Source organism: Micropterus salmoides, unplaced genomic scaffold (genome assembly GCF_014851395.1).
Source record: "Micropterus salmoides isolate LMB-PRFRI ecotype aquatic unplaced genomic scaffold, ASM1485139v1 Ms_hic_scaffold_4, whole genome shotgun sequence".
Classification (NCBI taxonomy): domain Eukaryota; kingdom Metazoa; phylum Chordata; class Actinopteri; order Centrarchiformes; family Centrarchidae; genus Micropterus; species Micropterus salmoides.
The window spans coordinates 40,341,668-40,411,007 of record NW_024043372.1 but is presented as its reverse complement, the minus strand read 5'-3'; the positions used below and the strand labels follow the sequence as shown (position 1 = coordinate 40,411,007).

Sequence of the window (69,340 nt, the reverse complement as noted above, 5' to 3'; positions counted from 1 at the left end):
GCAGAGTAGGAGCTCTCCTGTCTGACTGGTCCACCAATAGCAGAGAAGATGACCCCTTGAGACACAGCCCCTCCTCATTTGCATAATGAGGCAGAAATGCATACAAAATTTAAAAACAGGCAGAAATAATACCATGGGTGAAATAAAGGTAATAAATACAAAGGAAGAATAAAACAAAAATTTAAAACACACACATAAAAAATACATTAAAAAATTAGTTAATAAATAAAGTTGAATAAACAAATGGTAATTATAACAAGGTGAATAAGTAAGGCACTAATTAAAATATTACATTTATGTCTCCTTTGTATAATTTATTACTACCTACATTTATTTATTACTTAATTTTGTTTGTGTATTTAATTGGATGCTTATTTATTTATGAGCATTTATTTATTCTGTATTTATTTCTGACTGTGTCAGGATCGGTCCTCCATAACGGGGTGGGAGAGTTATCAGCACGTAAGTTTGGTTCAGATGTGAGCATGTACACTGAAGTTACAACAACTTCCTGTGTCATGGCGAAGACTGATCTCTGACGCCACGCCACGACACCCCTTGACGAAAACTCGCAAATAGCACAACTTTTCATCTCAATGCCTTTAGAAGGCACAGCACAAATTTGAAGTCGGTCGGACTAATCCTAGGGGAGTTCGTTAAAGTACGAAGTGGTAAATCATCCAAAATTTGACGTAAAATTCAAAATGGCCGACTTCCTGTTGATTTAGGGCATCGCTCCAAGAGGCTTTTTTGTGCGTCTGGACAGATACACGTACCACAGAAAATTCGTGCACGTAGGTGAAACGTGCGGCGGGGCTGCTTCGTTAAAAGTCACTTCCTGTTGCCAGCAGGTGGCGCTATGACTGTCTGTGAATGTCAGCATGTACATGTGTTCAGGGCGGGACTCTCATCCTACATGTACAGTTTGGTCCAGATGTGAGCATGTACACTGAAGTTACGACAACTCCGTGTCATGGCGAAGAGTTGATCTTGACGCCACGCCACGGACACGCCCATTGACGAAAACTTGCAAATAGCACAACTTTTCATCTTCAATGCCTTTAGAAGGCACAGCACAAATTTGAGGTCGGTCGGACTAAATCCCTAGGAGGAGTTCGTTAAAGTACGAAGTGTGTAAATCATCCAAATTTGACGTAAAATTCAAAATGGCCGACTTCCTGTTGGGTTTTAGGGCATGCTCCAAGAGACTTTTTTTGTGCGTCTGGACAGAGATACACGTACCACAGAAAATTCGTGCACGTAGGTAAACGTGCGGCGGGGCTGCTTCGTTAAAGTCACTTCCTGTTGCCAGCAGGTGGCGCTATGACTGTCTGAATGTCAGCATGTACATGTGTTCAGGGCGGGACCTCATCCTACATGTACATTTGGTCATGTTGAGCATGTACCTGAAGTTACGACAACTTCCGTGTCATGGCGAAGAGTTGATCTTTGACGCCACGCCACGGACACGCCCATTGACGAAAACTGCAAATAGCACAACTTTTCATCTTCAATGCCTTTAGAAGGCACAGCACAAATTTGAAGTCGGTCGGACTAAATCCCTAGGAGGAGTTCGTTAAAGTACGAAGTGTGTAAATCATCCAAAATTTGACGTAAAATTCAAAATGGCCGACTTCCTGTTGGGTTTAGGCTATGCTCCAAGAGACTTTTTTGCGTCTGGACAAGATACACGTACCACAGAAAATTCGTGCACGTAGGTAAAACGTGCGGCGGGGGCTGCTTCGTTAAAAGTCACTTCCTGTTGCCAGCAGGTGGCGCTATGACTGTGGTGAATGTCAGCATGTACATGTGTTCAGGGCGGGACTCTCATCCTACATGTACAGTTTGGTGCAGATGTGAGCATGTACACTGAAGTTACGACAACTTCCGTGTCATGGCGAAGAGTGATCTTTGACGCCACGCCACGGACACGCCCATTGACGAAAACTTGCAAATAGCACAACTTTTCATCTTCAATGCCTTTAGAAGGCACAGCACAAATTTGAGGTCGGTCGGACTAATCCCTAGGAGGAGTTCGTTAAAGTACGAAGTGTGTAAATCATCCAAATTTGACGTAAAATTCAAAATGGCCGACTTCCTGTTGATTTAGGGCATCGCTCCAAGAGGCTTTTTTGTGCGTCTGGACAAGATACACGTACCACAGAAAATTCGTGCACGTAGGTAAACGTGCGGCGGGGGCTGCTTCGTTAAAAGTCACTTCCTGTTGCCAGCAGGTGGCGCTATGACTGTCTGTGAATGTCAGCATGTACATGTGTTCAGGGCGGGACTCTCATCCTACATGTACAGTTTGGTCCAGATGTGAGCATGTACACTGAAGTTACGACAACTTCCGTGTCATGGCGAAGAGCTGATCTTTGACGCCACGCCACGGACACGCCCATTGACGAAAACTTGCAAATAGCACAACTTTTCATCTTCAATGCCTTTAGAAGGCACAGCACAAATTTGAGGTCGGTCGGACTAAATCCCTAGGAGGAGTTCGTTAAAGTACGAAGTGTGTAAATCATCCAAAATTTGACGTAAAATTCAAAATGGCCGACTTCCTGTTGGGTTTAGGCTATGGCTCCAAGAGGCTTTTTTGTGCGTCTGGACAAGATACACGTACCACAGAAAATTCGTGCACGTAGGTGAAACGTGCGGCGGGGGCTGCTTCGTTAAAGGTCACTTTCTGTTGCCAGCAGGTGGCGCTATGACTGTGGGTGAATGTCGGCATGTACATGTGTTCAGGGCGGGACTCTCATCCTACATGTACAGTTTGGTCCAGATGTGAGCATGTACACTGAAGTTACAACAACTTCCTGTTTCATGCGAATCATCGACGCCACGGACACGCCCATTGACGAAAACGCGCAAATAGCACAACTTTTCATCGTCAATGCCTTTAGAAGGCACAGCAGAAATTTGACGTCGATCCGACTAAATCCCTAGGAGGAGTTCGTTAAAGTACGAAGTGTGTAAATCATCCAAAAATGGCCATAAAATTCAAAATGGCCGACTTCCTGTTGACTTTAGGCTATGGGTTCTTGAGGCTTTTTTGTGCGTCTTGATACGATACATGTCCCCAGAAAATTTCGTACATGTAGGTTGAACGTGAACGAGGGGCTAATCATTTCCAATTTTCTAGGTGGCGCTAGCGAGTCATTTTGCCACGCCCATGTGCGAAACTTGTAGAATACGAAATTTTTCACCGGTTCTGACATGTTTGCAAATTTTGGTGAGTTTTCGAGTATGTTTAGGCCATGTCATTTGGGCCTACTTTGCAGAAAAAAAAAAAAAAAAAAAAAAATTAAAGCTGCAAGCAGCGTTGGGCGGGCCCTCGCACTTGTAGCGCGTCCGCGCGTGACCGGCCGAGTTGCATATTCTGGAGCTCTGCCGGTGCGGCTGTGAATTTCCTACGCGTTCCGACGCCGCATGAAGGTGCTATATGTCACTTCCTGTGTCCCCTATGTGGAGCTACATAGCACTTGCCGCTATGAATATAAATCGGTATTGACGTGTAGATGTCTGCGGGTGGGAGAGTTATCAAGCACGTAAAGTTTGTTTCAGATGTGAGCATGTACACTGAACAATAATGTACCCAAACAATAAATAAATTCCTTTTATATTTCCCTGCCTTGTTGTTTATGTGTACATACAGAGGAAGAATGTGAGAACAGCACGTTACTGTGTGTTAGAGCATGGGAGAACAGTGGATACTTTTAATACAGCCCACACCCCTAATACTGTGTAACTATAACAAGTAGAGAACAGAAGAAAAAGATGTTCTTTCTTTACAACTGTCTGCATAGCTTATTCATATTGTGTAATGAATGAAAATAAATAGGCCTACTAGGCTCCTCTCTACTTTGACATTTAAGATTAGCTTGTTTGATCCACCTTCATACACATGTGACATTACTGTACAACTTGAGAAAGGTGAGTTGTTTTCTGCTCCAGCCTGCCTAAAAGAAAAGCGTTTTGGGATTAAATGGACTTTATTAGCTGCTGCAGTGCAGGATGAACTCAGAATAGACCCATTTCTCACCTTATTATTCTAAATCATGCAACGAAGAAGAAGAAATGCATAATAAATCCTGGGACAAAATCTGTCCACAAATACTGTACAGCATGTAGTCTGATGAACAAGACTTGTGTTATAGCTGACTTGGGCAGTGAAATGTTTTTTTAATTCATGTGGTCATAGTTGTCCACAACTCAAATCAGAATATAAGAAGAAATGTTTTATACCACCTCAAGAAGGCTTCCTATCAGAAAGGTAGGAAGGTATTTCAAATGTACAACTGCAGTACTTAAATCTAAGTAAAGTAATTTCCCTGACATTTGTGTTTTACGCATGTAACAGGTTTTATACTTCCTGTGAGTATAATCCAATCAATCTTATTTTCATACTGTATATCCGTTGTGTAATTTGATAAATTGTGTTGTATGTGGTGCTCGCATCTCTAGAGAAGACTCTGACTGCAACATGCGTCTTTGTAAAGAGAGAAACGGACAGAAAAAGTCTCTAACTCTGCCTGTCAGCTCGCTCTGCTCCGTTAAAACTGAATTTACCATACAGAATTGAATACGAGTGCACTCCAGATTTAGCTGCAGCCAGCTGACCGTGTGCTTCTCCCTATACCGCAGTTCTGTGTCCATGCATGCAGCAAACTGAAAGCACTGTCTGTCGGAGCGTCTACGTGAAAAGAGAAGGAAGACATTGCTGGTAGTATTGTCTTCAGAGTTGTTAAACACCTCAGCGCACTGAAGGAAGCCATCTGACTGTGTGAGGGGCAAGATCGTTGATGTCTGCAGGCAGAGTAGGAGCTCTCCTGTCTGACTGGTCCACCAATAGCAGAGAAGATGACCCCTTGAGACACAGCCCCTCCTCATTTGCATAATGAGGCAGAAATGCATACAAAAATTTAAAAAACAGGCAGAAATAAATACGGTAAATAAATACAAAGGAAGAATAAAACAGACAAAAATATTAAAACACACACATAAATAAATACATTAAAAAAATTAGTAATAAATAAAGTTGAATAAACAAATAAGGTAATTATAACAAAGGTGAATAAGTAAAGGCACTAATTAAAATATAACATTTATGTCTCCTTGTATAATTTAATTACTACCTACATTTATTTATTTACTTTATTTTTTTGTGTATTTAATTGGATGCTTATTTATTTATTGAGCATTTATTTATTTCTGTATTTATTTCTGACTGTGTCAGGATCGGTCCTCCATAACGGGGTGGGAGAGTTATCAAGCACGTAAAGTTTGGTTCAGATGTGAGCATGTACACTGAAGTTACAACAACTTCCTGTGTCATGGCGAAGACTTGATCTCTGACGCCACGCCACGGACACACCCATTGACGAAAACTCGCAAATAGCACAACTTTTCATCTTCAATGCCTTTAGAAGGCACAGCACAAATTTGAAGTCGGTCGGACTAAATCCCTAGGAGGAGTTCGTTAAAGTACGAAGTGTGTAAATCATCCAAAATTTGACGTAAAATTCAAAATGGCCGACTTCCTGTTGATTTTAGGGCATCGCTCCAAGAGGCTTTTTTGTGCGTCTGGACAAGATACACGTACCACAGAAAATTCGTGCACGTAGGTAAAACGTGCGGCGGGGGCTGCTTCGTTAAAAGTCACTTCCTGTTGCCAGCAGGTGGCGCTATGACTGTCTGTGAATGTCAGCATGTACATGTGTTCAGGGCGGGACTCTCATCCTACATGTACAGTTTGGTCCAGATGTGAGCATGTACACTGAAGTTACGACAACTTCCGTGTCATGGCGAAGAGTTGATCTTTGACGCCACGCCACGGACACGCCCATTGACGAAAACTTGCAAATAGCACAACTTTTCATCTTCAATGCCTTTAGAAGGCACAGCACAAATTTGAGGTCGGTCGGACTAAATCCCTAGGAGGAGTTCGTTAAAGTACGAAGTGTGTAAATCATCCAAAATTTGACGTAAAATTCAAAATGGCCGACTTCCTGTTGATTTTAGGGCATCGCTCCAAGAGGCTTTTTTGTGCGTCTGGACAAGATACACGTACCACAGAAAATTCGTGCACGTAGGTAAACGTGCGGCGGGGGCTGCTTCGTTAAAAGTCACTTCCTGTTGCCAGCAGGTGGCGCTATGACTGTGGGTGAATGTCAGCATGTACATGTGTTCAGGGCGGGACTCTCATCCTACATGTACAGTTTGGTCCAGATGTGAGCATGTACACTGAAGTTACGACAACTTCCGTGTCATGGCGAAGAGTGATCTTTGACGCCACGCCACGGACACGCCCATTGACGAAAACTTGCAAATAGCACAACTTTTCATCTTCAATGCCTTTAGAAGGCACAGCACAAATTTGAGGTCGGTCGGACTAAATCCCTAGGAGGAGTTCGTTAAAGTACGAAGTGTGTAAATCATCCAAAATTTGACGTAAAATTCAAAATGGCCGACTTCCTGTTGGGTTTAGGCTATGGCTCCAAGAGACTTTTTTGTGCGTCTGGACAAGATACACGTACCACAGAAAATTCGTGCACGTAGGTGAAACGTGCGGCGGGGGCTGCTTCGTTAAAGGTCACTTTCTGTTGCCAGCAGGTGGCGCTATGACTGTGGGTGAATGTCGGCATGTACATGTGTTCAGGGCGGGACTCTCATCCTACATGTACAGTTTGGTCCAGATGTGAGCATGTACACTGAAGTTACAACAACTTCCTGTTTCATTGCGAATCATCGACGCCACGGACACGCCCATTGACGAAAACTCGCAAATAGCACAACTTTTCATCGTCAATGCCTTTAGAAGGCACAGCAGAAATTTGACGTCGATCCGACTAAATCCCTAGGAGGAGTTCGTTAAAGTACGAAGTGTGTAAATCATCCAAAAATGGCCATAAAATTCAAAATGGCCGACTTCCTGTTGACTTTAGGCTATGGGTTCTTGAGGCTTTTTTGTGCGTCTTGACATGATACATGTCCCCAGAAAATTTCGTACATGTAGGTTGAACGTGAACGAGGGGCTAATTTTTCCAATTTTCTAGGTGGCGCTAGCGAGTCATTTTGCAACGCCCATGTGCGAAACTTGTAGAATACGAAATTTTTCACCGGTTCTGACATGTTTGCAAATTTTGGTGAGTTTTCGAGTATGTTTAGGCCATGTCATTTGGGCCTACTTTGCAGAAAAAAAAAAAAAAAAAAAAAAAAAAAAATCCGAGCAAATTCAATAGGGACCTCGCACGGTCGTGCTCGGGCCCTAAAATATATATATATCCGAGCAAATTCAATAGGGACCTCACACGGTCGTGCTCGGGCCCTAAAAATAAAAAAATTAAAGCTGCAAGCAGCGTTGGGCGGGCCCTCGCACTTGTAAGCGCGTCCGCGTGTGAGCCGGCCGAGTTGCACATTCTGGAGCTCTGCCGGTGCGGGTGTGAATTTGCTACGCGGTTGACGCCGCATGAAGGTGTTATATGTCACTTCCTGTGTCCCCTATGTGGAGCTACATAGCACTTGCCGCTATGAATATAAATCGGTATTGACGTGTAGATGTCTGCGGGGTGGGAGAGTTATCAAGCACGTAAAGTTTGTTTCAGATGTGAGCATGTACACTGAACAATAATGTACCCAAACAATAAAATAAATTCCTTTTATATTTCCCTGCCTTGTTGTTTATGTGTACATACAGAGGAAGAATGTGAGAACAGCACACATTTCATCGTTACTGTGTGTTAGAGCATGGGAGAACAGTGGATACTTTTAATACAGCCCACACCCCTAATACTGTGTAACTATAACAAGTAGAGAACAGAAGAAAAAGATGTTCTTTCTTTACAACTGTCTGCATAGCTCATTCATATTGTGTAATGAATGAAAATAAATAGGCCTACTAGGCTCCTCTCTACTTTGACATTTAAGATTAGCTTGTTTGATCCACCTTCATACACATGTGACATTACTGTACAACTTGAGAAAGGTTAGTTGTTTTCTGCTCCAGCCTGCCTAAAAGAAAAGCGTTTTTGGGATTAAATGGACTTTATTAGCTGCTGCAGTGCAGGATGAACTCAGAACAGACCCATTTCTCACCTTATTATTCTAAATCATGCAACGAAGAAGAAGAAATGCATAATAAATCCTGGGACAAAATCTGTCCACAAATACTGTACAGCATGTAGTCTGATGAACAAGACTTGTGTTATAGCTGACTTGGGCAGTGAAATGTTTAATTTTTTTAATTCATGTGGTCATAGTTGTCCACAACTCAAATCAGAATATAAGAAGAAATGTTTTATACCACCTCAAGAAGGCTTCCTATCAGAAAGGTAGGAAGGTATTTCAAATGTACAACTGCAGTACTTAAATCTAAGTAAAGTAATTTCCCTGACATTTTTGTGTTACTTTACTTTTAATAGACGCATGTAACAGGTTTTATACTTCCTGTGAGTATAATCCAATCAATCTTATTTTCATACTGTATATCCGTTGTGTAATTTGATAAATTGTGTTGTATGTCGTGCTCGCATCTCAGAGAAGACTCTGACTGCAACATGCGTCTTTGTAAAGAGAGAAACAGACAGAAAAAGTCTCTAACTCTGCCTGTCAGCTCGCTCTGCTCCGTTAAAACTGAATTTACCATACAGAATTGAATACGAGTGCACTCCAGATTTAGCTGCAGCCAGCTGATCGTGTGCTTCTCCCTATACCGCAGTTCTGTGTCCACGCATGCAGCAAACTGAAAGCACTGTCTGTCGGAGCGTCTACGTGAAAAGAGAAGGAAGACATTGCTGGTAGTATTGTCTTCAGAGTTGTTAAACACCTCAGCGCACTGAAGGAAGCCATCTGACTGTATGAGTGGCAAGATCGTTGATGTCTGCAGGCAGAGTAGGCCTAGAGCTCTCCTGTCTGACTGGTCCACCAATAGCAGAGAAGATGACCCCTTGAGACACAGCCCCTCCTCATTTGCATAATGAGGCAGAAATGCATACAAAAATTTAAACAGGCAGAAATAAATACCATGGGTGAAAATAAATAAGGTAAAAAAATACAAAGGAAGAATAAAACAGACAAAAAATATTAAAACACAATACATTTAAAAAATTAGTAATAAATAAAGTTGAAGATTATAACGGAGAATAAATAAATAAGGTAATTATAACAAAGGTGAATAAGTAAAGGCACTAATTAAAATATATACATTTATGTCTCCTTGTATAATTTAATTACTACCTACATTTATTTATTTACTTTATTTTTTTGTGTATTTAATTGGATGCTTATTTATTTGTTTGAATCATCGGGTTCAGGAAGCAGGGCGGGAATGGAATCTGATGGGGGTACTGGGAACAGAAGGAGAAGAAAAGGGTATAAGAATCACCAGGAAGGCATTATTTAAATTTCTTAAAGACACTGGGTTGGTGAACAGAATATGAGAGCACCTTATTGAGGTTGATAGCTGAGTGATATGATGTTACACACTCCAGTTCAGTAGGTGGCGGTATGCAGTTAAAAGTTGTTTGCAATCCGCCATTAAATAAGAAGAAGAAGAAGAAGAAGAAGTAGAAGAAGGCAATAAGATGGCAGTGATACGATCTTGGACTGTGGATGCGACGTTGCCAGCTGGCATGACGTCTGAAGAAGAAGAAGAAATCGTCATTTCCGGTGTTTCCCTGCCGGCGGGAAGCTGTTGTGTAGTGCAGTGTCCGTTTTACTGACAATGTCCCGCATTCTGAACGGTATCGTGGCGGTGTGTCCTGACCTGGGTATCGGTAAAAATGGAAATCTGCCCTGGCACCCTGTTAGACTCAAGTAAGTGACTTTGGTAGACGGTTTGGTGGACTCTAATCAACCCTTCAATTAACGCTTCAGTAACGTTACCATACACTCTGTAGTTGGGCTCCAGCTTTAACATTACACTGTTGATGCACGGAGCAACTTTTATAGCAGTGGTGCTGGGCAATGTTCCCGTCAATGGTAATGATTAAAGATTACTATACAGTAATCCCTTTCCCCCACCACTCCACCACTTTCACCGCCCAGTCGCTATCCGTTGAAAACCTAGTCGGACTTGCCACCAGCAAGATTGCCCAGCAACATTGCTCAAAACCTTGCCCTGTGTATCATAAGCTTTGGTAATGTTACACAACGGAAGAGCATGAGCCATTGAAGGTAGCGCGATAGCAGCAGCTGTGAATTATACCTGTATTAACTTTGTCAACTATTAAATATGTTCTTCATTTATAGTAACGAATTCAAGCACTTCCGAACGATGACAGCGACTCCATCAGTAGAAGGTAAATTAGTTAACCTTGTGTTTTTTAACCATGATTTACTATGCTGTTTGTTATATGCATGTATGCGCGTTTGTGGGTATGTTTTGTTGTGGCTAAGATTTGGAACTTGAGTCTGTAATAAGTTTTTAATTGAATATTAGTCGTGTGTGTGTGTGTGTGTGTACACACAGTGGGTACGGAAAAGTATTCAGACCCCTTTAAATTTTTCACTCTTTGTTTCATTGCAGCCATTTCCCCAAAAATCAAAAAAGTTCATTTTATTTCTCAGTAATGTACACTCAGCACCCCATCTTGACGGAAAAAAAACAGAAATGTAGAAATTTTTGCAAATTTATTAAAAAAGAAAAACTGAAATATCACATGGTCATAAGTATTCAGACCCTTTGCTCAGTATTTAGTAGAAGCACCCTTTTGATCTAATACAGCCATGAGTCGTTTTGGGAAAGATGCAACAAGTTTCTCTCATCTGGATTTGGGTATCCTCTGCCATTCCTCCTTGCAGATCCTCTCCAGTTCTGTCAGGTTGGATGGTAAACGTTGGTGGACAGCCATTTTCAGGTCTCTCCAGAGATGCTCAATTGGGTTTAAGTCAGGGCTCTGGCTGGGCCATTCAAGAACAGCCACGGAGTTGTTGTGAAGCCACTCCTTCGTTATTTTAGCGGTGTGCTTAGGGTCATTGTCTTGTTGGAAGGTAAACCTTCGGCCCAGTCTGAGGTCCAGAGCACTCTGGAAAAGGTTTTCGTCCAGGATATCCCTGTACTTGGCCACATTCATCTTTCCCTCGATTGCAACCAGTCGTCCTGTCCCTGCAGCTGAAAAACACCCCCACAGCATGATGCTGCCACCACCATGCTTCACTGTTGAGACTGTATTGGACAGGTGATGAGCAGTGCCTGGTTTTCTCCACACATACCGCTTAGAATTAAGGCCAAAAAGTTCTATCTTGGTCTCATCAGACCAGAGGATCTTATTTATCACCATCTTGGAGTCCTTCAGGTGTTTTTTAGCAAACTCCATGCAGGCTTTCATGTGTCTTGCACTGAGGAGAGGCTTCCGTCGGGCCACTCTGCCATAAAGCCCCGACTGGTGGATTGCTGCAGTGATGGTTGACTTACTACAACTTTCTCCCATCTCCCGACTGCATCTCTGGAGCTCAGCCACAGTGACCTTTGGGTTCTTCTTTACCTCTCTCACCAAGGCTCTTCTCTCCCGATAGCTCAGTTTGGCCGGACGGCCAGCTCTAGGAAGGGTTCTGGTCGTCCCAAACGTCTTCCATTTGAGGATTATGGAGGCCACTGTGCTCTTAGGAACCTTAAGTGCAGCAGAAATTTTTTTGTAACCTTGGCCAGATCTGTGCCTTGCCACAATTCTGTCTCTGAGCTCTTCAGGCAGTTCCTTTAACCTCATGATTCTCATTTGCTCTGACATGCACTGTGAGCTGTAAGGTCTTATACAGACAGGTTTGTGGCTTTCCTAATCAAGTCCAATCAGTATAATCAAACACAGCTGGTGTAGAACCATCTCAAGGATGATCAGAAGAAATAGACAGCACCTGAGTTAAATATGAGTGTCACGGCAAAGGGTCTATATATATATATATATATATATATATATATATATATATATATATATAATGTGTGTGTGTGTGTGCCACGTTAAGTTTACTTGTAATGAATTCAAACCTTTTTGTCCTGCAGGCAAGCAGAACGTGGTGATCATGGGCAGGAAGACATGGTTTTCCATCCCAGAGAAGAACAGACCTCTGAATAACAGGATCAACATCGTCCTCAGCAGGGAGCGCAAGTATGCATCACGTGCAGATAATGCTGCTACACACCAGTGTTCCAGTGGATTCTGGGGATCCATTTTCTAAGTTTTATCTGAATAGTTTTTTCTCCTGTGTTTCAGAACAAGTGGAAAAAAGGAATTTATAAAGATTCTTCTGACAAAACCTTTTACATTAGCCATTTACACCTATCCAACGAAGGTTAAAGTCAAGAGCAACTGGACTTGGTTCCTCATCCAAAGGACTTCTTCAGTTCTGTGTGTGTGTGTATATCGGATGAGGGACGAAACGTCTTCCAGTATCTTCAACCAAGTCCAGTTGCCCTTGACTTTAACCTTCGTTGGATAACTATGACCTGGATGACTGAGAATCTTCATAGACATTTTACACCTATCGTTAAAATGCATCCCTGATCCAGATCGTATCGGCATATGATTTTAACCTGATTACAATTATGTGTCTCCAGTGTCCAGACTGAGATCCAATTAAGATCTGATCACTCTGTCCAGCTCCAACAATCTAACCTCACATTGTCCTCTTATTTGCGTGGGTCCAAAAAATGCTCCATCACTATAGACTGTATATTTTATCAGGGATGTGATTTCTCTGGATTAATCCGGAATTCCAGATTTTCTGACCTGAAAATCGGACCCACGTGAATCATGCAGATCTGTAATTTAAAAAGGGGGGGCAGTAATACTGTTATATTACTTTTCCCAGTAAAGAATAGTATGACGGATTACTATTTCCAAAACAGTTATCTTATTACAGTTACTAATCATATTAAGGCTTTCCTACTGAACGCACCATCCCTGACGTGAATGCGCGACCGCGCTGCAGCTCAGCGGCACCGGACCTTATCAGCTATGACCCAAAAAGGAAGACAGGAGAACAGGGAGGAGAAAAAGCCTCAAGAACCCATACCCTAAAGTCAACAGGAAGTCGGCCATTTTGAATTTTATGGCCATTTTTGGATGATTTACACACTCCGTGCTTTAACAAACTCCTCCTAAGGATTTAGCCGGATCGACGTCAAATTTCTGCTGTGCCTTCTAAAGGCATTGACGATGAAAAGTTCTGCTATTTGCGAGTTTTCGTCAATGGGCCTGTGCAATGTCTGTGGCATCGATGATTCGCCATGACACAGGAAGTTGTTGTAACTTCAGTGTACATGCTCACATCTGCACCAAACTTTACGTGCTTGATAACTCTCCCACCCCGCGGACATCTACACGCCAATACCGATTTATATTCATAGCGGCAAGTGCTATGTAGCTCCACATAGGGGACACAGGAAGTGACATATAACACCTTCATGCGGCGTCGGAACCGCGTAGCAAATTCACAGCCGCACCGGCAGAGCGCCAGAATATGCAACGCGGCCGGCTCACACCCGGACGCGCTACAAGTGCGAGGGCCCACCCAACGCTGCTTGCAGCTTTAATGGTATTTATTTTTAAGAATACATTACCCTATTTAAAGTAGCCTATGTTATTTCTTATCTCACCAGTTTAATTAGGGCCCAAGCACGACCGTGTGAGGTCCCTATTGAATTTGCTAAGATTATTAGGGCCCGAGCACGACCGTGTGAGGTCCCTATTGAATTTATTTATTTATTTATTTTTTCTGCAAAGTAGGCTCCATTGACAGGGCCTAAACATACTCGAAAACTCACCAAACTTTGCACACATGTCAGAACTGGTGAAAAATTTCGTATTTTATGGGTTTCGCGCATGGGCGTGGCAAAATGACTCGCTAGCGCCACCTAGAAAATTGGAAAAAATTAGCCGCTCGTTCACGTTCAACCTACATGTACGAAATTTGCTGGGGACATGTATCATATCAAGACGCACAAAAAAGCCTCAAGAACCCATAGCCTAAAGTCAACAGGAAGTCGGCCATTTTGAATTTTACGGCCATTTTTGGATGATTTACACACTCCGTACTTTAACGAACTCCTCCTAGGGATTTAGTCCGACCGACCTCAAATTTCTGCTGTGCCTTCTAAAGGCATTAAAGATGAAAAGTTGTGCCATTTACGAGTTTTCGTCAATGGGCGGGGGGGGGCGTCAAAGATCAAGTCTTCGCCATGACACAGGAAGTTGTTGTAACTTTAGTGTACATGCTCACATCTGAAACTAACTTTACGTGCTTGATAACTCTCCCACCCCGCTGTGGAGGACCGATCCTGACACAGTCAGAAATAAATACAGAAATAAATAAATGCTCAACAAATAATAAGCATCCAATTAAATACACAAAAAAATAAAGTAAATAAATAAATGTAGGTAGTAATTAAATTATACAAGGAGATATAAATGTATATATTTTAATTAGTGCCTTTACTTCACCTTTGTTATAATTACCTTATTTATTTATTCTCCGTTATAATCTTCAACTTTATTTATTACAAATTTTTTAAATGTATTTATTAATGTGTCTTTTAATATTTTTGTCTGTTTTATTCTTCCTTTGTATTTTTTTACCTTATTTATTTTCACCCATGGTATTTATTTCTGCCTGTCCTTTTTAAATTTCTATATGCATTTCTGCCTCATTATGCAAATGAGGAGGGGCTGTGTCTCAAGGGGTCATCTCTACTATTGGTGGACCAGTCAGACAGGAGAGCTCTAGGCCTACTCTGCCTGCAGACATCAACGATCTTGCCCCTCATACAGTCAGAAGGCTTCCTTCAGTGCGCTGAGGTGTTTAACAACTCTGAAGACAATACTACCAGCCATGTCTTCCTTCTCTTTTCACGTAGACACTCCGACAGACAGTGCTTTCAGTTTGCTGCATGCATGGACACAGAACTGCGGAATAGGGAGAAGCACACGATCAGCTAGCTGCAGCTAAATCTGGAGTGCACTCGTATTCAATTCTGTATGGTAAATTCAGTTTTAACGGAGCAGAGCGAGCTGACAGGCAGAGTTAGAGACTTTTTCTGTCCGTTTCTCTCTTTACAAAGACGCATGTTGCAGTCAGTCTTCTCTGAAGAGGGCAATGAAGTCTCAGTAGTACACGATGCGAGCACCACATACAACACAATTTATCAAATTACACAACGGATATACAGTATGAAAATAAGATTGATTGGATTATACTCACAGGAAGTATAAAACCTGTTACATGCGTCTATTAAAAGTAAAGTAACACAAAAATGTCAGGGAAATTACTTTACTTAGATTTAAGTACTGCAGTTGTACATTTGAAATACCTTCCTACCTTTCTGATAGGAAGCCTTCTTGAGGTGGTATAAAACATTTCTTCTTATATTCTGATTTGAGTTGTGGACAACTATGACCACATGAATTAAAAAAACATTTCACTGCCCAAGTCAGCTATAACACAAGTCTTGTTCATCAGACTACATGCTGTACAGTATTTGTGGACAGATTTTGTCCCAGGATTTATTATGCATTTCTTCTTCTTCGTTGCATGATTTAGAATAATAAGGTGAGGAATGGGTCTATTCTGAGTTCATCCTGCACTGCAGCAGCTAATAAAGTCCATTTAATCCCAAAAACGCTTTTCTTTTAGGCAGGCTGGAGCAGAAAACAACTCACCTTTCTCAAGTTGTACAGTAATGTCACATGTGTATGAAGGTGGATTAAACAAACTAATCTTAAATGTCAAAGTAGAGAGGAGCCTAGTAGGCCTATTTATTTTCATTCATTACACAATATGAATAAGCTATGCAGACAGTTGTAAAGAAAGAACATCTTTTTCTTCTGTTCTCTACTTGTTATAGTTACACAGTATTAGGGGTGTGGGCTATATTTAAAGTATCCACTGTTCTCCCATGCTCTAACACACAGTAACGATGAAATGTGTGCTGTTCTCACATTCTTCCTCTGTATGTACACATAAACAACAAGGCAGGGAAATATAAAAGGAATTTATTTTATTGTTTGGGTACATTATTGTTCAGTGTACATGCTCACATCTGAAACAAACTTTACGTGCTTGATAACTCTCCCACCCCGCAGACATCTACACACCAATACCGATTTATATTCATAGCGGCAAGTGCTATGTAGCTCCACATAGGGGACACAGGAAGTGACATATAGCACCTTCATGCGGCGTCGGAACTGCGTAGCAAATTCACAGCCGCACCGGCAGAGCTCCAGAATGTGCAACTCGGCCGGCTCACACCCTTAGAAGTGCGAGGGCCCGCCCAACGCTGCTTGCAGCTTTAATTCTACTTAATTTTCCACCTTACGTTGCGTCCAGTAATCAGCTCAACTTGTTTTTCTCTTCAGACATACATCTACATTTGTCTATCAATTTAATTCAGCTTTATTGCCATTTAATGTAAAACAATAATATTGCCAAAGCTACAAATTCTTTCTCTCTTCCTTTATATGTCTGCAGTTTTATAGGTAGGTAGGTAGATTTATTTTGTCACAAAACAGGTTATGGAGTGAAATTGAGTTTGTAACTCCCTTCTGCTAAGCTGCAGGCTGCACACTGCGCTGCTGAAACGCTGCAGGCTGCACACTGCACTGCTGAAACGCTGAGAGGCTTCCAGTGGACTTTGAGGCAATAAATAAACCTCTGCACATGAGGGTGAAGGGACTTTTGTTAAAATAAAATACTAATTTGCCATTTATTTGAAATACAAATGTTACTTTATGATTTATGTTGATTAAAACGTGTCTCCTTAGAATCTAGTGTGTTTGTTGGTAGTTGTCATTCTTGGTTGTTTACCATTGAAACCAGGAGTGAAGAGACTGTTTTCATTTCAAACCGGACAATGTTTTTGTTACTTTATAAAGAGTTCTTCTGTCTGTGTGTGAGGTGGCGGCAAATCCGCCCCAGACTCTTAAAAAAAAGATATGTGAGATGTTTGAGTTAGGGGCGTCTATAGAAACTTTGTGTTAAAACGCTGTCTACTACAAAATCGTTAGTTGGTCCCCTCTTGTAAATTCAGCAGATGTGACAGCTGAAGTTATTCCTTTTTTTTGTGGAAATATAGTGTCAGTTTGTCCCGTTGTGTTGCAGTACCGAGGTGTAAGCTGCTCTGTTAATTTAAAAGCTGATGGCTAAATCGGAGACATTGTGTAATTTTGTGATTCATAATCTGAATAGTTGAGTATCCATTTCAATAACATTCAATAGAATAATCGACTATCAAAATAGTCGTTAGTTGCAGCCCAAGCCAGCTTCGTAAGGAACATCTGCACTCTGTTTGCTCACTGTTACTTTACCTGGTCCCTGGTTGTAAAATACCCACTGTGTCAGCGACTTGTAACGTAATACTGTAATGTAAGTTATTTACTGATTGATTGAAGTCTATGAGCCTTTATAAGAGGAATGCTACCACCCCCCCCCCCCCCCCTTTAGAATATCTATTAGTTTTTGATATTTGCACACCTATGAAGTAGACCCAGATTTTTGACCGTATTACACTTTCATATCAATACACCAAGTTTGCTGTGAAGTTTAACACTGACCACAGTGATTTTAGAAAGCTAAGGTTCAACAGAATGATGGGATTTTATAGTAGGCAAAATTATATGCTATTATTTGTGTCAAGGCTATTCAGTTTTTGGTGTTAGGCAGTAGTGGTTAAACTATAATTCATAAGAAAAGCACTTGCCAAGCATCGGACATAAAGGGCTTTCCAAAACAAAACACAATGGCTATAGTTAAAATGGCATCATAGCCTCACATTTCAGACCTGGAGGTTCCCACCTGGGCATTGCAGGCTTGTTGCTGCCTAGTCTGCACAGCCAGCCCATCTCCACACTTGTTTCAACAGACTTCCAGAAGTTGGCTAATCAGAAGAAAGTAGGCTTTTGGGGAGGCAGGTCTTTAGGAGACAGGAGCTCAAACGACATGTTCAGACAGCGGGTGAATAGAGGTACTGCAGAAATGGACAGTCAAGGTTTGACAGTCCCTCAAACCGAGACCAAGTCAAGACCAAGACAAGAGTTTATCAAGACTGAGACAAGACCAATGCTTTTAGGGGCTGAGACCAAGACCAAGGGTGGGCAAGACTGAGTCAAAACCAAGACCAGTTCCCGCATTACATGACGCACAATAAAATGTGGAAACGAGATCATAGGTAGACCCACCCACATACAAACACTAAGAGCTGAAATCAACTTAAACATCTTTATTCAACACTCCTTTTCCATGCTTACCATTGTGATAGTCGTTAACGGGAACAACACATTTTTAATTAGGGTTATTGGTTGTATTTGAAGCAATACGTTCTAGATCCAATAAAAGTTAGGATGTTAACAAATAAATCAGACAATGCAAAAGCAATTTTATTGATATTACCAAAGTTATTGTCTTGACTGGTCTTGAAATAAAATCCTGAGTCCTCAATGTCCGAGACTGAGACAAGACCGAGTACAAATGCGGTCGAGTCTGAGACGTGATCAAGACCATCAAAGTGGTCTTAAGACCTGATACCAAGACCGGCCTTGAGTACAACAATGAGAAAAATATATAATGTGTTTTTAGAATACTAAAGCATGTAAACATTTTCTAGTAGGAACCCAAAATATAATTAAAGCTGCAAGCAGCGTTGGCCGGGCCCTCGCACTTGTAGCGCGTCCGGGTGTGAGCCGGCCGAGTTGCACATTCTGGAGCTCTGCCGGTGCGGCTGTGAATTTGCTACGCGGTTCAGACGCCGCATGAAGGTGCTATATGTCCCTTCCTGTGTCCCCTATGTGGAGCTACATAGCACTTGCCGCTATGAATATAAATCGGTATTGGTGTGTAGATGTCTGCGGGATGAGACAGTTATCAAGCACGTAAAGTTTGTTTCAGATGTGAGCATGTACACTGAACAATAATGTACCCAAACAATAAAATAAATTCCATTTATATTTCCCTGCCTTGTTGTTTATGTGTACATACAGAGGAAGAATGTGAGAACAGTACACATTTCATCGTTACTGTGTGTTAGAGCATGGGAGAACAGTGGATACTTTTAATACAGCCCACACCCCTAATACTGTGTAACTATAACAAGTAGAGAACAGAAGAAAAAGATGTTCTTTCTTTACAACTGTCTGCATAGCTTATTCATATTGTGTAATGAATGAAAATAAATAGGCCTACTAGGCTCCTCTCTACTTTGACATTTAAGATTAGCTTGTTTGATCAACCTTCATACACATGTGACATTACTGTACAACTTGAGAAAGGTGAGTTGTTTTCTGCTCCAGCCTGCCTAAAAGAAAAGCGTTTTTGGGATTAAATGGACTTTATTAGCTGCTGCAGTGCAGGATGAACTCAGAACAGACCCATTTCTCACCTTATTATTCTAAATCATGCAACGAAGAAGAAGAAATGCATAATAATCCTGGGACAAAATCTATAGACAAATACTGTACAGCATGTAGTCTGATGAACAAGACTTGTGTTTTAGCTGACTTGGGCAGTGAAATGTTTAATTTTTTTAATTCATGTGGTCATAGTTGTCCACAACTCAAATCAGAATATAAGAAGAAATGTTTAAAACCACCTCAAGAAGGCTTCCAATCAGAAAGTTAGGAAGGTATTTCAAATGTACAACTGCAGTACTTAAATCTAAGTAAAGTAATTTCCCTGACATTTTTGTGTTACTTTACTTTTAATAGACGCATGTAACAGGTTTTATACTTCCTGTGAGTATAATCCAATCAATCTTATTTTCATACTGTATATCCGTTGTGTAATTTGATAAATTGTGTTGTATGTGGTGCTCGCATCGGGTACTACTGAGACTTCATTGCCCTCTTCAGAGAAGACTCTGACTGCATGCGTCTTTGTAAAGAGAGAAACGGACAGAAAAAGTCTCTAACTCTGCCTGTCTGCTCGCTCTGCTCCGTTAAAACTGAATTTACCATGCAGAATTGAATACGAGTGCACTCCAGATTTAGCTGCAGCTAGCTGACCGTGTGCTTCTCCCTATACCGCAGTTCTGTGTCCATGCATGCAGCAAACTGAAAGCACTGTCTGTCGGAGCGTCTACGTGAAAAGAGAAGGAAGACATGGCTGGTAGTATTGTCTTCAGAGTTGTTAAACACCTCAGCGCACTGAAGGAAGCCATCTGACTGTGTGAGGGGCAAGATCGTTGATGTCTGCAGGCAGAGTAGGCCTAGAGCTCTCCTGTCTGACTGGTCCACCAATAGCAGAGAAGATGACCCCTTGAGACACAGCCCCTCCTCATTTGCATAATGAGGCAGAAATGCATACAGAAATTTAAAAAGGACAGGCAGAAATAAATACCATGGGTGAAAATAAATAAGGTAAAAAAAATACAAAGGAAGAATAAAACAGACAAAAATATTAAAACACACACAGTTGAATAAACAAATAAGGTAGTTATAACAAAGGTGAATAAGTAAAGGCACTAATTAAAATATATACATTTATGTCTCCTTGTATAATTTAATTACTACCTACATTTATTTATTTACTTTATTTTTTTGTGTATTTAATTGGATGCTTATTTATTTGTTGAGCATTTATTTATTTCTGTATTTATTTCTGACTGTGTCAGGATCGGTCCTCCATAGCGGGGTGGGAGAGTTATCAAGCACGTAAAGTTTGGTTCAGATGTGAGCATGTACACTGAAGTTACAACAACTTCCTGTGTCATGGCGAAGACTTGATCTTTGACACCACGCCACGGACACACCCATTGACGAAAACTCGCAAATAGCACAACTTTTCATCTTCAATGCCTTTAGAAGGCACAGCACAAATTTGAAGTCGGTCGGACTAAATCCCTAGGAGGAGTTCGTTAAAGTACGAAGTGTGTAAATCATCCAAAATTTGACGTAAAATTCAAAATGGCCGACTTCCTGTTGGTTTTAGGGCATCGCGAGAGGCTTTTTTGTGCGTCTGGACAAGATACACGTACCACAGAAAATTCGTGCACATAGGTGAAACGTGCGGCGGGGGCTGCTTTGTTAAAAGTCGAGGTAGAGGTTGTGCTCGGGCCCTAATCAGTCTCAGATTGCTTTTCTCTCCACTTGCCTCAGGGCTTTCAGTGACAAGATATAAATGCCAATTCTCCTCCAGAGCGCCCCTCACAGGAGCACACCATGTGGTGGGTGACTTCAGCTCAGCTCTCAGGCTGGTTGACTCGGAGCTGGCAGGCCAGGCTGACCAGGTCTGGGTTATAGGAGGCAGCTCTCTCTACAAGGTACTGCATGGAACACACGGCAGCTCCACTTTAATCTTGAGAAGCTGCAGAGCTGCGGTCTCTAATCATTAGTCACTGTAACTTATTGTTCTTGTTCTCTTCTGCCAACGCACACACACACACACACGTTCTGCCTACACATGTGCACTGACTGATGATTCATTCACGCACTTTAAAAGCATTTATTAAAAGCTTCTTTCTTTTCACATGTTTATTTACAGCATTGTATGTTGAAATGTATATTGTAATGGGCTATATTTAAACTTATTGGAAGAAAACTGGTAGTTCTATGTAAAAATCAGACGTTGAGCCCCCTTATCGCCAAAAATTTTCTGCAAAGCTTCAACTGTGAGATTGACAGTTGAATCAGGCGCCTCCCATCCAAGCATCAAATCTTCGACTTTTCGGGGTCAGCCCTAATGTCTACATTTTCCAATGGTTAATTTTACTGTCATACAGCTATCATTGATGGTCATGGTGAACCATTTCAGGGTGAGCTGAAATGACATGCTAAACTCTTTCTTTAATTAAGTTTTGGTTGCTTTGGTCTATCCAGGAGTTGATGGAAAGCTCGGGGACCAAGAGACTGTATGTCACACGGATCCTGAAGCAGTTTGAGTGTGACACATTCCTCCCAGAAATCAGTCCAGACAAATATCGTCTACTGCCAGAGTAAGATCAGCACACATTCTCAACACATTATTCCATGGAGTCTAATGTTAGCTAGTGTACTTGTTATTCCAGATTCTACTTGTATAACATTACTGATGTTAGGGCACTGGATTACTCCTTTATCTTTACTAATGTTACCATTTTGCAGACATTACAACACAAGATGAGCTCCTCAGCAAAGTCCCAACTTAATGTTAACATTGGCCCCTAAAGGTTCCTTATAATATTAGGAAGGCCAATACTGTCCTAACTACAATGTAATTAATCAATTTGCTTTTGGATTTGTTTTGGAACTTGGAAAATTCACGAGACGCAAATGTAGACATTAAACTTTGCTGCTAAAATGGACCATGGACCAGAACAGATGTTACAGCAGCCTAATTATGTGGCTTGAGAAGGAGGTGAAGGCCAAGCTCACTGAAAAAGACAAAAGCTGAATTGAAATGACCTTGTTACAGTTTTTCTTTTAGTTGTAGTGATTGTGAAATCAATTTATTTTTTAACATCACAGCTACGTCTCATACAGTGGTGGTGTGTAGAAAAGTGCTGTGAAGTAAGGATGCTTTTAAAATTAGACATGTTAATAGATTAGTTATCAATTAACTAAATACAATGTGAGTCAACAGAAGAAAAATCTAAATCAAATCAATATGTAGTATGACCACCCTTTACCTTCAAACAGCATCAGTTCTTCTAGTAAACTTGCACATAGTTATTGAAGGAACTAAAGTAGGTTGACCCAAGCATCTTGGAGAACTTCCAGGACTCCTTTTCTCCATTACGCTGAAGACAGTGCTATATGACTTTCACTGTATGTTTGGGGTGGTTGTCATGCTGCAGAATAAATTGAGGCCAATCAAATGTCTCCCTGATGGTACTGCATGATGGACAAGTCTGCCTATACTTCTTCTGCAATGAGGAGACCATTCATTCTATTATTTTCTACTATTTTGATGTTTAGAACTAAGAACTGCTTTATTATAGACATGCAGTTTAAAGTATAAATAATTAGATAATTATTAAAAAAACAGTTGAAGTAGAAATAATTAAAAAACCCTTTACTTTTTGAATTCAAACAAATGAAATAATGCTTGTACATGTCTCTTGTATCTTTTTTGTTGGAAAAACACATTATTTGATCCTACATTTTTCAACTTGTGCTCCTTGGGTGGAAAGAAGTTAGCTTTTGCTGTGTGTGTGTGTGTGTGTGTGTGTGTGTGTGCGTGTGCGCATGCGTGCGTGCACCAAATGGAACTTTTAAAGTAAGGCTTCTTTCTCTTGCAGGTCTCCAGGAGTGCTACAAGAGCTGCAGGAGGAGAATGGTATCCAGTACAGATTTGAAGTCTATGAGAGCATTGATCAGTGAAGAGGAATTTTAAAGAATCACTAGTGCAGCATAGACATTGTTCTGGTACCCATTTACAAAATCACAAGGATTTTTTAAAGCAATTTGTACAGTGGGGATGTCATAAGTTGTATTTTTTTTCTCAGTTGAAATTGACACTGATTGTTGAATAAAAGTCTTAGAACTTGGTGTCCGACATTGATTTCTGCGTTAGGACTGACACACCAGGCAACAGCTTGGCCCTATTAGTTTATTTTTTAACGGTTCAGTGTCTAAGTTAGTTTAGTCGTGAAGGTTGCTAATTGCAAGCAACAGTTCAGTGTATTCACATTCCCGAGTTGTGAAGTCGTTCTTCTGACTTCAGTGTGTGTTCATGTGCTCTTAAGTCAGAATGTGGGAATCAACACGCTACTACAAAGATGTGTTGGATTAGCACCAGAGCATATAAACAGCATGCAGACATCTACTTCACTCTACATGGACAGCAAACTAACCATTACAACCATATTACAAATTTAATGTTTGCAAAATATGTATATACAATATGTGATTTTGCATTAATCAAAGTTCTGTATACTTCTTTATGTCCCATGTACACTTTCTCTCTTTTTGCAATAAAGATTTAAGGAGGGAAAAAAATTCTGATTATTCCAACACCACATGAAAGCACCATCAGTCACCACTCACCTCCCTTTGCAAGCGCTGGACAACCTACAGAGACAGACACACTGTCAGCTCTTTTGCAGAGAAATAATATGTGTGGGCCTCCATTTGTCTAAGTTTGTCCTCTTTTCTTACTTCTAATAAAACCAGTCAACTACTACTAGTTAAGGCCCGAGCACGACCGTGCGAGGTCCCTATTGAATTTGTAAAGATTATATTTAGGGCCAGAGCACGACCGTGTGATGTCCCTATTGAATTTGTAAAGCTCACCAAACTTTACACACATGTCAAACTGGTGAAAAATTTCGTATTTTATGGGTTTCGCACATGGGCGTGGCAAAATGACTCGCTAGCGCCACCTAGAAAATTGGAAAAAATTAGCCCCTCGTTCACGTTCAACCTACATGCACGAAATTTTCTGGGGACATGTATCATATCAAGACGCACAAAAAAGCCTCAAGAACCCATAGCCTAAAGTCAACAGGAAGTCGGCCATTTTGAATTTTACGGCCATTTTTGGATGATTTACACACTTCGTACTTTAACAAACTCCTCCTAGGGATTTAGTCGGATCGACGTCAAATTTCTGCTGTGCCTTCTAAAGGCATTGACGATGAAAATTTGTGCTATTTGCGAGTTTTCGTCAATGGGCGTGTCCGTGGCGTGGCATCAAAGATCAACTCTCACGACACAGGAAGTTGTTGTAACTTCAGTGTACATGCTCACATCTGAACCAAACTTTACGTGCTTGATAGCTCTCCCACCCCGAAGACATCTACATGCCAATACCGATTTATATTCATAGCGGCAAGTGCTATGTAGCTCCACATAGGGGACACAGGAAGTGACATATAACACCTTCATGCGGCGTCGGAACCGCGTAGCAAATTCACAGCCTCACCGGCAGAGTTTCAGAATATGCAACTCGGCTGGCTCACACCCAGACACGCTACAAGTGCGAGGGCCTGCCCAACACTGCTTGCAGCTTAAATTAGGGCCCGAGCACGACCGTGCGAGGTCCCTATTGAATCTGTAAAGATTATATTATAGGGCCCGGGCACGAACGTGTGAGGTCCCTATTGAATTTGCTAAGATTATATATATTTTTCATCTTCAATGCCTTTAGAAGGCACAGCAGAAATTTGAGGTCGGTCAGACTAAATCCCTAGGAGGAATTCGTTAAAGTACGAAGTGTGTAAATCATCCAAAAATGGCCGTAAAATTCAAATGGCCGACTTCCTGTTGACTTTAGGGTATGGGTTCTTGAGGCTTTTTTGAGCGTCTTGATATGATACATGTCCCCGAAAATTCGTACATGTAGGTTAAACGTGAACAAGGGGATAATGTTTTCCAATTTCTAGGTGCCGCTAGCGAGTCATTTTGCCACGCCCATGCACGAAACCCATAAAATACGAAATTTTTCACCAGTTCTGACATGTTTGCAAATTTTGGTGAGTTTTCGAGTATGTTTAGGCCCCGTCAATGGAGCCTACTTTGCAGAAGAAAAAAAAATATATACATATATATATATATATATATATATTAAAGCTGCAGCAGCGTTGGGCGGGCCCTCGCACTTGTAAGCGCGTCCGCGTGTGAGCCGGCCGAGTTGCATATTCTGGAGCTCTGCCGGTGCGGCGTGAATTTGCAACGCAGTTCTGACGCCGCATGAAGGTGTTATATGTCACCTGTGTCCCCTATGTGGAGCTACATAGCACTTGCCGCTATGAATATAAATCGGTATTGGCGTGTAGATGTCTGCGGGGTGGGAGAGTTATCAAGCACGTAAAGTTTGTTTCAGATGTGAGCATGTACACTGAAGTTACGACAACTTCCGTGTCATGGCGAAGAGCTGATCTTTGACGCCACGCCACGGACACGCCCATTGACGAAAACTTGCAAATAGCACAACTTTTCATCTTCAATGCCTTTAGAAGGCACAGCACAAATTTGAGGTCGGTCGGACTAAATCCCTAGGAGGAGTTCGTTAAAGTACGAAGTGTGTAAATCATCCAAAATTTGACGTAAAATTCAAAATGGCCGACTTCCTGTTGGGTTTAGGCTATGGCTCCAAGAGACTTTTTTGTGCGTCTGGACAAGATACACGTACCACAGAAAATTCGTGCACGTAGGTGAAACGTGCGGCGGGGGCTGCTTCGTTAAAGGTCACTTTCTGTTGCCAGCAGGTGGCGCTATGACTGTGGGTGAATGTCGGCATGTACATGTGTTCAGGGCGGGACTCTCATCCTACATGTACAGTTTGGTCCAGATGTGAGCATGTACACTGAAGTTACAACAACTTCCTGTTTCATTGCGAATCATCGACGCCACGGACACGCCCATTGACGAAAACGCGCAAATAGCACAACTTTTCATCGTCAATGCCTTTAGAAGGCACAGCAGAAATTTGACGTCGATCCGACTAAATCCCTAGGAGGAGTTCGTTAAAGTACGAAGTGTGTAAATCATCCAAAAATGGCCATAAAATTCAAAATGGCCGACTTCCTGTTGACTTTAGGCTATGGGTTCTTGAGGCTTTTTTGTGCGTCTTGATACGATACATGTCCCCAGAAAATTTCGTACATGTAGGTTGAACGTGAACGAGGGCTAATCATTTTTCCAATTTTCTAGGTGGCGCTAGCGAGTCATTTTGCCACGCCCATGTGCGAAACTTGTAGAATACGAAATTTTTCACCGGTTCTGACATGTTTGCAAATTTTGGTGAGTTTTCGAGTATGTTTAGGCCATGTCATTTGGGCCTACTTTGCAGAAAAAAAAAAAAAAAAAAAAATAAATTAAAGCTGCAAGCAGCGTTGGGCGGGCCCTCGCACTTGTAAGCGCGTCCGCGCGTGAGCCGGCCGAGTTGCACATTCTGGAGCTCTGCCGGTGCGGCTGTGAATTTCCTACGCGGTTCCGACGCCGCATGAATGTGCTATATGTCACTTCCTGTGTCCCCTATGTGGAGCTACATAGCACTTGCCGCTATGAATATAAATCGGTATTGGCGTGTAGATGTCTGCGGGGTGGGAGAGTTATCAAGCACGTAAAGTTTGTTTCAGATGTGACATGTACACTGAACAATAATGTACCCAAACAATAAAATAAATTCCTTGCCTTGTTGTTTATGTGTACATACAGAGGAAGAATGTGAGAACAGCACACATTTCATCGTTACTGTGTGTTAGAGCATGGGAGAACAGTGGATACTTTTAATACAGCCCACACCCCTAATACTGTGTAACTATAACAAGTAGAGAACAGAAGAAAAAGATGTTCTTTCTTTACAACTGTCTGCATAGCTTATTCATATTGTGTAATGAATGAAAATAAATAGGCCTACTAGGCTCCTCTCTACTTTGACATTTAAGATTAGCTTGTTTGATCCACCTTCATACACATGTGACATTACTGTACAACTTGAGAAAGGTGAGTTGTTTTCTGCTCCAGCCTGCCTAAAAGAAAAGCGTTTTTGGGATTAAATGGACTTTATTAGCTGCTGCAGTGCAGGATGAACTCAGAATAGACCCATTTCTCACCTTATTATTCTAAATCATGCAACAAAGAAGAAGAAATGCATAATAAATCCTGTCCACAAATACTGTTCAGCATGTAGTATGATGAACAAGACTTGTGTTATAGCTGACTTGGGCAGTGAAATGTTTAATTTTTTTAATTCATGTGGTCATAGTTGTCCACAACTCAAATCAGAATATAAGAAGAAATGTTTTATACCACCTCAAGAAGGCTTCCTATCAGAAAGGTAGGAAGGTATTTCAAATGTACAACTGCAGTACTTAAATCTAAGTAAAGTAATTTCCCTGACATTTTTGTGTTACTTTACTTTTAATAGACGCATGTAACAGGTTTTATACTTCCTGTGAGTATAATCCAATCAATCTTATTTTCATACTGTATATCCGTTGTGTAATTTGATAAATTGTGTTGTATGTGGTGCTCGCATCGGGTACTACTGAGACTTCATTGCCCTCTTCAGAGAAGACTCTGACTGCAACGTGCGTCTTTGTAAAGAGAGAAACGGACAGAAAAAGTCTCTAACTCTGCCTGTCAGCTCGCTCTGCTCCGTTAAAACTGAATTTACCATACAGAATTGAATACGAGTGCACTCCAGATTTAGCGGCAGCCAGCTGACCGTGTGCTTCTCCCTATACCACAGTTCTGTGTCCATGCATGCAGCAAACTGAAAGCACTGTCTGTCGGAGCGTCTACGTGAAAAGAGAAGGAAGACATTGCTGGTAGTATTGTCTTCAGAGTTGTTAAACACCTCAGCGCACTGAAGGAAGCCATCTGACTGTGTGAGGGGCAAGATCGTTGATGTCTGCAGGCAGAGTAGGCCTAGAGCTCTCCTGTCTGACTGGTCCACCAATAGCAGAGAAGATGACCCCTTGAGACACAGCCCCTCCTCATTTGCATAATGAGGCAGAAATGCATACAAAAATTTAAAAAAGATAGGCAGAAATAAATACCATGGCTGAAAATAAATAAGGTAAATAAATACAAAGGAAGAATAAAACAGACAAAAATATTAAAACACACACATAAATAAATACATTAAAAAAATTAGTAATAAATAAAGTTGAATAAACAATAAGGTAATTATAACAAAGGTGAATAAGTAAAGGCACTAATTAAAATATAAACATTTATGTCTCCTTGTATAATTTAATTACTACCTACATTTATTTATTTACTTTATTTTTGTGTATTTAATTGGATGCTTATTTATTTATTGAGCATTTATTTATTTCTGTATTTATTTCTGGCTGTGTCAGGATCGGTCCTCCATAACGGGGTGGGAGAGTTATCAAGCACGTAAAGTTTGGTCCAGATGTGAGCATGTACACTGAAGTTACAACAACTTCCTGTTTCATGGCGAATCATCGACGCCACGGACACGCCCATTGACGAAAACTCGCAAATAGCACAACTTTTCATCGTCAATGCCTTTAGAAGGCACAGCACAAATTTGACGTCGATCCGACTACATCCCTAGGAGGAGTTCGTTAAAGTACGAAGTGTGTAAATCATCCAAAAATGGCCATAAAATTCAAAATGGCCGACTTCCTGTTTACTTTAGGCTATGGGTTCTTGAGGCTTTTTTGTGCGTCTTGATACGATACATGTCCCCAGAAAATTTCGTACATGTAGGTTGAACGTGAACAAGGGGCTAATCTTTTCCAATTTTGTAGGTGGCGCTAGCGAGTCATTTTGCCACGCCCATGTGCGAAACTTGTAGAATACGAAATTTTTCACCGGTTCTGACATGTTTGCAAATTTTGGTGAGTTTTCGAGTATGTTTAGGCCATGTCATTTGGGCCTACTTTGCAGAAAATAAAAAATATATATATATTAAAGCTGCAAGCAGCGTTGGGCGGGCCCTCGCACTTGTAAGCGCGTCCGCGTGTGAGCCGGCCGAGTTGCATATTCTGGAGCTCTGCCGGTGCGGCTGTGAATTTCCTACGCGGTTATGTCGCCGCATGAAGGTGCTATATGTCACTTCCTGTGTCCCCTATGTGGAGCTACATAGCACTTGCCGCTATGAATATAAATCGGTATTGACGTGTAGATGTCTGGGGGTCAGAGAGTTATCAAGTACGCAAAGTTTGGTTCAGATGTGAGCATGTACACTGAACAATAATGTACCCAAACAATAAAATAAATTCCTTTTATATTTCCCTGCCTTCTTGTTTATGTGTACATACAGAGGAAGAATGTGAGAACAGCACACATTTCATCGTTACTGTGTGCTGTACCGCAGTTCTGTGTCCATGCATGCAGCAAACTGAAAGCACTGTCTGTCGGAGCGTCTACGTGAAAAGAGAAGGAAGACATGGCTGGTAGTGTCTTCAGAGTTGTTAACCCTCGCGCTACCCTTCCGGGTCCGTGTGACCCCGCGGGAGGCCGCTGTTTCTCTCGCTTACGTGTCATGAACGAATACGAGTTGTTGGGGAAAAGTACAGATTGGAGAGCGTAGAGTGGTCCGTGAGCGAGCGAGAGAGGCAGAGAGAGGTAGAGAGAAGTAGAGAGAATAGTAACGGGAATAGTAGAGAGAATAGTAAAGAGAATAGTAAAGAGAATAGTAAAGAGAGCGGTAGCTGATGTTGTAGGCCTGCCTCGGAGGGTCAGGGTGACCCGAGAGAGAGAGAGAGAGAGAGAGAGAGAGAGAGAGAGAGAGAGAGAGAGAGAGAGAGAGAGAGAGAGAGAGAGAGAGAGAGAGAGAGAGAGAGAGAGCCAAACGCGTGTCCGTCTGGGTCACCGTGACCCGCAGCAGCAACAACAGAGAGACACGGGGGTCAACCTGACCCGCGGAGTACAAGACCGGCGAGTAACAAAACAAAAACAACACAAAAACAAGACTTGTCTTCTATCGGGTCAGATAGACCCTCGAGCACCCTTTCCCTCTCGCGTACGCTACGAGAGGATACGCTCATACGGTTTACCGTAACCTAGCCTGCCATGGGTCACCCTGACCCGGCCGCGCTAACCAAAAAAAACCGTTCACAGGATACGATCATACGCTTTACACGCTACGAGAGGATACGCTCATACGGTCTACCGTAACCTGGCCTGCCATGGGTCACCCTGACCCGGCCGCGCTAACAAAAAAAAACCGTTCACAGGATACGCTCATACGGTTTACTGTAACCTGGCCTGCCATGGGGGGTCATCCTGACCCGGCCGCACTACAAAACCGTTCGCATTACATTTGATGACATTATTACGAGCGCTCGGGGTTGAGGGTCAGGCTGACCCGCGTGATATAAAGCGAACGAAGCCCTTTAGGGTCAGGCTGACCCGGGTGATATATAAGCGAACAAAGCCCCACGCGGGTCAGGCTGACCCTCAACCCCGAGCGCGTAACCCTATTATTAACGGACACGCGGGTTCACGCAAAGGTCATCGAAGCCACAGACCGTAACCATGGAGAATCCCGCGCAGGCGCGCAACGAGGCTAGCGGTAACGGATCCCACTCGGACAGCGAGTACGATTACGAGGACCGCGAAGAGTGCGAACTGCAGCAAATAGGTGGTGGCGAAGAAGACAACGGAGAAGAAGAAGACGAAGAAGAAGACGAAGAAGACAACGAAGAAGACAAGAAGAAGAAGAAGAAGAAGAAGAAGAAGAAGAAGAAGAAGAAGAAGAAGAAGAAGAACCATCGCGCACGCAACCACTACCCAGGAGCGACCTCGCGTCCAAAAACGGAGCTTTCACCTGGACGCGCACCGCTCCGCGCGATGTCTCTTCAGCGACCGCTGCCCCTCATATTCCTCATCATCATAATAATAATAATAATCATCATGCTTCTCGTACTCGCACCCCCAATCCCCCGCCGCCCGGACCCACCCCGTACGCGCTTTCCCTGGTGAGCGACATACCGTCCGCGTTCGAGCTCTTCTTTACGCGCGCGATCCGTGCGCTCGTCTTGGAGATGACGAACCTGCATGCCGAGCGCACGAGCTACGGTCTGCGCAACCCGTGGTGGAAAGCGGGCATGGGCGAAGCGGAGCTGCGCGCTTACGCGGGCCTCCTCATCCTCGCGGGCGTGTACAGGTCCCGGGGAGAGGCCGCGGCGAGCCTGTGGGACGCGGAGAGCGGACGCTCGATATTCCGAGCGACCATGCCACTGAAAGCGTTCTACGCGTACTCTACGCTGCTGCGCTTCGACGACCGCGAGACGAGGGCGCAGAGGAGATCCTCGGATAAGCTCGCCGCGGTGAGAGAACTCTGGGACAGGTGGGCCGACAGGCTGCCCTACATGTACAACCCCGGACCCGATGTCACCGTGGACGAACAGCTGGTCCCCTTCAGAGGTACGTGGTGGTGGTATCGCGCTAATCGCGTGGCCCGTTTATTAGCTTGTATCGGTTGTTTAGGTGGTTTTTTTTTTCTTTTATGTGTGTTACGAGAAAGAAGGAACGCGAAATACATAAACGCACAGCACCGTTCACAAGTCTAATATAATATTATAGAGAGCGTTGGCAGTTACATTTACGAGCGTGCGTGGGTGCGTGCGTGTGTCAGCTTCTCTATTATTTGTCCTAAGCTAAAAATCCCCTCTCCTCTCCTCTCCTCTCCTCTCCTCACGTTTCCTCTCCAGGTCGCTGCCCCTTCAGACAATACATGCCCAGCAAACCGGCCAAATACGGGATCAAGTCTTGGGTTCTGTGCGATGCCAAATCCAGCTACGCGTGGAAGATGCAGGTCTACCTGGGGAAAGATAATAAACCCTGTAACACTACTACCACCACCGGAGAGTCTACTAGTCTATCGTCTTCAGCAGCGACCCGCGCGCGTCCCGAAAAAAACCAAGGCACGCGCGTGGTACTGGATCTAACGGCCGACCTCCTCGGACCGCGCAACGTGACCTGCGACAACTTCTTCACGTCCTACGAGCTCGGCCAGCGGCTCCTAGACGCGAACCTGACCATGCTCGGAACCGTTAGGAAGAACAGACCCGAGCTCCCTACCGCGCTCATCTCCGCTAAAGGTAGAGCCGCATTCTCCTCCGAGTTCGCGTTCGCTACCGGACCGGGACCGGGAGGAAACAGAACCACCACGCTGGTCTCGTACGTACCGAAGAAAAACAAGAACGTGCTGGTGATGACTACGCTACCGTGGCGCTCTCGAACCGCAGGACCATCATCCTCAGCGGCAGCTTCATCGTTCACCGCGAGCGGACTCAGCGAGCGCCCCGATCGCAAACCCGAGCTGGTGCTCAAGTACAACGCGACCAAGGGAGGAGTCGACAACCTGGACAAGCTGGTGGCCACCTACAGTTGCAGGAGGATGACCTCCCGCTGGCCCGTGGCCGTGTTCCACAACATACTCGACGTGTCCGCGTACAACGCTTACGTGATATGGCGAGAAACGAACCCGGGCTGGCTGTCCGGGCATCGCAACAAGCGCAGGTTCTTCCTCGAGCAGCTGGGTAAAGCGCTCGTGGCCCCTCTTATAGAGAAAAGACGCGGGCTGCCCCGCTCCGAGGCCTCGCTCGCGCTGGTCCGATGCGTGAGAACCGCTGCGAGCGCGAACGCGAACGCGAGCGGGGCTCGGTGCGAGTCTCGTCCGCATTCTCGTGCTCATCCTCATCCACAACCGCCTTCGCGAGAGGACCCCTCTGAAACTGGGTCACGTGACAGAACCGAACCGCTCCAGCAGCAGCAGAAACCCCAAGCCAGCAAGAGGAAGCGGTGTCAGATATGCCCCGCTAAAAAAGACAGCAAAACCTTCACCACGTGCCGAGGCTGCAGCAAGTACGTGTGCAGGAGCTGCGCGCTTCCGTACTGCCCTTCGTGCGTGTGAGCGCGTGCGCGTGGTACACACGGAGGAGATGAACGAAGATCGAGATAGCGGGAGGGTTAACGCTCAAGACATTCTCATCCGAGCACACATACGTAACGTGAGCCCTCTAGGGGGCGTTTTTAAAATCCAATTCTAAAAGGGGGGCACGCGCGAGAGAGCGAAGGGGGCTCGGGCTCGATTCCCGTTTCGGACACCAGAAGAGTGAGAAACAACACAGAGAGTTACAGTTGTGATCTTTATTGCATGTACTTTAGCACGTATATGGACAACCACATTACACTACATATTCATCCACCGCGGCCCACCAGCCGTGGGTCCAGTGCTTCCCGTGTGAGATACAAGAGGCCTGTTGGTAGAAACACATGATCGCGTTTATCCCAGTATCGCGTCCCCTCAGAACGTTGAATCGCACCATGGGTCCGGAAATGCGACGCTGGAACAGCTTAGCATATTCATACCCGACCATTACCATACAGTTTTCTTCCTGGATGCCTGCCCGCTCTATCACCCTCGTGTCCAAAGAGTACAAGTCCCTATCATTCTGCCTGACCATGCGCACAATGTCCATGTCCTGTACGTCCATAAACGTGAGCATGCCCTCAGGGGAGATCCACTCCCGGGGTGGGTTGTAAAACCGGATATCCATGTCCACATACATCAGCGCGTTACCAGTCAAAACGGAGGCGCGCTCCGCGCTGCACTTGGCTCTCACCACGTCTCTGAACCTAGGGGCCTCGTACATGGCGAGCTGCCTCAGATAGTCCATATAGTAGACTCTGTTATATTCCTCCACCACCCAGTTATACCCATCCGGTGGATACAGATCGGGTAGATCTTCGAGACACACGGGAATTAGATTTTCCCCTCGGACCTGACCGAGCATCTCTTCCTCGTTGGTCATGTTCCACCTAGAATAAAATAGAACATGTACGTAGTCTCGCATCGTCCGTGCTTGATGCGTTATACTGGCCACATAGTTGTGTCTCTCTCCGGGTCTCCCCGCTGGCATGGGACGACCGAATACGCTAACCCAGGTGTACATTATTATATCGGGCGTTAGCGTGATATAGTCTTCGGGAATCGTGTACTGAAACTTGTCCAGCATGTACCGCGTCACGGCCTCCTTGCCTCCGACGATGCGCGAGGATAACATGCGCGCAGCCAACGCGGTTGACTTCCTTGCAAATGACCCCATGGCTTACAAGACAGGGAATATCTGTACTGCTTATAATGTAGCAGTGTCCAACGAGATTCCTTATTTTGTGTATCAGCCGAGAAGGGCTGGGTACCGTTGGCTTCATAAATACAACACATCTTAAACGTAACAAGCTCCGTATACACGAGATACGTACACAGAGGCAGAGATGATGGGTTAACAGCATTTGCACCTGCTGAGAGTGGTCCGCTTCGTGCTGTATAGAGCTTCTCTTTTCGGGGTTGCATGTGAATGAAAGGGGAATTGTAGTGTCAATAAAGCAACGTACAGCCGTGTACCACTGTGGTGACTGTTTATTTCAGTATGTTCACAGAAGCATATGATCGCATAGAACAAAGTACAGCATAGCGCGGAACGATGTCACACCAACGTATCACAGGATGTCATTTATTGAAACTACACGGGTACTGGGTGACCACGCTTGAGTGGGACTGTGACCGAGCGTTGGGGAAGGTACATTGCATTGGGAAAGAATCGTATTGTCATACCAGGACCGGTAACCATAGACATTGTTTTCATATACAGCACACACGTTCATAATGTGGTAACTTGTAATCGGTCCAACTCGGCGCCTCACGAGTCCAGATCCCGAGCGTCTATCCAAGTCTTAATTCTAAAAGCGGGGGCACGCGCGAGAGAGCGAAGGGGAAGGGAACGGGTGCTTGAACTTATCTATTTATCTGTTGTGCAAGCGGAGAGTCAGTTGTCACTTTTACTCTGGAGATGCTATAGGTAACATCATGGCTACAAGAAATGTGAGATCTGGTGACATGAACCTGTTTTACCCCCTCTTGGATGTAGAGATTGCATCTGCTCCGGCTCCGCGTTCAACTGAAGATCAGGAAGAGTCAACAGAGAACAGACCGAACAGACAAGTACAAACCTTAACTCATGAACCCATAGACTCTAAACCCGATTATTGGCAGAGGTACAAGAGAAACGTACCCAAGATGACCGTAAAACCAAATACCGCACGGGTATGTGCCTGTTGTACATCTAGATCAGATCGAGAGGTACAAGACGAATCTACACTTGGAGTGTGGCTCGAACCACATTCGAATCGCGAAAGGAGCCTCCGCAGACGTAACAGGAGACGGGTGATACCTTCTGGGTTCTGGAATCGCAGATCTGGAACCGAAGTGGTCTACCTCGACGACTCTGATTAAAAGACGAGCTTTGGTTTCGGGTTGAGCAGGAGAAGGCAACCTTGGTGGTTGTGGAGTCGCAGATCTAGAACCGAAGTGGTCTACCTCGATGACTCTGATTAAAGGCTGAGCTTTGGTTTAGGGTTGTGTAATGAAGAAGAACGAGCATATTGCAAATAAAGTAACATACAACACATGTGCCATTGTGATCAAGTTTATTTCAATGTGTTATATGATAATAACGATATCGCTACAAACATATTTCCATACAGGAGCATACGTGTGTATGAAACCATAGGTATACACGTTGTACAGAGTGAAACAATAGCACATAGTAACGAATAGGACAACGAAGCATGCTCACATAGGATCATATGATTATAAACAAACGTACACATTGTACAGCTCACAAACAATAGTAGATAGTACTGAATAAGGCAACAAAGCATTCTTACAGAATCATACGATTACATGAAACGAACATACATCATGATACTAGGGCCACACAAGTGATCTTGGGTTTGGGTACAGCTATACGAGAGTAATCAGGTAACACGGTAACAACAACGGCATGGATCAGGTAACTCAGATACACATATATTTTCCATTGGTCACAGTTAAATATTGTGTATAAGGAAATGTTTAGACACATAGAGTGGACCTAAACCATCTCTCCAAGCTTCTCTCGATACAAAGGTAGAACATTAACATCAGTAGGATCCATCAACATACGCTCGTTAGGATTCAGTATACTGAGACCTAACGAATGTACTTTAGCGCCCGTGGTTCTGTTGTAACCGGTACAGTCCAATGGACACGCAGCGTAGAATGGCCTCTTGAGCAAAGGTATGCTGGTGTCATTCATATACCGTCCAGATGCGCATTCTTTCAGTATCCGAGATCCGCACCGGTAACGTGTGCATGATTTAGCGGTTAGCAATGAACGGATGCTCGTAGATGCCCACTCAAAAACCACAGAATAGACTGATACGGTCGGTTTACCTTTCCCGTAATAGCGAACCAGTGTAATGTTCATACAGTCACCTTTGTATTTGTAGACCTCATTCTGGTTCATTAAGGTAACCCTGTATGTCACATTCTGGGTATCGAAGACTTTACATATGTTATGGTAGCAGTAAGATTGGTCGATCATGTCCAAGTCAGTTAGTTGAGTCTCCGCATTCTTGAGCACGATGATTAGACAGTGGGTCTTTCGGATTAGATGAGAATGTATAAGGACTATAATGGAAATAAAGCAACGTACAAACGTGTACCATTATGGTGACTTTTTATTTCAATATGTTCACACACAGAATCATATGATCACAGGGAAAAGAAACGTACAGTATAGCGGAACACTCTCGTTCTTGGGTTGTGGGTGTATGGGTAGATTATGTTAGGAACGAGTCATTTTCATAACAGGACCAGTACTCATAGACATTTCCTTTACAGCACTCATACACGTACATAGGTTGGTAATAATATCTCATTTGTCCCAACCCGGCTCCTCACAAATCCGGATCATCGGGCTTTACCCAAGTCCTATCGCCCCTGTGTTTCATGTAAGGTAGCAGCTGCAAGTATATTAGAGTGTGGTTCTCTTGCCAGAACTCCGTATCGTTCCTGTGTAGGTCCACGATTATATCATCATCATGGACCAGCTTACTGAACATGGGTATAGAAGAGTACGCGACCAGCAGCATACTGTTCTCTCCACGAGCAATGCAAGGAACGTACGTTCTCCCCAGCGCCCTTGCGATCGCAATGGCCACTTCAAACGCTTTGCCGCTCAAAACGTACTCTGATACGGTTTTCCAACCCCTCAGGAACACTCCGCTGTGGTTCTCCATCGTCTTCACGAGCTCGGGACTTAGGTTCTCGGTAGGATAGTTCTCGGCAGTGAAGACTGCGCTCAGGTCCGGGTACGAGCACATTCCGTCCTTTGCGAACACCACGGGCACCCTGTCGGCGGTAAACTCTATGTCCATGTCTGCGTACATGATTGCGTTCCCGCCATTCCCGTTTAGGAACGAGACATACTGTTCCTTGCGTTCCCGTAGGGCCTTACGTCTCAACTCGTGCAGCACAGCGGGAGCGTGTTTGATCACCGCCAAACGCAGGTGGTCCAGCAATTCCAAATCAGGCACGTAGTTCTGCGAGTAGGAGCTAGGCGGTATCGAGTGCGGCATGTCCTCGAGGCACAGCAGCACGAGGTTCCCAACACCGCGGAAGTTCGCAAAGAGAGCCTTCTCTTCATGATCCGGAAGGTTCAGCCGAGAGTATACGATTGCGCTTGGGATACGTTGAGCTTCCAACATGATCGCTTGTCGCTTGATCTGGGACACGTAATCTAGGACCTTTCCGTTGAACAGCACCGTACCGTCCGGGATGCCGACGCCCTGGACTGCAACCCACGTGTAGAACACGAGATTAACTGAGAGCTGTTGGTAACTCGAGTCTAACCGAAACCCATCGAAGTGGTCACGCATAAGCTTCTCGATCCGACTCAGGTACCGCGAGTCCGGCAGAGCGTGTGTCATGTTGTTACAGAAACGAGAATGAGAGTAAAAAGCCAAAAAACGGAGACACGGATGAAGGCGGCTCTCTTACTATATAGTTTGGTTGCTGAATATATTGTGTTCCAGGACGCGCTGTCCTCACGTTTCTTTTTGTGGTGTTTAAGAACCACTCACAGTTCACCCTGTTATGATATACAAAGCAGTTACTGGATCCCAACGCAGTGCTGCGAGTACATACGAAGCGTATGTACTCGGAGGAGTGCGTACGTGTTTTTGAGTAGCGTCCTTTTTTTCTATCGTGAAACACGCGTGATCGTGTTAGGGTTAGTAAATGTTTTTCACCGACCTCGCGCGTTCTCGTTCGTGAGTATCAGATTATGTATGTTCGGCTGGATTACCGTTACGTTGCAGTGTTCGGTTAGTCCGATACACTTTGTTTATTCATAACAGAGAAGTTGAATCGACATGTCCTTCTTGAGTATGATCGCTCGGTGCGCATTGGTATTCGAACGTTAGCTGATGCGCGTTTTTCAGGTAATTCAGTGCATCTTGCACATGAGGGAAATGAACACCGGGTTCGATGTTAAATCCGACCTCATCGAAGGTGACCACGAATTTCTCTCCGATCACGGGTACTATGTGAAACAGATATCCGAGACGGTCCGTATCTGTATAATGTATCGCAACGCAAGGAAACGAATGTTGGTTCTGCTGCAGTAGAAATACAGGCATGATCAAATCCTGCACCTGTTCATGTATACATTGCGAGTCTTCAGATCCGGTCTGTACTCCCAACCAAGCGTTGCCTAGTATCGTGGACATTTGTGCCATTTCGCTGGCTACATGCGAAACGGAAAACGCGCTGGATGGTGCAACGGGTGCATTGGGCGGTTTGTTAAGCAACCGAACTCGTGTCACGGAGCTATTGATGCGTCTTATCATATCAATCGGGTCCGCGTACAAGCGTTTAGAGAACGGACACAGGTATCGGTTTCGCGTTAGCAGCACCGGGGCAGTATGCACGCGATTCTTGCTCAGGGTGTGTATCGCGCACACCGCACCTTTCGCGGACCCTGTGTATTCGGATACAACCATTATAGCCCCAGGTTCACCACTTGAGATTCCGTCCTTAGACTGTTTCAACATGTACGATTCGATGTATTCTCTAGGCGCATTGGCCCACCACCTAGCTCCAAGCCACGCGATGAACGATGGCCATGTATTCGAGAGTACGCACCAATCATTCTCTGCAGCGTTCATATTGTCAAGGTCCTCCACCGATACCAGGTATCCGTAATCAAGTTCCTCCTGCAACGCGTGTACCAGGTCATTTACGGTCTCATACTCACGTTGTACAAAGTCTGTACATCTGTACCAGTTCCCCGAAGCGACCACGGAACACCGCAACAGTCCCGTAGAAAGCTTGACCATAACACTACACAGGCCGTGGGGTAACTCGCCTCTGTACGCAGAGATGACAATTGCTCCAATGTTCACAGACGTACGTTTTAAGAAACTTTCAATCCTGTACTCCGAGACAGAACCCCACCATCGATTACCTAATGTGGTAACGCACGACTGTACCATCGCTTGTATGCGGAGCGCATTAGTCATCGGATGAAAAACTGATCGTATCGGGCTACTCCGCATGCGACTTTGTTCACCCTGAACACTATCCCCCTCGCTCTGCTCGTACTCGGTTCCTTCCATCGGGTCAGGAGTGGAAGACCGAGAGTCTGTATCTTGTGCAGAATCCGTGGAATCGTCAGTGATCGGATCGCCTAGGTACTCGTATCGGTGCCTGGTGTAAAATTCCATGTCTTGGATTTCTCTAATCATCGCGTCTCTCCTACGCGAGTCTTCCGCGTTACAGTACACGAGCGCACGGGCGTCCACTACACAGTATCCGTAACAGAGCGAGGAGGAGCCTCGTTTCACGCACACTACCGGATCGTAGTGTCCTTTGGTGTTCTCTAAATATATCCCTTGTTTCAGGAGTTGTGAGCCTTTGCCGAGAAACCTAAGCCAGCGGTTCTCGTAATATGTATATGGACAACCCGAGGAAATCCGCGGTCGCCTGTATTTCCACTTCGGTAGCCCACACACCGAGATGTCTCATGTTAGAAGCGCTGACATAGGCTGGTACTGAATGGTATCCTGGTCGAAGCAAAGACGTGTAGAGCTCAGGGTGTGATTCGAGCTGTGTCACAGCAGCGTATCTGATCGCAGCGTGATGCTCGCCCGTACCAGCGATAACTTGACTAACTGCTCTAAAAAAGCAGTTTCCGTCGCCCAGCGTCTTTACAATTGCGCAGGGTGTCCCCAGCACACCGAGCTCGTGATCGTCTTGGCTCGAAAGCAGTTTCTTTGAAAGGTACTCAGCTACATCGTTGGTAACCGGGTTGAACATAAACTGAATACCGTTCAGAGATTCTGGCTCGTAATCAGTGTCCTCTTCATATGAAACCGTACTCTGTGAAGCGAAGTCTCTCTCCACGCGAGCCATGGTGATAGTATCAGATGATATACGATGAGTATCGCTCATGCTAGTACATTAATAGAGGTAGGCTGTGTCATATAGGACTATTTGCATGTAAACAACGTATCCAACAGCGATCGGTAGACTTGGTGGTTATGTGTAGTGGGTGGGGTGACATAGGACTTTCACAGAGTCAGAGATATGAGTAGCCACACGTGTATATATGTTTTCTGGAAGGGCCTCGCAAAAACAGAGTCCAGCGTAGGGTTAGCTTACAAACAACCCTTAGAGCTCCACCGGAGTACCTGGGTCTCCCCGTTACTGCACGTGAGCACACGTGCTAGTATGAATGCATACGATCACAAGTACAGCAGGAGACACGAGTCAACGTACACATTCCACGTTTATTATGATCACAATTGTTCAATGTACAAAGCATGACATACACCAGCATGGAGTATATTCGTAATATAATATAATGTTATACCAGGCAACACAAGGCAACACAATGAGCCTTACAGTATGTATTACATGGATACACAGAGTACAGGGTGTGCAAGTGTCCTTATAATCAACCGTGCTTACAGTCCGGGTGCTCAAGTGTCCTTATAATCAATCGTCCTTGCAGTCCGTGACAACAGTGTGTAAGATCACTGTCAAGTACACCGGTCCGTATCATGTTGGCTACAGATCCGCTTAGAGCTCAATTCCGATTTCTGCGTGCGTGCCACCATACGAGACACGCAAAGGTAACGAGACCAACAGCGGCCGTTTCCACGATTATCGCAAGCGTAACGTTTATGTAGCTTTCGCTAGGACCGGTAGGCTTCGTGAGCGTAGAGTTCACCACTGTCAACCGTACCGTACATTCACATGTGAATACGTGGTCTTCCCTGAATATACAACCAGTTCCAGTTGTGTCAGCCTCTTCGTCGCGGTATAAGATAACATAACATATGTAAGTACCCACGTCGGTGGCAGTTACGTTTGAGAGGGACAGAGAAGCGTTTCTACGCATTTCCAAACCCGTGGAGGTTTGTACCCAATACACATAGGGTTCATAATTAGCACGGTCGTTTTCATATAAATACACATATCCAAGGTGTCGTGTTTCCGCATGAACCCATTTCAGGTATCTGACAGAACCGGGTACGATAAAACACGGGAGGATCGCAGTTTCCCCGAGCGAAACCGTCACAGTGTCCTCTCCTGAGCACCCGCAGGTCCATACGGCTCCTAGCGCGATCAGAGTCAAAAACGTAGCTTGCGCTCCCATCGTTTCTCGGTGTCTTCGAACCAACTGTGGCTCCCTCTCAGCTGCGCATCCCTTTATAGTACAGCCTCCACCGGATGTGCGTCTAGTATCCCGTACTCAGAGACCGCACAACGAGACGAGCGTATAGAAGAGAAAATCATCTTATGCATACGATCACAAGTACAGCAGGAGACACGAGTCAACTTACACATTCCACGTTTATTACGATCACAATTGTTCAATGTACAAAGCATGACATACACCAGCATGGAGTATATTCGTAATATAATATAATGTTATACCAGGCAACACAATGAGCCTTACAGTATGTATTACATGGATACACAGAGTACAGGGTGTGCACGTGTCCTTATAATCAACCGTGCTTACAGTCCGGGTGCTCAAGTGTCCTTATAATCAATCGTCCTTGCAGTCCGTGACAACAGTGTGTAAGATCACTGTCAAGTACACCGGTCCGTATCATGTTGGCTACAGATCCGCTTAGAGCTCAATTCCGATTTCTGCGTGCGTGCCACCATACGAGACACGCAAAGGTAACGAGACCAACAGCGGCCGTTTCCACGATTATCGCAAGCGTAACGTTTATGTAGCTTTCGCTAGGACCGGTAGGCTTCGTGAGCGTAGAGTTCACCACTGTCAACCGTACCGTACATTCACATGTGAATACGTGGTCTTCCCTGAATATACAACCAGTTCCAGTTGTGTCAGCCTCTTCGTGGCGGAGTAAGATAACATAACAGATGTAAGTTCCCACGTCGGTGGCGGTTACGTTCGAGAGGTGCAGAGAAGCGTCTACACGCATTTCCAAACCCGTGGAGGTTTGTACCCGATACACATAAGGTTCATAATTAGCACGCTCATTTTCATAGAAATACACGTATCCAAGGTGTCGTGTTTCCGCACGGACCCATTTCAGGTATGCAATAGAACCGGGTACGATAAAACACGGGAGGATCGCAGTTTCCCCGAGCGAAACCGTCACAGTGTCCTCTCCTGAGCACCCGCAGGTCCATACGGCTCCTAGCGTGAGCAGAGTCAGAAACGTAGCTTGCGCCCCCATCGTTTCTCGGTATCTTCGAACCCACTGCGGCTCCCTCCCAGCTGCACGTATCTTTATAGTACAGCGTCTACCGGATGTGCGTGTAGTGCGGCCCATACTCAGAGACCTTACAACGAAACGAACGTATAGAAGAGAAAAACCATCTTACACAACTCAATCACACGATATCAATGTAAAAAGCGTTGCCAATGAAGAACGAAGCCTATCTTCGCAAAGGCTTTAACAGAGATGTATTTCAAGCAATTCCCTCGTCCGCGCTATACCCAGGGTTTCATCAACTGGATCCCCTTTGGTTCCTTTAGTACGCAACGCGCCTTGCGTAGAGGGTTCACATACACGTTGACCGTTTTGCTGTACACGTGCACGCTCACAATCACCCTCTGGCCTCTAACAGGTCCCTGGTTTCATTATTTTCGAGATGCAACAGTTGTTGGATATGTTATTTTCCTGAGTGTGAACTCTGGGATAGTACAACAATAAGAGCCCACTTATAGTAAAACAGTCCACGTTTATTATAATCACAGTTCAATATACACAACAAAACATCAGAGATATTTAAAAACAGTGCACGTTTATTAGAATCACAGGTCAATATACACAACATCAACGATCTTTACAGTGCACGTTTATTAGAATCACAGGTTATACACAACACAACATCAAAGATCTTTACAACATACCAATATGCTAGAAAGTACATAGTACAACAAGACATGATACAAGGAAATATGCCATATCAGCGTGCAGCACAAGTATGCGATACAAGTAGATAGTCCATCAGACATTTCCGTGTCATTATAATCAGCTGTCCGTACAGCCCGTGCCACTTGTCCAATGCGAGAGATTACTGAAGTGTACACCGGTTCATATCACGTTGGAGACAGGTCCGCTTAGAGCACGGGTCCGATTTCTGCGCACGTGCCAGATGAGACCCATGGACACAGCAAGACCGACAGCTGTTGATACCAAGATTATTGCGAGCGTAACGGTTACATCGCTCGCGCCAGGACCGGTAGGCTGCGTGAGCGTAGCGTTCACCTGAGTTGTCAGTGCCAACCGTACCATATAAACACATTCAATATTAGCTTCCATGTGTATACAACCGGTTCTATCCGTGTTAACGTTTGCGTTACTGGATAGGACACCACGACATTTGTACACTCCCTCGTCACCCACAGTTACGTTGGTTATATACACAGAAGCGTCTACCGGTCCGGCGAAGTTCACCCGATTGTGGAATCGTTCATGTAGGTACTTCTCATACGTACGTCCGCCCCTGTAGAAATACAAGTATCCATCAACTTGTAGGTGCGGTCTGGACCATTCCAATAATAGAATACTACCAGTTCCGATAGGACACGGTAGGGTTACATCTCCCCCGAGCGTAGCCGTCACAGTGACCTGTCTGCTACACCCGGAGATCCATACGGATCCTAGCATGATGAGAGTCAGAAACGTAGCCCGCAATCCCATGTCTTTTGATATCTCCAACCCCCTAAGTCTCATCGAACCAACTGCGGCTCCCTCGCAGCTACACACCCCTTTATACAGCTTCTAGGTAGGTGCTACCGGACGCGCATACGGTACCACATACCCAGAGACCGTACAACGAGATGAATGTGTAGGCCATTGTACACACGTTTCACAAGACATCAGTTTTTTTCACAACATCAATAACAAGTCTTTAATAAAATGCGTAAACAATACTATCTGTGCACCATAACAGAGATTTCAATACATAGCAATACATCTTCATCCACAGTATAAGGTGATAACAGTCCCCTCACGAAACACCTTACACATCCTCCTCCCAGTGACCCTGATGATAAGCGTACCAATCGGTTAGCCTCCACATATCACGCTTCTCGAATGGAAGCGACTCTCTCCTGAGTAGCACGTCTGGAGTCCAAAGTAACAACTGATTATAGTCATCGGTGTCACCACTGGCGTGTTCAGCTCTACTTTGTTCGAGTGTACTATGTATACCCAGTAAATTAGTCCCATACAGTATAGTCAACGTCATAGACCCGGTAATTTCACCCATGTTTTCCGATGGACTCTCCACTAGCACCTTCACGCACGGGGATCGTTCGTGTACGATAACAAAGTTATCCGCGTAATCGCTTAAAGTCTGATACAATGTTGAAACATATTTCAAAACCTTATACGGTATGACATATTCCGGCCTGTACATGTGCTTTGGAGGAAAATGAGTTGCATCCAACTCAAGAAAGTCAGGCTCATTGACAGCTATACTTTGTGTCATGAAACGTAGCACATCGTTGCGTTGGTAGGACACACACCTTAAGAAACGCAACATGTCATAGAAAGTCTGGTAGTCCCGAGCGGGATAGAGGTCGCCTCGAGGGTTTTCAGGAGGAACACAAACGTAACGAAGCGTACATTCCGGGACCACGAACGATTCGAACTCTCTGGGTCCGCGTATGACACTAGCCACTCGGTTTTGTGAACACAACTCACACGTGAACTTAAAGTCTTGTGTGTTAGAGTCTTTGAGAGCCTGTAAAGTGTCTTTGATTTTCTGCGAAACCCAGATTCCATCTGACATCATGAATCCCAACACGTTAAGCAGAGCCATCCGATTTTCATCCTCGTAAACAGGTACGGTGCGAGCGAAAGGCACGGAGTCCGTACCCGCCACCTTGTAGGACCCACAGTCCACACGCCACTCGGGAGCGATTTTCCACGGGTCGTTCGTGAGGACCCTAGTCTTGCTCTCGTTGAGCACTGTGTACTTAACGGGTATCCTTTCCGAGGTACCGCGTTTGTACGCTGATAGGTTCAGTTTTTCGATGAGGAAGAGCGGACTGTAGCCCGTGAAGGGCAACAGCTCGCTCAAGTCCACAGTAAACAGAGTCGGCTGGTGAGGTTGACTCGTTTTGGTGAAGGTGTGCGAAATCAGACACTCTTTCCGTGCAAAAGCCATGTTGACCGTTGTAAGTTACAGCCTGTGTAGGATGCGTGCGTACTCGTGGTAAGGTCCGAAACGTATATATACAATTTTCAAGCAAATGAGCATCCCATCACGAACCGTTGTATCTAAGGTAGCCAATGAGTTTCGCTCACACATCGCCCCAGTGTCCTCACACGGTCTTCTCCGTAAACGTATCGCATAAGCATGTCTCCGGTCACATTATTGGTAAACAGCTCTCTGTAAAAGTTCTTACAGCCCGTACAGTGGTAGGTTATGTGCTTAGTGGGGACACGAGCCCTCTTCCCGAGTGCCACCGGGGCTGCTTGTGACCATTTCTTTTCTACGAATGACACAAGCCACTTTTCCATCAAGCTGGAATCCGCGCAAGAGTATGGCATTATGTACAACACTGAATCCGGATAGGTGATATTAGTTGACCCGAACACCTCGGGCCTGTGCAACTGTAACATCAGTATAGCTTGGTACAGCAGTCCGGCCATGTCCAACAATGTCCTTTCGTGCGACTCACTTTTGGATACACACAGCCTGGACGATGACAGTCCCGCGGTTTGCAATAGTACGGTTGGGACAGATAGGGATATGATATCGGATGTTGATGAAGGTTCCACGGTGAGAAGACCTTCGGACATCGCTCGAATCAGCCCTTGTCCGAGTGAAACACTTAGGTTATCGAAGACCTTAGAAGGGTCTAGAGACATGTCCTCAACGATCACCCTTCGACAAGTCTCTAATCTCTCCCCCGGTATACGAGTCACAGTCTCCCTGTTCAATCTCATGGACTCGAGCTCGCGTATCCCGCATGCGGGTAACATGTGTTCAGGGCAATTGTTCATCAGAGAGTTGAACGCTATTGTAGCTCGCTTCAACCGGTCTTTGACAGAGGTGAACGTTTTGATCAAACGATCCTTGCATTCATCCAAGCAACTGGGACTTAGGGCTGAACTGTACATGCGGCCGGGTAAACAGTAGTCTATGATACAGTGAGCCACTAGCTTACCGGAGCGATTCACCAGGAGTCGGTCTGCTTCGTGAGCTATCAACACTTTAGAGTTGGCGAAACACGTGTTAAGCGGCTGGTACGGATGCGGAATGAGATCGAGCGTCTCGCCCGTTGTCGCGCGCTCCGGAGTCGGACACTCACGGTTTACGCTCTCAGTGTCACTTTCTCGATTATCGCAGTCCTCTGAGACTTGAGCGGACGCGGCTCGATTTCTCTCACAGTGAAGCGAGCCTCCGAACATAGCCGTGGTACAGCCTGTGTTAGCCTGTAGATTCAGAGGGTATCTGTAGAACGCAGCTTCACATGGGTTACACTTGTAGAACTCGTTACACTCAACGGGTTTCACCGAGAGACATGTAATCTTCTGCAACCACGTTTTTACGATTTCCACGTAGGTAGTCCTCACGCTAGATTTACTGACTTTCAAACGCGCCAACGTTTGCGGGCTAAAGTGCTTGTTTTTGGATGACTTGATGAGACTGCTCCAAGGAAAGAATCCCGCTCCCATCTTAGACGCTATGAGTTCGGCCGCACGGCACGTGAGCAAATCTCTCAGGATCGCGTTTGAGCGCGAGAACATGTGGTTCATGCAATACTTTGTGTCCTTGTACAACATCGTAACGGTTATACGCATGGCTAGACCAGACTGGTCTTGACACCGGGTCAATCTCACAGAGACAGCAGAAAACCCAGCGTCTAAGCTCAATGTTGTAACCTCTTCTACTGTGTAACAAGTCAGAAAAGAAGCGGCTTCGTTTAGATCCAGCCACCTTCCCAAATCGTCCACGGTAGGTTCTCGCACAAAATACAGTATCACATCTCCTTTCCTGAGCTGATGCCACGGACATGTGGAAAAGCACTCGACTCGGTCACTTTCCAGTTTCACACAGTCTCCTCTTATCACACATGCTATGAAGGTATCCGTTACGGCCGAATCACAAGGAGATCGCATACTCTTGAAAGCTGACAATCCCCTCACTTTCACTGAAACGTAATTAAGCTCGTTCGTATCAGATACCTTATGTGTGAGAGCCACGTACGTTTTCTTAGCTACATGACAGTACACGGAGCAGCTGTTTTCGTATTCAAGCTTGACTCTCCTACCCTTCACGAAAGGACTGGTCACGTCTGCGCATTTCTGAGACCCAGGACCTCTGGCCACATACACGGGGTAACCTTCTTCCGTACGCGCATCCTCAGGGTCTTTGACTATCTTTTGATGTGTATTACCTCTGCCTATCACGTACATTCTCTGGAGAGTATCTTCCACCAACGCTATGTGCACGTACTTGAGAAAGTCATCCACCTGAGATCCCGATCGCTCAAACTTTGTTTTCAGAGCAGCTCGGGCTTCGCGTGCAAAATGTTCAAGCGAGCCATCGTCCCCATCATACGCGGATGCATCTTTGTGAACACGTATATCTGACACCGGTGGCTCGGGAACGTCCTTGGGTCCGTATCCAACAGAGACCATTACACTGTCGGTATCTCCGTACACCACCGGGCAGCTGTGTTGATAGAAAGTAGACACGCAGCTGTTTACCACTGCTATCTGCTGTCTCCCGTGTCCAGAAATCAGAGGACCGCAAGGATAGGGAGCGGTTCCGTAGAACGAGTTGGCCAGCACTTTACATTCTCCTTCTTGCAGCTTGTAGTAGACCCTGTCGGCCTCACGGTTTTCTGGCTTCTTGAGTTTATCTTTGAAATCCGCTCGCTGGTTAAGGTAGTACTCCACCGATGATGAAAGAATAGCGGGTGCACGCACGAAAGCTTCACGCTCATGATCGTACTTCAGAACCAGCGTAGCGTACTCAAACCCCTCGGCTTCCCAATTGTAGCACACCCATCCGGACAGATCGTGATGGAACTCAGAAGGCGGCCAGGGTATCGTCGTCTCCGGAGAAATATTTAATGCGCACATGATAGAAGGGTACATGCTCGAGAAATCAAACGATAGTTCCAGTCCCATCCCAGGTCCCGAGTAATGGAGCCCCGTTAGAGGGTCACACACAGCGCCCCCCTTCCAGTCATTCCCACATCCTCCGTTCGTGTCCGTTTTCGGATCCCATCTCAAACGGCTTGGTAGACTCTTACCAACAGGGCCGGCTCTTACCCTGAAATTGTCCAGGGTATACTTGAGCTGAGGGATCTGCACGGAGTGAATACTTTGTACAAACCCACCAAAGGTGTCCCCTCGCCCGTGCACTACAACGTCTATGTTCAGAGTTGTTCTGCATCGATGAAACAGAGCCGAAACGGGCTGCAGCACCTTCGCGAGCCGAGCGCATAGCTGCGAATCTACCAAGTTGTACAGAAGCACCGCGAAAAGACTTTTACCTCCCATTGAGATCATCTTATCCATCTGAGCGTAACCCACGTCTGCAAGTTTGTACATTTTTCTAGTGTCCTTAGGAGGCATCTTGTGTAGTTTCCTTGTCTCCGCGATAACGAATCTCGCGACATCGTTGAGTTTCATGCTGGTGCATGCAAACTTTACATCTCGGGTCCCCGCCATTCTGTATAGGTCTATAATGTTCATGCCACAGCTGTTCATTTTGAAGTGACCCAACTTCGCTTTGTCTTTGTTGAACTTCTCTATATGCGCGGATGCCATCATGAGCTTGAACTCGGTAATCGAACCGTTCAACAATAGAGAACCGAGATTCTTCAGCATATCCCTGTACATTTCCAGATAACGCACATTTTCAAATTGAAAATAATGCACACCTTCACTGTCGAGAGCGCTGGTTACGAATAAGCTGCGCCAGGACCGTAGTAGCCAGACACATCGTTTTCGAGTCTCAGAATCTGACACTGACCAATGTAGGCTACCATAGAAGTGTACGCGCTGCTCAATAACTCGGATGTCGAATTCCGCGTTATACACGTACAGACACTCTATCCCGTATTCGTGTAGCAACACCAGAGTCTTTTCGAGAAGAGTCAGTTCGTTCGCGCAAGGGTAAAACCTGATCCTAGATACGTCTGTCACTCCTGCACACTTAGCTAAGTCCTCGTCTGCCTCTGGATATGGGTTTCCATTGCGCACTTTTCCCTTGTTGTAGAGAACGATCAGTTTCTTTCTATGGGGCGTTGATAGCGTCTTGCTTATGTGGCTATTGAGAATTACGAGAGAAATGCACGTTATCTCGTGTTGCTGACCCGGCATGTCAGGAGCGAGAGTGGGCACGGTGACGCGTTTCAAGTGTTTCGGCATCTGTTCCCTTGCGATACTTAGCGCGTGAACCAACTTAGTCCTGTACTCTGCGAATTCGGACATTGTACTTTCCGTGCAATACGGGAACTTGTACGAGAACAAATCGGTTCTCAAGGACCTGTTTCTGTACGTTTCATCGAACACGGTCTCTATGTCCAAGCACGCTGCTCTGTAAAAGTGATGAGAATGTGTACCGTCAAAGACCTTCGCCTCACGTTCGGATATACAGTGATCGTACACAAGTTCAGAAACTGAGAGCGTTTGGTTCATCTTCTGTGCATGTATGAAATACACGCGACCGAACATAACTCCGGAACACAGCGCGGGCGTATTTCCATCGCGTGCCATGTAGTAGCCCTTATCCGGACAGAAATCTCCGAAAGTCAATGCTCCCTTTACAGTCTCCATGTATTGTTTTGCTAACGATATACTCCGCAAAGGAAACACCTTAGCGGTCACCTCTCGTTTTATGTCATCGTGGAGGACACGCAGGCTCACGGGTTCAGATACGATATGTTTAAGCCAGTTGTTCTGTACCAGTTCCCAAGTCTCTTCTTCGTTATCCTGATCACGAATCAAGTCTAGATCATAGCCTACAACCGGGGCTATACCGACAACTTTAAAATGAACACAACGGTACATTTTACTCACATCTCGAGTTCTCACTATCAATCCTCGGCATAACAGAGCCTCTTCTTGACCGTGAAACAGTACAGACTTAATCAAGACCCCGATCATTTTTTCTTCACTATCCGGATCTAAAGGCTTCATACTCGGGTAGATGTCAGGAAACAGGTCTGTGAATTTTAGCGGTTGTTCCATGGCTGATATTAATTGTCCCGCATAGGCATTTGGTTTGACAACGTGAAAGACAGTAATTCGCGTGAACACACGCGCGCTGTCTAAACACTAACACATGAATTGAGCACAGCTTCAGGGTTCCTTTTTATACCACGGTCAGGGCTCCGCTGGGTCTAGTACGATGATACCATCTTCCATGTAAGAGTGTGGAACGTACCATTCGCAGATCTCGAGGATTTCGTATTTGTCAGGGACTCGGAGCTCTGTTGTAGACACAATTCATTGCACAGTTCCGGGGCTTTCATACACGCTCAACAGAACAGCGTGTGTCACTTATCATTCATTGATTGATCCCGGGTTTTTCGACCAGAGTCAGGGGTTTGTAACAAACTGCTATTCAGGGATTAAGCTCTCTGTAGTAACTCCCGTTCACCGATCCCGGGTTTTTCGACCGGAGTCAGGGGTTTGCGTTCGGAGGAGTCAGGGGTTTGCGTTTCGGAGGGGTCAGGGGTTTGCGTTTCGGAGGAGTCAGGGGTTTAGGCTCTCTGTAGTAACTCCCGTTCACCGATCCCGGGTTTCTCGACCGGAGTCAGGGGTTTGCGTTCGGAGGAGTCAGGGGTTTGCGTTCGGAGGGTCAGGGGTTTGCGTTTCGGAGGAGTCAGGGGTTTGCGTTCGGAGGAGTCAGGTTTAGGCTCTCTGTAGTAACTCCCGTTCACCGATCCCGGGTTTGCGACCGGAGTCAGGGGTTTGCGTTCGGAGGAGTCAGGGGTTTGCGTTTCGGAGGAGTCAGGGGTTTAGGCTCTCTGTAGTAACTCCCGTTCACCGATCCCGGGTTTTCGACCGGAGTCAGGGGTTTGTAACATACTGCTATTCAAGGGATTAAGCTCTCTGTAGTAAATACCGTTCACCGATCCCGGGTTTTTCGATCGGAGTCAGGGGTTTGCAAACTGCCATTCACTGATGTGGAATGTTTTCTAGTATTGTCAGCAGAAACCACTCTGTATACTCGTCATTCACTGAGCTTGAGTTCCACGCTGGTCGGAGCTAAGTGTAAGCGGTTTCAGCTAGGATCCTCTCACCGTGTCATTCAGCCTTACTACACCATCTACCGGTACGATTCACATGAACAGATGACCCTCATCGAGATTGATACGGAGAACGTGTGTAGATAGAAGACTACACAAGAACAATGGTAAGGGGTTCCGGGAATGTTGACATGGGGAAGGCCGAATGTTTGGTATTACCACACAGAGATGGTGATACCGCCGCATTGGACACGGTGAAAATACCTTCTAACCGGGCAACATTGCTTCTAGCCCTTGACACGGATAAACTGTATGACACTACGTGTAACGAGTTGACATTCAACGCACTTTCCCCTAATGATCGAGCGACCTTTCAGTTACTTCTGTACCTCACGTACTGCTGTAAAGGAGAATTGCTGCAAGTGACTCTGGAAAATCCGGATTTTAGGAGCATGTCTCCTGCTATCAGAGAGGACTTCTCGCATGGGCGCTTATTCTGTTTCGTTCTAGACATGGAGACCGAAGACTCCTGTGAACCTGTGCATTCATCCTCCGATCTAGGCACAGGCGGTGTTGGTGATGATACACACGGTGAGACATACGGGGACCATCTCCTTGATTTAATGGACACCGAACCCGAGATGGATGTGTTCAGGGGAGACGATATCGATGAACATGACAACGAGACCGGTGAGCTCAATGTGTCATCGGATGCGCTGAACGAAGCATTCAGTGCGTTCATGAGACTGCAACTTGTCCGAAAAAGAGCGTCTTCGTTAAACAACGCTATGATACTCATGAGAGATGGGACAGGTGAGTTGAGCTCTATATTCGACTGGGTGGACATTCAAAGGGACACTCTGAATTCAAATAGATTGGACAAGAAAAAGGTAAAGGATCTACAAGGCTCCATGTACACCCCGAACTATCAGTCTGGGAAGCAAGGGACCGTGTTACCCCAGTGTATAAGCGATTTGAATCTTAAGGCGATCGAAAACTCTATAGGGAAAATCACGGATAGCGCTAGCGGAGGAGAGGGTAAGCCCTTGTTCATGTCGTTGATGTCTAAACTCTCTGGTAGTCGGTGGTTGGAACATAAAGTTATGCGAAGCTCATACAATGTCAACGTACCAGAAGACGTGAGATTCCTCGAGAGGCTTAAGCTGTTCGCGTCAGATCTTCAGAGGCCAACCGGTGAGCGTGTCGAGACTAGAGGTTTGTTGGTGTTCAAGTATTCTCTAGACAAACTCAGTAACACAGAAACACCCGACCTGTTTGTCAAATCCATGATACATCGTTACGTGCCCATAGCCAAGAGTCACATGAAAAGTGTGCTACGAGAGATTACGATGAACCGAAGAACGCGAAAGTTGGCGAACGTGTTACACAAAGGACAATGTCACTGTAAGCGCAGAGGCGATCGGATCCCCGCTCCGTGCGAAGGAGACTGTCAAACCGCATACGCGTGTTTCTACAATATTTCGGACCGACACCCGTTCCTTGTAACAAATGACGAGTACAAGTACCATTTTGCGCACCTATACCCACACCTGGGTAAACTGGAGCGTTTGAGCAATGAAATGAAAATCAAATACAAAGGTCGCGGGCAGTTTGAGAGCATATCCGAAATGGTGTTCAACATTTTGATGAGAGATCGGTTCCGCGAAGGGTCGCTCTACAGGGGCCTAAGTAATGTGCTAGATAACAGAAAAAGCTCTTCCCTTTCATTAAGCGGAAAGCACCCTGAGATCCACGAACTGCTGTATCTGAGATCCGGAGACGAACACGCTCACTCGGAGAGCGGGGATTTAGCTCCTATAAAGATATACGATCATGCAATGGTAAGGTATCTGTTCACCGAGAGCCTGAACGTGGGCAGGCTGTTTCAGGCTTCCACTACGTTCAATTACATCATCGCGAACACCGCTCCTCGATACACCCTGGAGAGGATTATGTTGTTCAACATTACAGGTCCGGGCGAAGGCAAGACCTACGCGAACAACATTCTTCACTACCAATTTAGCTCGGTCCCAGGGTGCATAGAAAAACTGACATCCTTCACTCCGCAGGCTTTCAAGTACAAGCACAACAGGAACGCGTGTCTGGTGATGATCGACGATGCTCACATAACCCACCAGAAAAATATACGAGCCCAAGATAAAGAATCGAACGTGATTCCGAATACGTTCAAGAACCTTTTGGACACGAGTGTGCTAGAGAGCGACGTGGTCACCAGAGACATGGACACTGGAAAGATTGACACTATCAAGTATCAGTCGGTGCACAATTGCGGATTCGTATGGAACACTAACACCATGGGCTTCGTAAGCGAAGCCTGGGCGGACCGTTCACTGGTGTTGAACTCTGAGTTCCCGAAGCATGTAACGAAAACACGCGGTACGAAACAAATCGAAGACACTATACAGAAACACAGGATGAGTGACATAGCCGCATTGTGTCTATACAGACAGAACCTGATACAGTCCGCTACCATGATCGCAGAGTCCGAGATCATGCAATTCACCGACAGATTCGACCGAGCTCGAGACGCTTGCGTGTCAGCATTATACGCTAGCCACATAGTTTGCACGGGATCGGGCAGTCGAAGAGTGGCCTTTTGCATAAATCAACTCGTGTTCGCAGAAGCTATGAAATTAGCGTGTCATTTCGTATTCGACGTATGGATCCCACCGTGGACCGAGATACCAGACGACTCGGAAGACATACGATCGTACATGGCGCAGCTGGACAGGAATAGGCTGGATGCATTAAACAAGCTATCGTTCGGACAGCTCTGCGTGGAAACCAACGCGGTGTACAAGCTATGCGCCGCCGCGTGTCTCCCGGACATATGCCCTCGGGTACTCGACAATCAGGGTCAATTCGCGTGCAAAGTACTAGGGTACATTCTCTCGCAGCTCCATGTTCAGAGCCTAAAGACTAGTTTGCGAGATGGACATCTGTGCGTGTCCACCATAGATTCTATGTACTTTTCGGATCCAGATATAAAAGACGCAACCGATGCGCATAAGATGCTCACGTTGTGCTCGACATGTGAGGTCCCCGCGCGAGAAACTTGCAACACGGTGAAAACGTACAAGCTGTGCACGTACAGACTCGCGCCCAACCAAAACACTTCAAACACAGGCTCTGCTCACGCTAGCGGGAACGGGAAAAAAAAAGTGAGTTCTGTGATAGTCCCGCTCGAAGCCGTGTACGATGTACTCGCACTGTACGCACCCGAATCACACGCAGGCTTTTGGGAGCAGGTGAGCGCTGGTATGATACAAGCGTACGAAAGGGGCGACTACGAAACAATCGATACGTTTACACGAAATTGGGATCGCGAGGAGGCTTCGGATCGTGAGGAGGCTTCGGATCAGGAGGAACCCGTCAGCGAACGCAGGTTGATTTTTACGTTAGACTTCAACGATGACTCGGTGCGCTCTACCATATTAGAAGCGACCGCGGCTATAGACCCTTTGAATCAACTCGCCTATAATAAATGTGCCATAAGAGGCGAGGTCTTTCAGTGTACCGCTCCGTTGTATTACGGAGGGGTATTGAAACGGGCTATGGGTCAGGATGCACCCGATGAAGTGTGCAACGCGAAGCACATACGAGAATCTAAGATGGGGCCCAGAGGCACATTCCACGGACCTAGACTGAGTGTGTACTCGCCTGAATATACCGGTGTACCTGTTAGGAACCTAAGCTCATTCTGTACCACTCGCACAGTGTATCACCGGGACACGATTCACTTGCGAAGAAGCGACGGACAGCGTAGGTATATGCTTGAACTGGAGGAGGACTGGGAGTGGAAAGATGCTGTGCAGGTGCTCAACAGTGTACACACGGGTAATGTGTTTACCGTGGACATGTTGAAGAGGGACTATTCAGCGACCATGATGGTTGCAAAGGGACAGTGTCCCACAGCAAAGCCCAAAAGGTGTAAAAAACTCTGTGACATGATCACTGGGCTGCGGGAATACAACGGGTACGGTGCACTCACTCTAAGAAGAACAGGTGTGAGCTCCAGCTCGGAACCTCATCGCGTTAAGTCAAGTGTTCCCCGCGATCATAACAAGGAACGAAGAAAAAGAGGTCATCATCATACATACGGAGGGTACCCGAACGGTAAACGGGCACGGAGAGAGTGTGCCTCATATGAAGCACCTGACAATGAATCTGAGAGATAACACGTTTGCACATAACTTGTAATGTATGTATCGTTTTGTGTACACGCAAGGTTGTATATTGTGTGTAATGAGAATAATAAAGACTATGAGCAACTGAATTTGATACTTGAAATGTTATTGAGAGACATTACAGGTATGTGTGTTGTGACCACATGACTACAGTAAACGGTTCCTAACATCTTCGAATCTTCAGTAGCATCTTTCTAACTGAGTGTTTACCATATAAGGTGTCTGTTGCTAAAACGTACAAATTGTATGTTTCACAGTTATTATCATTGCATGTAATAAAATGGGGACACAATACTTAAAAAAGAGTTGATTTTATTTCCATCCAGTATACACTCAATATGTACATGTACATTCATATGTGTCATCGTACGGACCCAGTTACGGTGCAATATATACAGCAATATATACAGCAGAATGCGATACAATCGAATCATAAATTCAGGTTATACAGAAAAGCGAATGTCATACAGTTACCACATTGAGACACATAAACCTTGCATCAGCCTCGCGGTTGGGTGTTACGGTACGGGTCTATACAAGAACCGTATACCCGAAAACACACAGAGAGCTGCGAACGGGTACCATCGTTAGACTCCCTCGTGTCCCGCTTGTACGTAAGAGAGGTGCTCCGTATGCTAGATGAACGAACGGCGGTCCCTCGGTGTCTCATGAATATATACATACCGGGGCTTATTACACAGTGAGCGTTGCCGATGGATATGCACACATTGAGCACCACATACTTAATATCGTCACATTCCTCATGCGATCTATAGTATATAGTGCTCACAATCCAAGGTATCCAGCAGCACAAGAATAAGGTAACCGTAAGCACAGGAAGAATCTGAGCCCTTTTCAGTCTAGTACCAAAGGTGTTTTCGCTCATGTGCATTCTAACCGTATATACAATCATTACATTGCAATACATGAGAACTAGTATGGGTAATACAAAAGACAAAGTCATACGGATCCAAAACAGCACGATGTATATCCCGTAGGGCATTAGATTTGTACATATAACCTTTCCAGATGCAGCAAGAACGGCATTCTGAAAACACATATCCAATACAGCTACGAGTAAAGGCGGGGATGCGCACACAGCCATGATGATCCGTCTTTTCCTGGAGGTACGTTTTACATTGTGGACCACCGTCATGTATCTCTCCACGGTGATGTAGACCATGAGAAATATCCCGTAGAGGAAACTGAACTGTGAAGAATATGTCACATGTTAGTTACACAGAATCGAAATCTCGAGTAAGTAATCAGACCAATATTGAAACACCTACCGTGATTAGACCTTTTACACATTTACACGCAGGGCCACCGAAAATCCATCCGTGTTCGTTAAGGGCCTGCGTTGCCCAAATCGGAATGGTCGACAATCTGGCCATGTCGCAAAGACCTACGCGCGCGTAGATGATGTCAGTTACACCGACTCTCCTCCGCGTAAACGATTGACCTTTGGCGCAAACACGATACACTCTAGTTATCATGTAGCCATTCACACACATCCCGAGAACCATAATGAATATATGCAGTAATGGCACCGAAAGACTCCGCGTGTAATCGTGTCCATTGCACCAGAGTTGACGGTTAGGCGTTGTATTGAATGTAGTATTCGCACATGTAACATTAGAAACACGCTCCATTGTTGTTTTCTAAACGGTCCTATAATGCTTATCGCAACCCTTATAAGCGAAGTCTCAGGTTATGTTTTGGAAAAAATAACCGCAAAACACTCGCAAATTCGAGAACCCTGATACGCTCGAAAAACCCGAGATCAACGAACGGAGGTTTTAACATAACAACTTAGAACTCACAGGTCCATGACACGCTCAAAAACCCGAGATCAATGAACGGAGGTTTTAACATAACTCACAGGTCCATGACACGCTCAATCAATGAACGGAGGTTTTAACATAACTCACAGGTCCATGACACGCTCAAAAACCCGAGATCATATCACAGGTCCATGACACGCTCGAAAAAACCCGAGATCAACGAACGGAGGTTTTAACATAACTCTCACAGATCCATGACACGCTCGAAAAAACCCGAGATCAACGAACGGAGGTTTTAACATAACAACTTAGAACTCACAGATCCATGACACGCTCGAAAAAACCCGAGATCAACGAACGGAGGTTTTAACATAACAACTTAGAACTCACAGATCCATGACACGCTCGAAAAAACCCGAGATCATGACGAACGAGAGAACGTTTTAACTGTGTGAGGAAGTAATGATTTAACTCACACTCATATCTGTTGTATTGCAGTTACCGAAACTCTGGTCACTGTCTGTTGTCAGCATTAGGTGTTCGACCCAATCCGGGCGTTTGGATCTCAGCTGTGTCTTTCTGCGTCCTGGTAGTCGCGGCGTGGCTGGATATGTGATTACAAGACTCAAAAACAAATGTGAGTCAGAAGGACCAAGTGTGCTCCAACTCATGAGCTATCATCAGCTTTCCGTGGCAACCAGAGAGACATGCTCAGAAGATCCAGGATCAACGAACGGGGTTAACACCGTAGAGCTCACAGGTCCATGACACGCTCGGAAAAACCCGGGATCATAACGTACGAGTCATAACCGTAAAAAAAACCAATGGGATGGGTTAAGTACCGTGGGGTTTATAAGCACTGCGAGTGCTGAATTCAAATCAATAGTTAGCTTTGTTTGTAATAAGACAATACGCGGCTTGTTGAGAATCTCGTTGACCATGGACGCTATCGGTGGACCAGTCAGGCAACATTATGCTGTAATGTTAGACCACTTTAGAGTGCCTCAGATATATAATGCAATGGTTGGTAAATGTAGAGGATTGCCTAAATTCAAGCATGTCTTCACGGTATGCATAACAAACTCTCAGCTGCACAAGACTAGGTGGATCTTGGAAGGCGATGACACCATGAGGCATGTAATTGAACGGGGGATATATTCCGATTCAAGATATCACATGTACATGCATTATGTACTTAACAGCAGTCTTCGCGTTCTGGATGCGGCTCGAGAAGCCTCGGGGGAAGAGTTTCCTGCGTATTGGGTGCAAGCGAAACAGCCTTCAAACCCGCATATCAATCCTCTGGATATCGAAGACGGATACTACGATCTTCAACTCACCGTTGAGATGGACGAAAGTCTACGTGTGCATACCTTCGTCTTGAACGGACCCGGGTGTTCCAAGTGTGTCAGAGAGGAATTCGCAAAGGGGACTTTAGTGTCCGAGATACACAAAGTTACGGGTCATGTGAAGAACATATTGTGCCTAGCGATTGGACTCGGTTTCCCTAGAATGGGTCGGTACATAAGATGCACATGAATTTGTGTTGCGGTTTATGGAACCATGTAAGCTTTTTATGTATCAGCATTGTACAATCACCGTGCATAATGTTTTTGACCATGTAAGCTTATGCTGTATCGTCCCATCATATGTGTGGTACCACGTGTTACAAACAATAAAACCACAGTTGGAGTCACAACATTATGTTTTCTTTATTTGATGCTTTTATGAACAGAACATACGCTACAGACATCCTTGTCCTTTACAATAATGAACCGAACATCCTAGACAGGAATCTGGACACGGAACGTATAAGATCCTCCTCGCACCCGGATCATCACGTCAACGTCCGGGTCTTGAACTTGTCAAAGTGAAAAGTACGAACGGAGAATTCCCCCGGCACACGGGGCATGAGGCCAGCTGATCCCGATTCAAGTTCGGTTGAGTCCTCCATTTAGTAATGCAGTATGAACAGAAGCGATGTCCGCAACCCGGTAGCGTTCCAATCACCGGACTCTCTCGAGATGGTACGATCTCTAAACAGATGGGACAAACGTCGCTTGATTGAGATGTGCGCAAATACGCGCACTTATCGCCGAAGCGACAGATGAAGAATTTAGAGAACGGACACTTTGTATCGCGAACGGGGTCGATGGTACAGTCCTCCCTTCGTCTTTCAGAAGTACGCGGGTGACAGAACCGCGCTGTAGCGAGTCTAGTGTTGTTGTTCGGTATGAGAATATCTGACAGTAGAATACGCTGCATGCTTACACTCGTACTCAGACTCCCGGTGCTCTCGATTTATATAACACAGAGTCTGTTACAAAACAGGCTTAAGTTGTCAGCTTTCGCACGCAGAGTCTGTTACAAAACCGGCTCCTCTGCAATTAAGCTGTCACCGCGTGTGGTAAAAGCTCACACAGAGTCTGTCACAAAACCGGCTCCACTGTAATTAAGCTGTCACAGCAGCTGGTGAAGCACGCGATACGATCTAGGGTACGGTTCTCTAGCTGTCAAAAGTTACATACCAACCCCGTGAGTCAATGGAGCACTATCCCACCCGAAACCGAACTCTAGCAAAAGGGAGAGGTGTTAGATATGTCCCTAGAAAAAGACAGTAAAACCTACACAACCTACCAAGGCAGCAAGTACGTGTGCAAGAGCTGCACGCTATACCGTATTGCCCAGCGTGCGTGTAGGCGTGTGCATGGTCTCGCGCTACGAAATGCACAGAGACAGCGGGGGTTAACGGAGCACAGACTACATATACACACAGCAATGAACCACGCTCGCAATCGAGCGTTTCTAAATCCAAATACCGAAACACAGACAGCCCACGTATGGGTACGGGTATCCCCTTGATAAAGCGAGCGCCTCGCCTCCCACCTGAGGACGAGTTTGATTCTGGGCAGTCTTTATAGGCGCGTGTTGGTTTATGAACACATAAAAGGTATCGTATTAGACTCCGCTCACTGCCCACTGCAACGGATAGGTACAGGTTCGCGTTGCTTCCACATTGTGTCCCTTCTAGATATGTACTATCAATCGTCAGTGTGGCGAGGAACCATGGCTTGCTCCATGATATTAGCGTTGACTATCCTGATCCGGGCATGTACATCTGATCTGATCGTTACAAAGGACGCGAGTGTTGTATTACCCTGCAGCTACGCGCACACTGAACTGCTCACTCAGATATCATGGCAAAGGGTAACCAAAGGGATTCCACTGCGCGATAACTTCTATACAATACTGTATTCTGGTGAAGTAACCAACATCGAACACGACTATCGGTTTAAATATATTGGGAACGTAAAAGCCAGCGATGGATCCATAGTGCTGTCTAATGTAACATTGCTAGATGAAGGCAACTACACGTGCATTGTCACCCTTTTCCCCAGCGGGGACCATCGCTTGAATGTACCGCTGGTCGTGCATGTACCTCCGCTCATGTACGTAAAGGACAATCAGCCCATGTTGGGTAACGAGATGCATCTCCTCGCAACCTGTACGGCTGCGGGATCCAAACCTACAGCAACAATAGAGTGGCTTACGGGTCCTCTGAAAGACAAAGTGAAAATGACAACCAACTATACTCACCATGAAAACGGTACAACGACTACGGTCGGGATGCTGTATGGAGTACCTAACAAAGATGTCAACCTTCGCGCGGTACAGTGTAAAATTAGCGGACCATCCCTCTCGAAAGACGAAATCATACCCTTCGAGATACTGGTACATTCTGAACCCGTGAATGTGACCATCACAGTGGGACCTGAGAACGCTATTCGGTGTATAAGCGATGGTAACCCCTCGCCGACTATCACCTGGACCAAAGGGGGTCAGTCATGGCCCGAGTCTGGTGTCAGAGTAAACGGTTCAACGGTACAGTTCCTGAGTACAAGCCCCGAACTGAATGGTATCTACCAGTGTGAGGCTGCTAATGTGTACGGAGTACGCTACACATCCGTGGACTTGATGTTGCGTTCACCCAATCTCCCATTTCACGATCCACTGTGGCCATTGTACCTTCCTCTCATTGTACTGACTGTCATGTGTGCTGCGACCGTGTGCTACTACAAGCTTCGGAAATTGAAAACGTATGGTACGGGTAGTGGACCGCATGTATAGTAGAATGTGTCATCTTATGTTGTAGTTATACATCATATGGTATTACATGATCTGGAATATCTCTTGTATTTCTGCCTTGACTGTATGTGTATGGCTTCAGGGTTCCCTTTATGTCCGCCTGCCAGCGCATTGTAATAAACCACACTTGCAATACATATTGTTGTGAGAGTCTTTATTTGTGTTGTACAAAGCAAGAAAGTGAGTAATGTACAGAGTGATCAGGAAACACATGCCTATTACGAGACATACACACAATCGTATAGTAAGTACACGTGTAACAAAGGCCTTCTGGATAGATCACACGAGCATCGCGAACCTCGGTAAGTTAATTCCTATGGAGCGGGGACTTGCTTTCATAACTTGTAACCATGGCGCACATCGGTGTTTGAAACCCGAAACGCTGTACATATCAGCCAGGTCCAACCCCGTGACTAATGTTTGTTCATATTAACAAGGTCTAGCGTCAATCGAGCGCGTGCAATACTCGCGATTGACAGTGTAATTCCTTTACTATGGAGCGGGGACTTGCTTACATAACTTGTAACCATGGCACACATAGGTGTTTGAAACCCGAAACACTCAAAGGACTTGATAAGCTCAAAGTTCTTGGTTATATTAACCGCGAGAATTTCTGGAAACGCGCCTCTGTCTACATGGAGAGCGTACTGAAAGATACTCCGGTGTCCTTTGAATACGGAAACAGTTGTTTCTCGGACTTGACTGAACGGTTGTCAAAGCTGACATTACCCGTGTTACACGAGATCCTGTCCGTGGGAAGCGGAGTGGCTTTATTAGATTGTTATATCGCCTTCAAAGTGTTCAACGCAGAGATCTTCCGAGCCACCGATATCAGCCCGTGTCACAGGGCGGTGGAACATCTATCCTGCGCACAAGCTATCGCAAGGTACGGAGAGGCCCAAGCTCTAATGTTTACATATCCATCATTCCTTTCGGGAGGGTACGAGCACGTGATATCTGGATTTCGCGGGGAATACATCATATTGATCGGAGAACTAGAATGCACCGGACACACAAACCCCGGAGAACTGCTAGAGCAAATAACCCAGGACTTTGACCCCTTGACACACGTGGACATGGTTCGAGTTCGACCCTCTCATGGGTGTCACGAATGCTTTGTGTTATACAAACGTAAAGAGTCTAAATTGATCACAGACTGAACGTTGTTTCCCTTGTTAACACAAAGAAACCCACCTAGTTCGAAAGTCACCATGTTTAACATGAGACATTGTAAGAATAAAAGTTGAGAAAGACCAAGAGATGCCAACACGAAGAAACCGACATGCTCCAGTGTGCGAGAAATCGAGAAGATGGCCAACGATAAAAAAACAATACACAGAGTTAGTTTCAGGACTCCAGAATTCGAGATACATCCAATTCCTATATCCATGGACTCGGATTCCGTGAATGTACGCTCTCGACACTGGGAGCTATTCGCGTTGGATTCCTTCAGGTTCCGCGCGAGGATACAGCAAGTGGACCCGTTCATCACTCGCTGTTTAGCCCGGGTCCACCGTGAGAAGATGATGGATTACATTCAACAGCGAGTCTAGTGCTTTTCGACTGAAGGCTATTCTGTACGAAATTGTATAACCAATCATATTAACAGTACCACGATGTATACCATATGACATCGCGACCATGTCTACTCCGGGGATGAATACGCGTAGCAAGAAAAGAGCACAGCGCTGTACGGAAGACATTCCCTCTAACAAGATACCGAAAGGGTCAGCAAACGATGCTCGTATTGAGTTGGCTGTCAGAGTCTCGGACGCTCACAGATTTAAGATTAGCCTGACCCCGTTTCATTCTTCGAGAATCGAGGCAGCCTTGCAAGATATTCACAAGAATCCGCGCGTTCACACACCATACTTTCGTCTGCTAGGGGAGATTCAGACTCAGGCCATTCAATATGTACAGAGCGCAAAAACGTTTGTGAATGAACAGGACCCGATTCTCAGTCACCATGACACGCTGGGATCCTTCGTGAACCCGAGACAAATGGAAAACGGGGACTTCATTTTGACAATGCGCTTAACCCGCAACGTACCGCTCGATCCACCCGGGGGGTCACTCAATGAGGAGTTTCCACGGGACATTTTCCGTGAGATTATCGTACATGAGCAATGTTCTGAATTCTTGAAACTGACACTACGAAAGGGGAACAGTCTCCAAATATAGTTTGGGATCGTATGCAACGCACGGTGATTATGTTATACGCAGGCATTCGGATAGGCTAGTACCTGAGTGTTCAACGGTTCTGAGTTGTTTGTCTTATGTTTGTAAAAGCCTCGCGTATGTGTAATTGTACTGGAATGTTGTAATGACATATTTAAATCACGTGGAGCGTGGTACCTGGTGATAATTGTGTATAGAGCTGCGAATACAAACACTCTACTAATGTAAGCAAACCGAGTAACATCGCTACATGGTGCTTTGCTGAACGAAAGCTCAGATCACATGGATTCTCCAGCGTATCGCAGGACCGCTCTCCAATCGTTAGCTTGTCCACGTTGCAGATGTCTAATGCACGACCCGACAATTCTAACGAGTTGCGGCCATCACGCATGCTACATGTGTATGCTGGACCATTGGACTGAGGAAAGAAACCTGGGTAGGAAATACACCTGTCCGGCATGTAACAGGAAAACGCCCTGCAAAAACGGACAACTACCTGAGATGGCACGGGATGAAACTTTGTTTCGCGTGGTTCGGAACGTGAGACATGGTATGAACGTGAGACATGTCCTACCCGAGATGTGAATGAACTCCACCACGGGTCCGTTTGGACAATGTGATGAATGGACGGGACAATTTACTATTTCCACACCAAGGAAAACCTCTTATCTCTGTGTCTTACTTGGCTCTCTCTAATAGTGAGAATTGTAATTGGTCTGGGTATTGTCAGATAATAGTGATTTAACCTGTCTTGTAAGCTAGCCAGCCGGCTTCATTGTGTGAATGAATAAACCTGTTTTATTGCAACAAGTGTTGTGTTGTGTGTTAGTGTGGGTGACATTCATAATACAACGAAAAAGCGTTTGTGACATTTTATTGTTTACAAGCAATTGCACGATATATATAACACAGAACACAATCCGTAGCAACGGTAAGAAAGGTATATACAAAGGCACATAACAATTGGTCCATGATTATACAACTCCCATGTGTAATATACAACATACATAAACGTAAATCGGGTGCAAATCAAAATACAAATGCAAACCCGGGGCGTAAGATATAAGTCATCTTTGTTTGTCCCCCAGCGTAGCCGGTCCGTTTTACCTAAGCTAGTAAACGCACCTGGAACGGACATTGCGTATGTCCTTGGTCATGGAGCAGCGATGGCACCGTGTGTGATACACATAAGGCATCGTCCCTAGCCGGTACGACACATGATTCGCTTTACGGGCATCTTTCTCAACCGGCTCCAAGGGCACGTTCAGGATCGCGGATAGACCCGTGGACACGTACTTTAAGAACGCGCCATCTTCATACGGTAATCCGTGACCGTGTACATGGATTATATCAGTCCTTTGAATGCGCCACAGTTGAACAGCCGCGGTCTTCATGTTCGATGGCATGGGTTCATCTGGGAATTTTTTAGTGTCAGCCACACTAAGACTCTCGGGGCACCGTTGATCGCCTATGGTCACTTGTATGTACCACTCGAATGAATACATACACCAGTCAATCACATCCTTTGTGAGGATGATAGTACGCCCGAAAGGCTCAGAAGGCCAGTAGTAATTCACAAAGGGTCTGTTGTAGCACAACTTGGGACATTCATATGCGAAAGAGAATAACTTAGGGAATATCATCCTCTTGTCCTTCGGTAGACGCTCGATGTGAACATCGTGAATTAAGTTCATGAGAGCTCCCGCCACAGCCTTTGCTCCGTTTAATCCGGTCTTATAAAGTATGGGCGAATCGTCCAGTGTAAGTTCATTCAGTTGCTCGTCTAGCATGGTCATAAGTGAAGGGGGTGCGCTTAGAATCTTCATGATTCTCGCAGCGATTAAAGCTGGAAGAATCTCGAACCGCGTAACACGTATTGCGAGATTGACCATGTATGTAATGTCTTTGTCCTTATATCCCCACTTGTCCCAATCTCGGAAACACCAGTTATATTCCTCACGAATAACGATGTCTTCATCACGGTTGTAATCGAATTGGTATCCCAATGGATAGCTGTATATCGCGAAGCCCTTGGTGTCTAACATAGTCGAAAGAACCGTACACGGAGTTCAAACACAAGACACAAAATGTGCTTATGTACCTCACGGAATTCACTGATCTCGCGGTTTTCGTGATACGACGATGACAGGGTTTTCGAAGGCGCTGTATTCACCGATCTCGAGTTCCTCGGAGGGTGTCAGGGAAACGCAGAGTCCTCATATAAAGACCCGTTCACTGATCTCGCGTTTTTCGTGATACTACGATGACAGGGTTTTCGAAGACGCTGTATTCACCGATCTCGAGTTCCTCGGAGGGTGTCAGGGAAACGCAGAGTCCTCATATAAAGACCCGTTCACTGATCTCGCGTTTTCGTGATACTACGATGACAGGGTTTTCGAAGACGCTGTATTCACCGATCTCGAGTTCCTCGGAGGGTGTCAGGGAAACGCAGAGTTCATTAATCCGGAGTGTTTGGATAGTCACGGGGTCAGATCGGTTAAGAGTGAACCAGTCTAAGCGATAAGGAAATCGCTTACGTGACTCGAGTTCCGGCTCTCGTCAGCAAAAAAAAAAAAAACAAATGAACCCACGGTTTCGAAATTACCAATCCTCGTGTACACAATGTACTCTTACACAACTAGAGTACAGTGAAGGGAAGGACCCGGCTGGAACCGGATCGGGATTGGTGATCGTACAAGTTGCTCAAACAACCGTGCGCTGCGATTGGATGGGAACAAAGCTGTAGCAAGAGTGTACTCGTATAAAGATGTGCCGAGACTCAGCTCGCGTATTACTTGACTAACAGTCTACGCATTAACGCTCTGTCTGTGAAGTGCTGGTGCAGTTCTATCGCTATAATCGAAATGGGTCTACATGTTATACTGAGTTTGCTTATGGTGGCGATCGTAGACGCTTGCGTGCTGAACAGAAGCGCGATTCCTACTATAGTAGGTACAATGGGGGATCGCTTTAGGTTACCGAATCACATCGATGGGCGCACGCTTACATTCGAGAAAGACAACGTGACTGTACAGGCGACTGAACATATATACGAAGTAACAAATGTCTCAGGTTTGTACAGTGTATGGATTCGCTTTCTCACATGTACGGATGAGGGTGTTTACACGATCGGCGACTACACCTTTAGACTCAGGGTACGAGCAGATACGTGTGGTGTTTTCTACTATACTGTGAAACCGGGCCTGATGAGATCTTTATTAATCGAGCCTTTGGACGGCGTGCTCGGTATCTATAGATTTCACGTACAACCGGACGGAGCCCAGTTGTGGAATTTGGGACAAGTGTGGAATAATACCATGGACAGAGTGCGCAGCCCATGTTACGGTTGTTTCATAGTTAACAAGGGGCGCTCTTTCGGAGTGAGTGGCGATGAGTCCTATCGTTATTTTATGTATAGCAGACAAGGGACCTGGAATATGACGTGTTCAAGCGTTCACAATCAAGCTATCAAACCAGCTACGGAGAGCGCAACCCAGACCACCGCTTCTAGCAGATCATTTGTCCCGGATTTACCGAAGCTGCAGGATGTTAAAACCTATGTAGAGTTACAAGACGTGAACTCCGGTGTGTATCGGTTTTACATTGCGTTTTTAGCACCTTTGCATTGTCATTTGTGTACTGTATCTAACCGTGACATTTTCATTCTTACAGGTATACATAAAATGAAGAACGTGATAGATGACCTAGAAAGGTCCTGGACACGATCTACGGGGTCTGCAACGCGATGCACTTCTGTATATTTCATCATATCCTTAGTTTATGCAACACATGTATCACTTGGCTAACGCTGAAACGTTACAGGGGAATATCAGGATACTGTGCAATGTGGGCAACTGTAATGACATTGTGTAACGTCGAAACTGTAGTGATTTGTGTTATATGAGAAACTGTATCACATGTAGACATTGTATATGCCATAAAGGTGAATCAATACTGTAATCTGGACTGTACATAAAACTGTATCCGATCCGTATGTACAAAAGTGTTTATTGTATGTAATAAAAACAAGTTCAAGTACATCCATATATAATCGTCATGAGTGATTCCTACACAAACACATTACATTGTACAACGTTACACGGGTTGTAATGTAAACCACCGATGGGTGCATCAAAATATATTATGTACACACAGTATACGTGAGACTGTTACAAGTAACAACAAAGACACACGGGTTTAGGTGTAACTACACTGTAACAGCCATAAACCATCAGAAATGAATGTGACCAATCGTTCACATTCACGTATCTACCCTCACGTGAGAGTCCTTGCTTTCATCGCGAAGCTCCCGAATCCTCAGCTCCTTTTCAATCAGAGTCCTCAAATGTCTCATGACACTTCAGATCCCGTTCAGCATCACGTTCCTCCTGAGCTTCTTCACGCCACTTCACGCTTCTTGCAATCTGCTTCTTGACCAATTGTATATCATCTTCGGTCATGGAAGCGAGTTGGGTCCATTCCGTTTTCCGTAAGAACTCGCGTGCTGTGAGTCTCTCAGTTTCGCGAAAAACCAATATGCTCATCACGATATTTCTCGCCAGACTGGAACTCATAACGTTTGGGATTATGTCCTTTAAATCTATCCGTTGATCCATCGAGATCCGATCGGTGTTTTCGTGTTCTACGCTCCGTAGAATCAGATCATACGTTGTCATGTCGCGCTTACGCGCTTGGAATACCATGTGACCCTCAAACGCGTCCGCGATCATAACACCCAGGCTCCACATATCAATTGCACAAGTGTACTCTGTACACTCTTTCTTCTCCGCCAACGCTTTGCAGACCTCCGGAGCTCGGTAGGGTTCTGTTACCACAGCCGGACTCATCCATCGCGAAGCATGTCTCGACATGCCCATATCAGCAACCTGTATAACCAAGTCCTCGGTTACTAGTATATTGGAGGGTGTCAGGTCTCGGTGTATTATGTTCAGCCCGTGCATGTAAGACAGAGCATTCGCGACCTGGGTCGAGAAATGTGCTATGAAACTCTCGGGGATTAAAGGTGTACACTGGAACTCATCGTAATAAAATTTGACCCCATGGCCATTGTGAATGATTTGCGC

General features: G+C 45.2%; 3 protein-coding genes across 3 annotated transcripts in view; 2 read left to right on the top strand and 1 right to left on the bottom strand.

The window, feature by feature from the left end:
• Positions 1–9,594: 9,594 nt before the first annotated feature.
• On the top strand, positions 9,595–23,450 carry dhfr (dihydrofolate reductase). The gene is made up of 6 exons (XM_038697792.1): positions 9,595–9,816; positions 10,252–10,301; positions 11,999–12,104; positions 21,121–21,244; positions 21,801–21,916; positions 23,201–23,450. Exons 1-6 carry the CDS (start codon positions 9,725–9,727, stop codon positions 23,280–23,282), a joined length of 570 nt encoding a protein of 189 aa, XP_038553720.1. The 5' UTR covers positions 9,595–9,724; the 3' UTR covers positions 23,283–23,450.
• Positions 23,451–30,863: 7,413 nt separating this feature from the next.
• On the top strand, positions 30,864–35,792 carry LOC119886495 (piggyBac transposable element-derived protein 4-like). Its single transcript, XM_038697270.1, has 5 exons — positions 30,864–30,969; positions 31,191–31,754; positions 32,042–32,173; positions 32,225–32,561; positions 32,628–35,792. The coding sequence occupies exons 1-5, from the start codon at positions 30,864–30,866 to the stop codon at positions 33,244–33,246; spliced, it is 1,758 nt and encodes a 585-aa protein (XP_038553198.1). The 3' UTR covers positions 33,247–35,792.
• Positions 35,793–68,584: 32,792 nt separating this feature from the next.
• The window catches only part of LOC119886494 (cell division control protein 2 homolog 3-like), a 1,020-nt gene continuing 264 nt past the window's right edge, over positions 68,585–69,340 (bottom strand). Inside the window, exon 1 of the mRNA XM_038697269.1 lies at positions 68,585–69,340. This exon is cut by the window's right edge and continues 264 nt beyond it. Within this exon, the coding sequence (XP_038553197.1) occupies positions 68,585–69,340 (756 nt within the window).

Coding starts and splice junctions, on each gene's coding strand:
- LOC119886495 (XM_038697270.1), top strand. CDS start 30,864: ATGGAGAATCCCGCGCAGGCGCGCAACGAGGCTAGCGGTAACGGATCC. Junction 31,755..32,041: donor ACAGCTGGTCCCCTTCAGAG/GTACGTGGTGGT, acceptor TTTCCTCTCCAG/GTCGCTGCCCCTTCAGACAA. Junction 32,174..32,224: donor GGGGAAAGATAATAAACCCT/GTAACACTACTA, acceptor CGTCTTCAGCAG/CGACCCGCGCGCGTCCCGAA.
- dhfr (XM_038697792.1), top strand. CDS start 9,725: ATGTCCCGCATTCTGAACGGTATCGTGGCGGTGTGTCCTGACCTGGGT. Junction 9,817..10,251: donor TGGCACCCTGTTAGACTCAA/GTAAGTGACTTT, acceptor CTTCATTTATAG/TAACGAATTCAAGCACTTCC. Junction 12,105..21,120: donor GTCCTCAGCAGGGAGCGCAA/GTATGCATCACG, acceptor ATTCTCCTCCAG/AGCGCCCCTCACAGGAGCAC.